This window comes from Prunus mume, linkage group LG6 (genome assembly GCF_029339155.1).
Source record: "Prunus mume cultivar Tortuosa linkage group LG6, ASM2933915v1, whole genome shotgun sequence".
In the NCBI taxonomy this organism is placed as follows: Eukaryota; Viridiplantae; Streptophyta; class Magnoliopsida; order Rosales; family Rosaceae; genus Prunus; species Prunus mume.
The window spans coordinates 17,395,730-17,456,677 of NC_142703.1; the positions used below are offsets into that span (position 1 = coordinate 17,395,730).

A 60,948-nucleotide genomic window follows, 5' to 3' on the forward strand; every position below is an offset into this window, starting at 1 on the left:
ACAACCATTTGGAGATCTTTCCAAATTCAACGTCTGTCATTATATACAATCCAATTAAAAACTATTTTCATATTGATTCCTACATTAATATACAAAATGCAATAATGGCTTAGTTAGGGGTATTTTTGGAATCTAAAAAGTACAATAAATTAGATTTTATGCTTAATTAGGTAACTTGCTGAGTTAGATCCTAGTCATGGGTTTTTACTTATACAAATTGGGTATTATTTAGAGGAACAAAAAGTGAAGGGTTTTAGGTACGGCAAATTGAATTTGAAATGTGTAAGCCAAATTTACTGTTTTAAATATTTCTATCAAATGTTATCAAAAGCGTTTTTTATTAAAATAAAGGGCTTTAGGCATTCCAAAATCACTCCTAAACATAATACTAGATATATAGTTAGTTAGGTCTTTATTATACGTATCATAAGAAATGAGCTTATCATAAAATTTAGAGGACCCAAATTTGAATCACACGTCCTCCAATACTTAAAAGAACAAAGAAAAAAAAAAGAGCTCGTGAGTCATCTTAGAGAATATTGGCCCCAAGATTAGGATGAGGCAAAATCTGTAGTCATAATATTAGGCGCCGCACATGTGTTGTGAGAACAAAATCTGAAGTCATAATATTGGTCGTTAACCCCTTTTTGAAATTGTCCAAATACACAATCCAAAAGGCCCTCCTCTCTTTCTCCTCCATTCGAAACAATAACAGTAGTAAACATTTATCAGTTAGTAGTTATCCACATCGACCACTATGAACATAAATTACCTGCCCAGTGCTTATCCAACCACCCACCTTAGTCTATCCTTCTTTTTTGGCCACCTTGTAAACAGTACATGCATGCATTTCCACGTGGTTCACTTCTTTATATTCTCACCCTTTTAAGAAATTTTTGTTCATAATTAAGAAAATTTGAGAAGATCTTCTTTATGCCCCTATTTAAGATGGTCTTCCACTTATCTTGATAAGTACGTGGTGAGTTTTATTAGACACTCATCTTTCTTAATACAATTACTAATCATTTACTGAGAGCATATTCAGTGGGGGGTGTATAATGAGGTGTATGTTAAATATACACCATTTATGATCAGAATCACCTGCAATGGGCAGGTGTAAATGATTGTAAATTTGCATAACAACCGTGAGATGCAAATTTAGATGCACATGTGCATTCTTTTTTACATTCCTTGCAGATGGGGCCTACATAAGAAAATATGAGAAAAGATGGACAAAAGTGAGCAAAAAGGCTGAATATAAAGATACATGCCCAAGACGCGTGGCTAAAGTAGTTGCTGGACAAAACTTCATACTTAATTTGTAGCCACATAAAATAAAATAATTCATTGCTGGTGATTACGCTTCTACAGTGAAACTCATAATTAATCAATTAATTAATAGGTAATATATATATATTTAGTAGCTTGTTCTTCTAATAATTTTTCTGTGGATGAAATCATATCTTCTCCAAATTTAAATATTTTTAGGTCTATTTGTTTGAAAAAAATAAAATAAACCTAATACACACAAAATTATTTATAAAGTTAACACAAAAATGAATTAAGACAAAAAAAAATATCAATTATACATCTTTAAATTTACATCTTCCTCATTGGAGTGAAAACCACATTTATAACTCCCGGAGGTGTAAAGGGGATATAAAAGTGGTTTTAAACCCCCTAAAATACATCCCCCCGAACATTGTGGATGTTCTAACCATGCTACATCAACCTAAAAAAAGCCCGAATCATGAGCAGGGATGGTCCTACGTCCACTTGGGCGACTTGATATTTTATAGTCCAAATACTAATATTCAGCCGCCAAAGCACACCTCCACACACCTCATCCCAGTGATCCCACCCATAAAAAATCTCTTTTTTTTTTTTTGGTTTAGTTAATTAATATTTATTACTCAACCTTTTTCGGAAAACACTAATTCCTAGAGAACATCCTTTACATTTTTTGTCCTTTTTTATAAAATAAAAAAAATCTTTTCTAGTGTACATAAAATGTCAATCCATTTTTTTCTTATAAATTTTGGCTACTTCTTCTCATTTTTATTTTCCAAGTTGGCTTGGATGGATTAAAATGGTTCAGTTTTTTTTTTTCTTCTTTTGTAATGGATAATAAATGTTTTCAATTCTTTTCCTTTCAATGGAGAAGTTTATCATGTAATTGCTAATTGACCTTAAAATTCATATTTCAATGAAATTCACTAGTTCCGTCAAGTGTTTTAGGTTTGTACGTAAGATAAATTTAGCCTACTCTATTTTCAAACCCTGTGTCCGTCCCTGATAATGAGATCGAAGATAGATAAACCTCAAAACTTTTAGCTTATAACACCAAATTATTTTGATTACATTCACTTAACAAAATACAAAAATCAAAATAGCAAGCCACTAACCCAACCATAAAGTCCATCTATATTCAAGCGAAATAACATATTTGATGAATATTGACATTTGAATTTTGAAATGATAAAGTGGGGTTCTACCCTTTTTTTTTCTTTTTTTTTTTCTTTATGCAAACTTCAGTATGATGCTACTGAAAACCATTAACATTTTTAGTTTGGGTAGCGGTGTTGTGTTGTTGATGCCCTTTTTAGTTCCCTTCTCCTTCTTGGGAATAGAGCAGGAAAATAAAGGAGGCTGAGTTGACACCAATGCCCCAGTTAGATTGTGAAAGGACTATTCAATTTTCGACAAAATTGAAAGTTGAATCAAGTTAAAAATGGCAGGAGAGCACGGGCTGAGTCATGATGACTGTTTCTTCTAGCCCAATTCGTAGTTTGCATAGGCGTGCCACTATTAGTGATGAGACCAGCCCAATAAACCTAGTATATGTGATGTAGAATGCTTGGTTCGATGGATTTGCACTTGTTCTGGACCTCTGATCAAGCCATTATGCTCCAAGGGGGCATTGACTCAGATGAGTTCTTTTATATGCCTCAATTAAGAGGACTTCAATATTCTTTCAATTGTGCGTCTATGGCTTGGGAGGTACGTGTCAAACAAAGTAGGGCAAATATTCAGTTATGCTAAGATACGCTCATATTCACACATATTGACTCATATTCACACATATTTTTATTCTTCTCCACTATGGAGGTATTTATATAAGTACAAAGATGTGTTAACCCTAAATAAAATAGGAAATATATCTAAATTACAATAGGAAGTAAATATAAATTATAATAGGAAATAAATCTCAATTATAATATGACTAGATAAATGGTAAGTAACTAAAATCCTAACATAGTAAGGAACCAAAATCCTAACTAAGTAATGACTCGCCAACACTCCCCCTCAAGTTGGGCAAAGATATTTTGCAGGCCCAACTTGACAAGCGAGTCACAGAACACCATACTTGAGAAGCACCAATTGTAGAGAAAGTCTTTTAGTCAACCACGAGTGAAACAAGTGACAAACTATAGCAAAGTTTGCAGCGGAAACACAAGAGCAAACCCTAAAAAATAGGGCACATAGCAGAACACAGAAACTCTGTGAGCACGGAAATAGATGCGGTAGAATACAGATACCACAGTGAGCACGGCAGGTATGTAAGGCGAACACGAAACCACAGTGAGCACGGCACAAAAACCACTGTGAGCACGGCAGCAGATAAGGCAAAACACAAAAACCACTGTAAGCCGCGGCGGTTGGTAAGGCGAACACGAAACCCTATGAGCACGGCAGCGATAAGGCGAACACGAAGCCCTATGAGCACGGCAGTAGATAAGGCAGAACACGAAGCCACAGTGAGCACGGCAGTAAATAGGCGGACACAAAAATCCTGTGAGTGCGGCAGCATATATGGCAAAAACCAAACCCTAAAAAATAGGGTAAGGCAAAGTAAAGCCAAACCTCGAAAAAAAAATAAGGTAAGGCAAGGCAAAGAAAGTTAATAGCAAAGGCAAGGTCAATGGGTGTGACCACAACGAAGACACACCAACAAAGGCATGAGCAACAATACTAGCATCATAACAGGCAGGAGCAACAATACTGGTACCAACAATAGCAATACAAGGCACTGGCATCAGCAAGAGCAACAAGGCGGGACATACCATGCATCATCAATAATCAACACTGTCCCCAGCAAGAGTCATAATAGGCGGGACTAATAACATTGTCCCCAACAAGAGACCTAACGGTATGAGCAGCGATCTGCACCGACAAAGGACATAGTAGTCGCAGCAATAACAATGACAAATACTTCCATTATTGCAAAGACAACTTCTCTTCACTCCCTCTCTCCCCCTGAAGAGAAGAGGTCGTCGGAACCATAAGAAAAGTGGCACTTAAGAAACAAAAGCGGTGACGCTCGGATGTAAAAGAATCAGCCATGGCGATAGGTAGCTGAATTGCAGTGGAATAGATGAGCAGCAGTGTCACTCCCCCTCAAATCCGACGATGTATGAGAGTCGAGATTTGGAGAAAGTAACACCCAAATAAATAGAGAGTAAGAAAACACAGATGTTTCTGGGCAGGAAGTGAAACACATTATTAAATGGGAAAAAGGGCCATATATGTGTGCACAGAGAGAGAGAACTAGAACGACTGTGTAAAGGGAACAACGACAATGTAGCTTGGCAGGACATAGAGAGAAAAAGGCCAGCTAGGAGAAGGCTCGGCGAGCGGTGACGAGGCTTGCGGAGGTTTGAGATGGCTCGGTGAGCGGTGACGAGGCTCACGGAGGAAAGAAATCAGGAAATCAGGCAATCAATGGCCAAGGGGCCTGTTGCCCATATGGTATACATTTAAAAGAGAGGCTCGGATGTGAGCGCAAGAGACTGAAACTAACATGGGCTCAATCTGATTTTAACATAAAGCAAGCTCATATAGAGATGAAGATTAAGAGAAAAAAGGCAGCAGCAGGCATAGGTAGAGGAAAAGAAAGGTAATGACTCAACATAAACACGGTAAGGACAGAGACAAGGGTAAAATTGCAGAAAGGTGCGGCTATGGCTAAGGTAGAAGACATATATCCCTTTCACTCCTCCTCCTCTCCTTGAAGTGGAGGGGAGGAGAGTACTTTAATTTCAAAGAGAACGCAAGCACAGGTCACAAGAAAAACTAGGCTCTGATACCATGTCAAACAAAGTATGGCAAATATTCAGTTATGCTAAGATACGCTCATATTCACACATATTGACTCATATTCACACATATTTTTATTCTTCTCCACTATGGAGGTATTTATATAAGTACAAAGATGTGTTAACCCTAAATAAAATAGGAAATATATCTAAATTACAATAGGAAGTAAATATAAATTATAATAGGAAATAAATCTCAATTATAATATGACTAGATAAATGGTAAGTAACTAAAATCCTAACATAGTAAGGAACCAAAATCCTAACTAAGGACGGACTCGCCAATAGTACGAACGATACCTAGCCAAACAAAAAAACCAATGTTGTGTCAATGTTCCCTTGATTGGGTTCAAAAACCTAATTTGGCCTTAAGGTAACCATAGATTAGGTTAAGACTTAGTTAATTCGGACCCAATGGTATGATTCGGGCCAAAGTAAACCCTTATTTTCGGGCTAAGAAAGCCCTATTCGGACCTAAAAACCTTTGTTTTAGGCCTATCCAGCAATGAACAGTTATATTACTTTGAAAAGTAAAGATTAAAAATATAAATTGCAGCAAAGTAAGGAGCAAGAAAGATAAATGGCAAGAATGTAAAGTGAGATTAAGGTAAATTGAAGAGTAAGTAAAGTTCCAAAAATTGGAGATTTCTCTATCCAGCCCAGGCATGATAACAAGTTAAGACAACAACTAAAGATTTCTCCATTTAGCTGTTTTAAAGAAGAAGTTACGATAATGAAGAGATTGGAGATTTCTCTATCCAATTGGTTATAAGTTTTAGTTGTTTAGAAGGAAGCTAGCCTAATTGTTTAACAAAGATCATACCAAGAAGATGTCAGAGCTATAAAAGATAAACGCTTGAGTTGTTAATTGGTTATCTGGGTAGCAAGTTGGATGTTTGAAAAGCTTGAAGCTTGTTCAAGTGTTTAAGAGACGTTGCATCTGATTTTGGAGAGAGAGTCCTCGAGTGTTGCCATTGAGCCTCTATATTTATAGGCAAAATATTCCAATGATGACAGTGGTGGGTGGAGGATAAAACTTGAGTGTTGTCCAATGTCAGCTACAGACTTGCCCTTGTAAGTTGATTCACAAGTAAGAGACAAAATATCTTAGATGAAGATACTGGCTTCAAGGGATGTTCCTTTGATTTGCTATCTTTTTGCAGCTGGAAAACAAGTCGGAAGACGGCTCCTCTTAGTTTTGGCATCAGTCAGCCAGCTTGCTTCCTTGTTAAGAGAGACAACAATCAAGTCGCTCTTAATGGTGAAAACCCATTTTCAGCAGGTTATGTAGGTGAACTTGGTAAAGGTTACCCACTCACTAACGTTAGTGTGGGTCAAGGTTGAGATATTTTGAGATATGAGCCTTTGAGTGAATTTAAACCAAGTAGTGGCCCAAACACAAAAACAAAAGCCCTTTTTGTTGGTTTTGAAAGAATGAAAGTGGGCTCGGATCCAATGTAATTTTAATATTTAAAAAATAAACAAATTTTGGTCTGTTTTTCAAATATGGTACAAACACGTGTAATTTGGTTAGAAAACTTAAATATATTCTCCAATATTCGGTTTTGGTATATCGAACAAAAGCACAAACAACAGGATTTATAAATTGTAAAAACTGCAACAAAACTGAAGAATTTTCAATTCATATACTTGTGAGCATGTGAGAGAGCTAATGGGCGGCTATGGCTTATTAAAAGTGGGATTTCGGGATGGATTGTTGACAAATAAGTTTGGATTTAAAAACAACTTGGTCTTCTATAGTAATCGTTTTATGTTATATTAATATTTTAGGGGATGCTCCTTCAAGCAAAGGACCCACTCGTGTAGTGGTTTGGAGCAATTACTTTATCAGACAAGGTCCTCTGTTTGAGTCCTAATATCTATGTAGTGTGTATGAGTTCAGTATATTAATTTCTTTCTCAATAGGAAAAGTCTTTAAATATATATATATGTTGGGGTGGCAATAAATTTTTTCAAATTCTTCTTCCACTTCTTGTCATTATCATTACTACTAGTCATCATATATCAATCCTTTTATCGTCGAGCCATGTAATTTCAAAGAAGACCGAGCCCATTAATTTCAACTAAGAACTAAATGCAATAGGGTACGTACTTTCCATGGTGAACCCAATTTGACTATGATATATGTACAAAATTAAATTCAACGAACATTAACAGGCATTACAATGAAGGCAGGAAAGGATTGGTGGCTTGTTCTGTAGCTACGTATGATGAAGCATATGGAAAAAGTACTGATTTTTCTTTGGTGTTGGACCAAGCATGCCGGTTAATTATGATGAACATATGTCCTTGCTTGCGTCCAAAGCAATTAAGCCAAGGACACGACTACCTGAGCGTTTACACGCCGTTGCCCAAAAAATAATAATTTAGTATATGTTTTTCCAATCTATAGTTTGGTTAAAGTATAATGTGAATACAATATTAGATCCTTATCCATATAGTTCTTGCAGGTTCCCTAGTCAAGATCTTCCATCACATGCATCATTTGGTGCAATATGGTCCACAGAGAGAATGAGAGTCCAAGTTGTGAACCTCTAGGAGTTGAAAAATATGAAGAGCATGCTGCACTGTGGGAACATATGTCCTTGCTCTCTTCAAAATTAGTCACACATCACATTAATGTAATCCACTGGAAATTATAAAATGTACAACACAAAGATTGTGGCCTACAATCTTCTGATTAATTCATCCCAAATTCCAAGTCATTAAGTCAATATTTGGAGCTTCTGGTTGAAAAGTCTTCAAGGAAAAATTTGGCATCCATATCAATATGGAGTCTTTGAATGCATGTTGCGTCCAAAGCAATTAAGCCAAGGACACGACTTCCTGAGCGTTTACACGCCGTTGCCCAAAAAAAAAAAATTTAGTATATGTTTTTCCAATCTATAGTTTGGTTAAAGTATAATGTGAATACAATATTAGATCCTTATCCATATACTGGTAAGTTGGTAACCCAGAAATCAGATTTAGCTGCTTATTATCTGGAAGAGTTATGATTTGGCCAAATTCATGCCCTTACTCAACATAGTGATAAGGTAGATTTGAAAACAGCTACGAAAAAAGAAACTCCAAACAAATGAACTTTGTAAGATTCCAATGCTTCAAGATACATAAAAGAAGAAGGCAGCCAAGGAGAAGGAAAAGTTCTTGCAGGTTCCCTAGTCAAGATCTTCCATCACATGCATCATTTAGTGCAATATGGTCCACAGAGAGAATGAGAGAGTCCAAGTTGTGAACCACTAGGAGTTGAAAAATATTAAGAGCATGCTGCACTGTGGGTACCCACAACGTTCTAATATGGAATTTAGTTTGGAAGGGCACATCAATTTGAGAGTAGAATATTGAAAAAAGAATCTATTGCAAGACAAATGTGAGGTGGTGAGATTTGCAGCTATCAGTTTCAAGCAAATGAGAGTTTCCTAATGAGCCACCGAGGGTTCTGCTTCGTTGAATCAAATACTTGTTTAACATTTATAGTTTGTAATGATTTCTGGTGGTGATCCATCTTTATCTTAGATAAACTAGTTTATTGGTTGGTTTTGTTGTAACCCATTAATTCAACAGATTCAACCTGCTATGCAAATCTTGCGGGTCAATGAGGAATCTCCCATGAAGAATTAAATGGATCGTTCATATTAATAATAGGATTTTACAGATGTATGTAGAGAATCTCACCAATACCAATATTTATTAATATCATAGTGTGAAGAGAAACCCTAGCCGCTAAAAGAAAGAGAGATTTTTGGATCTCTTCGGATTTTCGGTGTTCTTTGGGTCTTGGTGAACTTATGTCGATCTACTCTTTTTTTGGCAGATCTAGATTTTAGTTGTGCCTCATCTTGCGAGGCTGCTCATTAGTGTGTTGTGGCCCTGAAATAACTAGGTGGCACTGTCTATGTCATGTCCCAAAGGAAGATTAACAGCAGTTGGTTTTCCTTTTGCTGGCGTTGTTTTAGTTTTTTATTTTGATTTATTTTGTTTAATAAAGCCCATAAACTCTATGAGTTTTCTGTTTTTATTTTTTCTATTATGATTCCAGAAACTTAGTTGAGTTTACTAGGTATTCTTAGTCTCTCTCGGAGAGTCATGCCAGTTAGTAGATAGTTTGTGTTCTTAATACTAGCCCCTTGGCACATGCTCACGCATGTGCCATTGGTTTTATTTTTTATTTTTTATTTTTTATTTTATTTTTAGAATTAAGAAAAGATAACATGGGTAGGTAGTTATGTTCCATAAAAGTATAACCTATTATCTGATTTTGTTTTTAATTTTATTTTGTTTTAATATGAAAAATGTGAATTTACCATATTATCCTCATTTAATTAATAATTTCAATCCTTAACGTTTGAATTAATCAATGGCAATTTCTAGTATTTTGAATGTTTCACCATTCTCTGCCTTTTGCTTTATATATATAGATTATTGGACTAGATTCGGAAAAATTATGGCAGTTGAGAGGGGTTATAGATTATTGGACCAGATCGTTTCACCTTTTTAGTTGACTCGGATAATAATGTATAATAATCGGAAAACAAAAAAATTTATTAAGAATAATGCAGATGATGAGAATCACAATAAGTTGAAAAGTATTATTAATTGGGTAATTAATTGAAAATAAAATAAGGATCATGGTGGACCAAGAAAGCATATATGTAAAACACGGGAAACTTGTATGCTGTCAAGATCGGAGCCACATAAAACCCTAGTTCATGTGTAATTCACATGCAACTAGCTGTTGTCATATCCCTATCTGTACTAAGATTATTTCTAGCAATGATGAATTTTTTTGAAAATTGACAAGTTGACAAGTTTGGGAGAGAGAGAGAGAGAGAGAGAGAGAGAGAGAATCATTAACAAATAAAATTAAATATAATTTTCTTTGCGACATTTGAAAGATTAAATAAAATTAAATAATTAATAAATAACAATTGAAATAAAGGCTAACAAAGATTAGGATAGTGACTTAAATAGGAGAGCACAAATGCTAACATGCCCAAAAACAATTGATTAAAAAGGGGTAGAGTTTGAGAGAAAGTTGAAGGGTATTTGTTCACCTGTTTTGATTTAGTTCCTGTGATGGTAGGGTTCCCATTGGCTTGAAAACCCTTTGTGGTCAACAAGTCAACTTTCTTTGGTGTGCGAGCGTGCCAATGTTAGCAATCAAGACCCTAACAGACTTATGGAAAATAGATAACTTGCGCCCCAAGTTACTGACTTGAAACAAGTGATTCTGAATTTGGGTGAGGAATATCTCCCAAGTAACTTATTTTCTTGCCTCCAGCCAGTGATGGCTTCACAATTTCTTACAGTAAAAACTAATAGTTCTGGCTAAAATGAATATTAAAAATAAATCAAACTGTTTTAAAGAGAATTGCGTATTACACAATTTAAAACAAAAGGGAACTGCCATGTTTGAAAGGACATCAGACCATTGGGCTTCGATTTACTGCTTGGATTGTTGCTGTGATTCTGGCTGGATGGATATATCTGTGCTGGATTCAAATGTCAGCACCTTCAACTAATGAGGTTCAACTAGAAATCGATACCAATGTTGAGATTGACAGAGCTTTAATCTAATTTAGCCATGGAGAGGCTTGTTGAATGGGCAGAATTGAGATCTCTTCATCTGAACAAGGCTGGAAGTGACTGGATTGACGATTGCTTAATGTATGGTTTTTACTATTTTCTTTTGGCTTCCCTTGACAACTTTGTAATAGGATGTGTGTTGTTATTTATCAAGCTCAAGTTTAGATTAAGGAAAACCTTTCTTGGTGCTCTTCTCTAACTTCTGCTGTATGGAGGTTTATGCAATTTGACAAAGGTATTGTGCATTGCATATCATTTCATAAAACAGTCTTCATAAAAATGATGACTAGTCATCCGTTTCTCAGATGACTAGTCATCCTTGCTCTGTAGGATTTCCAGCTGGATAACAAACTGTTTTGTCCTATTCCTCTTTCTCTCTCTCTGCTGCCATCTGGACTTTCTGACCTAAGGAATTTTTTGGCTGTAAAGGCTACGTTTTTGGTCATTTGGTGGTTGTCTGTTTTGGGTGGAAGTTTTGGAAAGTTTGGCTTGCCATCTTTCGCTTCTTCTTCCTCGAGAGAACCATCTTATTTCATCTATGAGTTTTTCCAATTGATTTCTTTTTGAAAAACTGCATTTGAAACACGAATCTGCATCTAGCTACTTAAATCATTCTCTCATTTATATCTAGGTCAGATTCAAGATTGATTTCTTCAAGAGTATGGTTTCTTCAAGAAATTGGTCATTCTCCTTTGAATCCAAATTTTGGTTTCGGTTTGTGTTGGAGCTTGCAAGCTAGTGCCATGGGATGAACGAGCTGGAGAAGGAGCTGCCATTGCCATGAAGAACTGAGCTTCAAGCTTTGCTAAGTTGGAGAAGAAGATTGCACAAAGGAGGTATAGCTCATCTTCCTAAATAGATCTAGGTTTTTCTTGAGCTTGCTTGTGTTCCTTTGTAAGAATCTTTTTCTACTTAGTGGATTGCCTGGTCGGTTGATGACCCCGATTTTCCCAATGGTGGGTTTCGGGTAAACAGTTTCTGGTTTCAAACTCTGTAAATTTTCTGGGTTTGTGTTCTTGACAGTTGACTAGTCATCTGGGTTTGTGCAGTTGACTAGTCATCTTTTTCTGCTGTTTGGTGTTTGCTTGATTCTGCTGTTTGGTCTCACACACTTTCACCATAGTTGTTGCTAGCACAAGGGATGCCTAGATTGACGGGTCCTTCTGAGTGCCTAGGTTGTCACTAGTAATTCTCTAGGCTTGCAGGTACATCTTGGTGTGCTCTGTGTATATTATTATTTGGTATAATTCATATATGACAGTTGACTAGTCATAAGAGTATTTGGTCAAGGTCTAGAGTGTGTGAAGTTTGCTGCGTTCTTGGTTGAATATCTTTTAAATTTACCCCTCCTCACCTAAGTACCAATTTCAATTGGTATCAGAGCACCAGCTCTTAATATAAATAGAGAGATCCTTTGGGTGCTAATTGGTATTAGGTTTGCAAACATAAAAATGGACCAAATTGCTCATTGCATTCATGATGAGCTTGCCTTGTTTGTTCAGAAATATAGAAGGGTTGTCAAAGGTAAAACCAAAGTCACTAGGAATTGTCAAAATCTTCTTAGCTCGTCTACATGTGTGTCTCAAGACAATGTTTTTAAGGAGATGAATTTTTTGGACTCTTATGGCTTTAGGGAGGACAAAAGTTTGAAGGGTCTTGTAAAGTGCTATCTATGTGGTGGTGCTGGTCACACTGATGTGGAATGTGCAAATAACCACATGATAGAGTCTAATGGGAGAGATGAGTCAATTAGTGCACAATGGAGTGATAGTGATAGTGTTGATTCCAATAACTATATCACTTCATCTTTTGAAGAGACAAATAATTTTGCCCTTGTTGGTTCTGTTCATAACTCTAGCATTGCTAGAGTTCATGTAGTTAAGGAAGGAAAATCTGATTCAAAAAATGAATCTGTGTCTGGAGATGATAGGCAGGATGACCAGTCATACAGGAAACAGGATGACCAGTCATACCTGGGTATGTGTGAAAAGTATGATGTCCTTTTTACTGAAACTTCCAAGCTTAAGGAAAGAAATTTCCTACTTGAAAGGAAGGTAAAGAACCTGGAAATTCTTAATTGCACTTTTAAAGAAGCAAATAATGAATTGAGTGAAAATATTGAGACCTTGAAGAGTGAAAAGGATTCATTGATTGTCATTAAAAATGACATTTCAAACCAATTGAATGTGCTCAAGGAAAACAACTTGGTTTTCCATGCCTCCAACAAGAATTTGTTGACTCAGATAAATGAGGCAAATGACATGGTGATCAAGCTTACCATAGGGGCTAAAAAGGTGGATAAAATATTGAATATGGGTAAGGTTCATGGAGACAAAATTGCTTTTGGTTATGGTTGTTCTAGTTCATATGCCCCTCCTCATTTGACCACATTTGTCAAGGAGTCAAATACAAAGTTTGATGTTTTAGAGCCAACTAGGACTCAAAGATTCATTCCTACTTGTTACCATTGTGGTGTGAAAGGTCATATTCGACCTAGGTGTAATGCTCTAAGGAATGTGTCTAGAGCAACCGATGCAAATGGCTTTAAGAACCATATTTCATCTCTTAAAACATGTGAGCTTGCAAAATCTGTTATTTGTACAAGAGATAAACATTTTTCACTTGCAAAATTTGGTTTTCAACAACCAAAAAGGTTCATTCCTATATGCCATCATTGTGGCACATTAGGACACATTAGACCAAAGTGTTTTGAGTTTAGGAATTTTGAGAAAAAGCCTTTTGTTCATTTCAAGAAAGTAAATGACAACTCACTTCAAACTCAAGTGAATGATCTTCTTTATAAAGCTGTCAAAATTCCTAAGGTGATCTCTATGCCTCATAAAGTCTCAAAAGTGAAGCAAGTTTGGATCAAGAAGGAAGACCATGTTCTTCCTCATGTTGGTGACTAGTTTCTTTATCTTATGTATCTAGACCATTCTCTTGTTTGTGGTTGCTTCATGGAGTCTAGATACCCTGTCATGCACATGCATCTTACTTCTTCTTTTTTATTTTTTATATATTTATTTCATTTTTGTTTTAGAAAGATGTGGTCATTGTGTGCATGTCTTTTAGTCATCTCCCTCACAATCCTTTGAATCTTGAGTCCAACTAAATTCCATGCTTTATGTAAGAACTTGGTGACATTTGACTAATTGACTTAAGACATTTTCTTGCACAAGAGATCTTAGTAATTGCCTTGCCTTGCAATTTGTGTCTATTGAGAAGCAACTAGCTATTTTTTTATTTTTTCTTCTTCAACCGCTAGATACTTGAAGGTATTGATTTCCTTCTATTGGGTTGTGCAAAATGGATTAACTTGTATTTTCAATTTCATGTGCTCATAATATGAATTTCCATTTTGTTTGTGTTAATAAATTGCATGTAAGCTCTCTTCTCTCAAGATGCATGATTCTTATGAGTGGAAGTCTTTTCATGATGTTGTAGGTGTGAAAGAGTTATCCCCATTCTTGTCTACAATTTTGAGCATTTTTTGTTGAATATACTTGGGTTGCATGATATGCTTTGAGCTATCTATAAAGTGTCTAAGATCACTTGTAGTTGTCTCTCTACCTTGATCTTTTGATCCATTTGGAAATCAAAATGCAAATAAATTGTTGGAGTAAAAGCCTTGGAAAAGCAATGTCCACAAATATAGAAAAAGCATTTTCGGACAAGCAAGTGTGCTATACTTCATTTTTTATAAAAAGGTAAAAGCGCTTGGAAAAGCATTGTACATCATCAAATAGAAAAGCAAAATTGTACAAGCAAGTGTGCTATGCCTTTCTAAAATATTGATAAATGTCAACTTTTGGATCACATTTCTTGGTAGGGTTTATGCCTTGATTTCTAGAACTTATATTAGATTTGATGCTTGGAAAGTCTCATGCAACTCTTGGAAATCATTATTGAAGCTCATATTGAATTAGACCTCATTTTCCCAAACTCCTTACTCTAAGCTTCATGAGAAGTTCTAACTTATGTGTCTCATTGATTTTGGGAATTGAGTGCATATATTGCCTTGGCAATAGATTAACAATTTCCTATTTGTGTTTTTCCAAATAACCTAAGCACATGTTATGGAGATGCATGTTATTCTATTGCATGTCGTTTTTCTAATTCAAATTCTAGTTGCTTCCATCTCAATATGGCTTATTATGCTTGGATATCTCTTTGTATGCTATGTCTTGGGTCAATGTGTTTCATGCTAGCTTTCTGGAAATCATTTCTGCCTCGCATGACTAGTCATCCAATCTAGCATTCTTTGTGTCTCACTGATTCATTATTGGTTGCATTTTGTTGTGTTATTTGTTGTGCTTAAAGGGGCTCTACACTTTATGTCATTCAAGCTCTTTTCTTTTGATGTGGTTTGGACTGTGTTGAGTCTTATTGTATGCATTTGTGAGCATACTTTGGAGTCATTGACTACTTGGTAGTCTCTCTTGTATCTATTTGGCTGTGATAGTCCATACTTTGCTTTAGTGAAGCTTCTTCATTGACATGTCATGGGTTTGGTCACACATTTGAGAAATCTGTGAGTTTGCTTGTTTAAGTAATGTTGGTGTTTGTCTTCTGAGCCCATATGACTAGTCATATATACTAGTCATTGGTCACTGGTATTGGTTTGGTCTTAAGGTATTTAGTCCTTCTTGGATTTGACCCATGTTACCATATGTGACCTGGTTGTCTCTCTTATGGGTTCCTTAAGTCACTTTTGAGTAGTCTTCTATTGATGTTGTTGCTTTATGTAACTCGAATGATGATTGTCTTGGCTGCAATCTCATGTTTGCATTTATAGGTCTATTGCACTTTGTGATTTTTCCATGAAAGGGAGCTTGTCATTTGCTTGTCCTTGGAACACTTTGTAATGTTATGAACTGCTTACATCTTGTTAGGATTGATCTCGGCATAGGCCTTTAATTCTTTTCTTTTTTAATTCATGTGCTTGAAGACTTGGTCTAGACAATGATTGCTGAACATCCCTGGTCACTTGATATGTTTGCTAGTGCTTCTCTGTGTATTAGCAAAGTCCTTCATCTTCTATAAGGTCGATACTAAACATGATGCTTATTGTGATTACTGCTCTGGTTGACTAGTCACTATATGCATACGCTGATTGTGGTTGACTAGTCATCATGATCTATTTTCGTTTCTGACCGTGTATCTGGTCTTGTCTCTTATTGTTTAGCTATGTCTCTGGCCATCAAGTCATGCTGTATGCTTAATAGGGATCTTGTGCCTTTTGGTGAAATTAATTTTCACTCTCTAAGAACTAAGACCATTGGTTATGACACAAAGCACAAAGGCTCACTTGTCTTCTCCTTGTCTCATTTACACCTTCTGTTTCAACACTGGTACTGTGTTTATGTGTGGTTGTGTTTGGATGATGCCACTTTGGTCTATGACCAGTCACCTTAATAAGTTGGTCTTGAAATCCTTACGAGTTTGCTGTGCTATATGAGTTTTGGATTGTTGGCTAATTTATTTTGTTGGGGGAGTTTCTTTGAGATGCATGTGTTTTGGCAACATTCTTGCTGATTCTTTTTATCATTTTCATACATCAATGTTGCCTTTCTAAGCCTTATCTTGATTGATTTGCTCTCTTTTATTCTTGGCTGTGTCTATGAGGTTGTTGGTCTTTTGATGCCACCTTAAATTTGGACATGCGTGACTAGTCCGTTTCACTAGTCCACTCTCTTCTTCTTGTGCTTTTTGGAAGCTATGTTGTGTTTTTGGACAACCTAGAGACTTATGTCTTGTGTTCTTTCTCGCATGTCCTCAATCTTGAGCAAAAATTTAGGGTTCATCTTGCTTGGTGCTTTCTTCAAATTGACAATGATTGATGCCTTAAATTTTGAAACCTTAGTACTTTGTCTTGATTTTGTACTATGGTGTGTAAAGAAAAATTCATTGATTGTCCCTTGTTTTGATAAATATGTTGCTGAAACTCTATCTTTTTAAGGGAGTTTCTTTATGTGTAATGTGTACACATTGAAATTAAATTCAGCCACTTGATTTTAATTGCTTTAGGTATGATTCCTTGCAACTTATGCTCCATTTCTTATTCTCTTTAGCCTGATGCACTTTTGTGTTTGTTGGCTATTTATGGAAAGTTCGCTTAATGAGTACGTCAAAGGTTAATTCCTTTATGCTATATGATACTCAGGGGGAGTATGTTTTCTAAATGGGGTGTTTTTGCTTTAGGGGGAGTTTCTATTTGTGTAGTGGTTTTAATCTTGTACCCTCCGCAGGTCGGTAGGGGAGTTATTTTGTAATCACATTGTGATTAGTCTGTGCATTTTGATAGGGGGAGTTGTTCTGTCCTGTTTTGAACAACTAGTATTTGACTAGTCATAAATCTATGTTCTGTACTGTTTTAAACAACTGTTATTTGACTAGTCATCAATCTAAGTTATTTGCTGTTAACCTTGTTCATATATGCCTATCACTCTGTGGTTACTTTTGTATGTTGTTTCTATTTCTCTGCCTTTTTGCACTTTCCTTATCAACAAGGGGGAGAACACTCTCAACCCCACATTGCATATTTTTTTAAAAATTCTGTGATAATATGCTTGTTTTTGTGCCTAGAAGATTTGTTGTTCTTGCAGGTACCTTCACTCCATCATCTCCTTAATCTCGGTTTTGGGTTGAGTGTTTTTAGAGAGTGTGTTGTCAAGGAAAGCCAAAAAGGGGGAGATTGTTAATGTATGGTTTTTACTATTTTCTTTTGGCTTCCCTTGACAACTTTGTAATAGGATGTGTGTTGTTATTTATCAAGCTCAAGTTTAGATTAAGGAAAACCTTTCTTGGTGCTCTTCTCTAACTTCTGCTGTATGGAGGTTTATGCAATTTGACAAAGGTATTGTGCATTGCATATCATTTCATAAAACAGTCTTCATAAAAATGATGACTAGTCATCCGTTTCTCAGATGACTAGTCATCCTTGCTCAGTAGGATTTCCAGCTGGATAACAAACTGCTTTGTCCTATTCCTCTTTCTCTCTCTCTGCCATCCGGACTTTCTCGACCTAAGGAATTTTTTGGCTGTAAAGGCTACGTTTTTGGTCATTTGGTGGTTGTCTGTTTTGGGTGGAAGTTTTGGAAAGTTTGGCTTGCCATCTTTCGCTTCTTCTTCCTCGAGAGAACCATCTTATTTCATCTATGAGTTTTTCCAATTGATTTCTTTTTGAAAAACTGCATTTGAAACACGAATCTGCATCTAGCTACTTAAATCATTCTCTCATTTATATCTAGGTCAGATTCAAGATTGATTTCTTCAAGAGTATGGTTTCTTCAAGAAATTGGTCATTCTCCTTTGAATCCAAATTTTGGTTTCGGTTTGTGTTGGAGCTTGCAAGCTAGTGCCATGGGATGAACGAGCTGGAGAAGGAGCTGCCATTGCCATGAAGAACTGAGCTTCAAGCTTTGCTAAGTTGGAGAAGAAGATTGCACAAAGGAGGTATAGCTCATCTTCCTAAATAGATCTAGGTTTTTCTTGAGCTTGCTTGTGTTCCTTTGTAAGAATCTTTTTCTACTTAGTGGATTGCCTGGTCGGTTGATGACCCCCAGTTTTTCCCAATGGTGGGTTTCTGGTAAACAGTTTCTGGTTTCAAACTCAGTAAATTTTCTGGGTTTGTGTTCTTGATGCTTGACTAGTCATCTGCAGGTTTGTGCAGTTGACTAGTCATCTTTTTCTGCTGTTTGGTGTTTGCTTGATTCTGCTGTTTGGTCTCACACACTTTCACCATAGTTGTTGCTAGCACAAGGGATGCCTAGATTGACGGGTCCTTCTGAGTGCCTAGGTTGTCACTAGTAATTCTCTAGGCTTGCAGGTACATCTTGGTGTGCTCTGTGTATATTATTATTTGGTATAATTCATATATGACAGTTGACTAGTCATAAGAGTATTTGGTCAAGGTCTAGAGTGTGTGAAGTTTGCTGCGTTCTTGGTTGAATATCTTTTAAATTTACCCCTCCTCACCTAAGTACCAATTTCAAAGGCTACTTCAGTACCTGTTCTGCTTGATTATAATCATCTAAGAGCTATTTTAGCAATTCTGAAAGATCAAATAGCTCTATAAATTTGTTAAAATTTTCATATTATGAAAAACCTGAGTTCTGCTTGATTCTATGCACTAAGATGATTTCTAGCAATGATGAATTAGGTTGAAAATTGACGCGAGAGAGAGAGAGAGTCAAATGTTTCCCAAACGTTTGTGTTCTAAATGATTTTTTCTCCAATTTGTGAAATGGAATTTTGGATGCATGGATGGCACGTAGCTGCAGATGTGTGGAGAGCAGAAAGATTGATCAGGAAGGTATATGCTTTGTTCAATTGTTCCTTTCCCTTGCCGGAAGCAACCATATATGTTTTGTCATTATGGTTTCCATGGAATTTTACCTGTTCGGTGCTTTTGCAAAGAAATTTAAAAAGAAGAAAGGACTGATGTTCGTTTACCTCATCTTCCACATTCTGTTTTAGAGCACTACAAGGACAACATTTTGTTTTTCTTTTTAACCATTTGGACACCATAATTGTTCACTCAATTATTTACGTCGCTCACTTTTTGACTCACTTATTCCCATTAGGTGATATATTGACAAATACATTAATATTGTCACGTCATTTCACAAAAAAATTATTGGCTCTAGCTTTATTGTTTATGGCTATGTTGGCTATGTTGATTCTTTCCGATAAAAATCAAATTAATCATTTTTTTATATTATTCATGAGGAATATAGAGAGGCAAAAGAAAAGGAACTTATTATACGGTTCAATCAAATAAGACTCCTCATCCATTGGAATCGAATTGTGCTTTTAACATAAACGCTTATAGAAGTGCTCGCTACAACATCATTCACAAAGCTGATGAATTTTTTTTGACTACATAGTTGTCTAGTACCGAGCTTGCAATAATACTAGAGAGACAAACTATTCTCTCAAGTTTTGATTATTAATTAATGCAAGAATACATGAGTGAGATATTAATTTATGACTCTAGTACACATGAAGATTAAGAAGTGAATCTAAGCAGCAACAATACGGTGGCAATAACGGCGGTATTGGCTTTGTTGGTTTTTGGTTGTTTGTTTGCAGTTTTTTTATTTTGTAATAATTGCATCTATTTTGTGAGTTGGGTGTTGGATACTTTTCTAGTCTCTACTTGTATTTTGTACTTGTGAGAGTTAAAAGTTATAAGGCTTAATATTATGAAATGTTCCTATGGTTTACAAAACTATCAGACTGCATCCTTAATATATATATTTTTTGTCATTCGTGGTCCTCAAGGTTAGTACATGCGCTCCTCACAAATGGTCCTCGCCATTAGATTCCTGAGGTTCACACACCTATCATAAATGGTCCCATAATTTTTTTATTTTTCCTTTAAAATTCATAAAATTTTGGTTTGCTTTTTAAAAAATAATTTAATAAATTTTGCAGGGACCATTTGTGATAAATGAGTGAACTTTAGGATGTTTTGTGATAAATATATATGCCACGTCAGTGACGGAGTTTTTTATGGAACTTAACTGCATGGATCATTTGTGAGCACCATACTAACCTTGAGATCCATAAATGACACAAAAAAGCATTAAGGATGCAATCTAATAGTTTCGTAAACCTTAGGGACGTTTTGTGATATTAAGCCAAAGTTATAATTGTATTGGTAGATTTGGGCTCTGTGATTGATGTCTTGTTTATTCATGCATGTGGCTTTTATTAATTCCTTCTCTAACCTTTTGTGGCCTGTCTGTATCTGGATTAACCTTATGTGGTTACTATGTTTCCATATTTGTATTACCCCTTTGTGAGCATTTGTATTTGCCCTTGTGACTGATTATCTTTGTACCTAATGGATGAAAACAATTATCGTTTTTCTCTCAAAAAAAAAAAAAAAAAGTGAATCTAAGCAAATCGACTACTTAAATATATAATTAATCTGATTTTCTAATTACAAGAATGAAGAAGAGGATTCTCTAAGCATATTATTAAAGAAGATATTGATTTAATCTTTTTAGCATCTATATTTAATTTATAAGTCTCCATTTTTGAATCAACTAACAACAAAAAGAAAAGGTCGAAAGTAATTTTCTTGATTAAACTGGGAATCTAGTTTATGATTCGACAAATTAATCAAAGCATGATGGTTGACCAAAACAAAATAAAAGTTGATGACTATAGGGCAAAGAACAATAAAAACAAAAGGAAGACTAATTAAAGTTGCACGTTTACTGGCATCGTGGCCAATATCAATACGAAATTCCACAAGATATTCCTCAAAATTCGAAATTCCACAAGATATTCCTTTAACTTTTGCTTCTATTTTCATTTGAGTTCTTGGTGACCATTTCCTCTTGAACTAGAGCTAGGTTGTACAAACTAGAACCTCCATTCCAATTTGGTCACCCTACATATGACAAAGGATAAATGAGACATGAGAATGATAAATAAAACATTATGTTAAAATGTGTTAATGAAGATAAGTTACCTGAAGATAATTTTCATGGACTGTAGGATATGTTATATTTCATGTCAACGGTGCTCAGTCTTAGATTATCAACCATATATGTTGACTTGCATTCAGAAGGCCATTAACACCACACTTGATGCCTAGTCTTAGGAAAGACTTACTATTGCATTTTTCATGGCTTTGTCTTGATCTGTAATTATACTACTTTAAGAAAGAGTTTGCTTATATATTGAATGAATTATATTCTATTCCTCTCTCACTCTCTCCTTGTCGCTGCTCACTCTCTGATACTTCTCTCTCTCTCTCTCTCTCTCTCTCTCTCTAGATCGAGATGGCTGACCCGATCACTGAAGACTTTGATCCGCCACAGAAACCCGAGCATCAGTTTCAAACCCGTTTCCATAGCCAATATTGTACATGTTATTGCAGTCAAAGCCTCCACTTATGACGCAGAGAATACATTATCTACTTTAACACCATAACCCGCCACAAACTTGTAGCGCAGAGAATGCATTATCCATTTTAATCCCACAACCGCCACAAATTTGCCGTTGAAGTCTTACAACAAGTTTACTAGGGATTTTTATTATTACCAGTAGGATTTAAATACTCTTCTTTTTATTTTAGTATAAACGTTTTCTATGTAATGGAGAAAATAAATTTTATTCTTATTAATAGCTCAACAAGGACCTATATATTGACACCCAACCATCATTCATGTTATTGGGAAAAAAATTACATAGAGAGCATCAGTATGACGAATATGAGTAATACCTTACCAAGTGACCTAGAGAGCATCAGTTTCAAACCCGTTTTATTGCAGTCAAAGCCTCCACTTATGACGCAGAGAATATATTATCTACTTTAAAACCATCACCCGCCACAAACTTGTTGCGTAGAGAATGCATTATCCATTTTAATCCCACAACCCGCCACAAATTTGCCGCTGGAGTCTTACAACCAGACCAACGCCACCCTCTCTGTGGTCCCTGGCTTCCAAGCACCATCCACATTGATTTTGAGAGTGTTAGCCTGAGAGGTACAAGTAGTGAAAGACCGACTTGCACCACCATTTTCCCTTATAAATCCCTTTGCAATAATTAATACTACTTTAAGAAAGGTTTTGCTTATATATTGAATGAATTATATGAGTAATACCTTACCAAGTGACCTAGAGAGCATCAGTTTCAAACCCGTTTTATTGCAGTCAAAGCCTCCACTTATGACGCAGAGAATACATTATCTACTTTAAAACCATCACCCGCCACAAACTTGTTGCGTAGAGAATGCATTATCCATTTTAATCCCACAACCCGCCACAAATTTGCCGCTGGAGTCTTACAACCAGACCAACGCCACCCTCTCTGTGGTCCCTGGCTTCCAAGCACCATCCACATTGATTTTGAGAGTGTTAGCCTGAGAGGTACAAGTAGTGAAAGACCGACTTGCACCACCATTTTCCCTTATAAATCCCTTTGCAATAATTAATACTACTTTAAGAAAGGTTTTGCTTATATATTGAATGAATTATATTCTATTCCTCTCTCACTCTCTCCCTGTCGCTGCTCACTCTTTGATACTTCTCTCTCTCTCTCTCTCTCTCTCTCTCTCTAGATCGAGATGGCTGACCCGATCGCTGAAGACTTTGATCCGTCACTGAAACCCAAGAGAAACAAATTCGCCATTGCCTGCTCCCTTTTGGCTTGCACGCCATCAATTTTACTGGGCTACGGTAATTATCCTATTAGCACTCCAAATCGTTTTCTCATACTTTTTTTAATCTTAATTTTTGCAAGAAAAAATTGTTGGTTTTGGAGTGTATGAACTGAGCGTGGTCACTTTTGTTTACAGATATTGGTGTGATGAGTGGGGCAAACCTCTCCATCCAAGATGACCTCAAAATCAACGACGTCCAGATTCAAATACTGACCGGCACATTGAACATCTACTCTGTCATTGGCTCCGCCTTGGCCGGCAGAACCTCCGATCGGATCGGGCGCCGGTACACCGCCGTCCTCTCCGGAGCCATCTTCTTCGTCGGGGCTATCCTCATGGGCTTCGCCCCGGGCTACGCCTTCCTTATGTTCGGCCGGTTCGTTGCTGGAATAGGTGTTGGCTACGGTCTCATGATCTCTCCGGTCTACACCGCCGAGATCGCTCCGACTTTGTCCCGTGGCTTCCTCACATCTTTCCCTGAGGTTTGTTTTCTTTCCTTATTTGTTTATTTACCTTTTGTTTTTGTTTTTGAGCCCGAAACAAAACTAAGCTGGTTTCATGTGAAACAAAAGTAGGAAGTGTTTGTATGAGTTTTTTTGGCAAGTGTTTTATGACTTTTTGTGGTTTATAGGTGTGGAATTTATACTAATTTATTTGGATAAATATGTACAGGTGTTCGTCAATATTGGCATATTATTGGGGTACGTCTCCAACTACGCCTTCTCCAAGCTCCCAGCTCCCCTCTATTGGAGGTTTATGCTCGGCATCGGCGCCCTTCCAGCCATTATTCTCGCCATCGGCGTCTTAGCCGTGCCAGAGTCGCCGCGTTGGCTCGTCATGCAGGGGCGACTTGGGGACGCCAAGCGCGTCCTCGACAAAACCTCAGCCTCCAAGGAAGAGGCTCAGTTGACGCTAGACAACATCAAAGAAGCCGCAGGCATCGCCAAAGAGCTAGACGACGACGTTGTTCCGGTCTCGGAGAAAAGCCATGGTGAAGGCGTATGGAAAGACTTGATCTTGCACCCCACGCCAGCCGTTCGCCACATTTTGACCGCAGCCCTCGGCATCCACTTCTTCGAACAAGCTTCGGGCATAGACTCTGTCGTCCTGTACAGCCCCAGGATCTTCCAGAAGGCGGGGATCAAATCTTACGACCACAAGCTCCTTGCAACCGTGGCCGTTGGATTTGTCAAGACCATTGCCATCTTGGTCGCCACGTTTTTCCTTGATCGGTTCGGGCGGCGCCCGTTGCTTTTGTCCAGCGTGGCTGGGATGATATTTTCGCTCGTATGCCTCGGGGTGGGTCTCACGATCATCGATCATCACAGCGACACGGTCCCGTGGGCCATCGCATTGTGCATCACCATGGTGTTATTGAACGTTGCGTTCTTCTCGATTGGGTTGGGGCCCATAACATGGGTTTATAGCTCTGAGATCTTCCCGCTGAAGCTACGCGCGCAAGGAGTTAGTATGGGAGTGGCCGTTAACAGGATAACAAGTGGCGTCATATCCATGACTTTTCTCTCACTATACAAGGCCATTACGATTGGTGGGGCCTTCTTTCTCTACGCAGGGATTGGTGCGTTGAGTTGGGTCTTCTTTTATATGTTGCTCCCCGAAACCAGGGGAAGAACCCTTGAAGAGACGGAGGTGCTGTTTGGTAAATATCACAGGTTGGAAAAAGCGAATGCCGTGCTCAGGCAGAGAGAGCAAGGCTTTGGTGACGAAAACAAAAGTCAAGTAAACTAGGATTTACAGTCCAGTCCACTAGGGTATACTAGGGATTTTTATAATTACTAGTAGGATTTAAACTCTTCTTTTTATTTTAGTATAAATGTTTTCTATGTAATGGAGAAAATAAATTGTATATATTTTTATTCGAAAGGATTTTCTAATGTGTTTTTCCCTTGTAATAATTTTTTTTTGTTCTTTCAAAAGCAATAGAGGAATCACTCTCTTTCCCTATTGGAAAAATGGACTTCTTTATTCTCATTAATAGCTCAACAAGGACCTATAGCAATAATTGATATTGACACCCAACCATCATTCATATTATTGGGAAAAAAAAAATTACATATATATACCTTATCTTTTGTTGTTTTATGATAGGCTATAAAATATTATTGATGTGAAACAATTAGTACAACAAGTTTGATTTCATATTAAGGGCCAAGGACAGTTTCTTAAGGGGTGTATTAAATTAGGATTCTAGAGCGTTTAAAAAGATTTTAAAAATCTGAGTGTATTCAATTCCGATTTATACCAACTTTTAAAAAGTTTATAACAGTTTTGGTGTATTCAATTTAGACTTGTTTGATTTTTCAAAATGTCCATCTAAATGTGGGTGTATTCAATTTGGACTTGGAAAAAGTCCAAATAAATTTACCTGTATTCAAAAGGAGATATATTTTGGAAGGATTTAATTAAGTGTTGGAGTTTGGAGAATTTGTAGGGTTTAGGTATAAATAATAAAGGCCAACAGAAGTCCAACCTCCACCCCAAAGATTTCATATGATGTGTTTTTTTTTCTCTTTGTGTTAGAAATTTTTCCATCGTTTGGCAAACAATGCACTGACCTTGGGTGGTTACAAGCGTCCTGTATTAAGCAAAGCTCCTCCATTAGTGATTTCTTCAAATCAACCAATTGGAGTTGCTGGGAGGAAAGCTCGGCTAGAGATTTTTAGATCTCTGATAAGTTCCCCTGGAGATCATCTCAGCGTGAAGCCAACGTCAAGGCGCGGAAGGTTGAGATATTCCATCACCTATAACACTACTAGATGATAGGGCCCTAGCTTTTTGGAAAAAAGGGGGTTTTTTTATTAAAAAAAAATTGAATTTTTGGACCAAGAGTTTGCTGTTCGTGAACAAAATCAAAGGGAAATTTTCAACTCGTGGAAGTTTCAAAGGGAAATTCATTGTTTAGGGATGAAAGTTTCCAACTCGTGGAAATTTCGAAGAAAAATTCATTGTTTAGGTATGAAAGTTTCTAACTCATGGAAATTTCAAAGGAAAATTCATTGTTGTGCATACGTAGACGGAGAATTTGGAAAAGAAAAAAAAAAGGGATGGTTGACTAGTGGCTAGGTCAAGATAGTTTAAAGAAAATAGTATTGGGAAGAAAGAGTGATAAAAGAAAATAGTATTGGGAAGTCTATGCAAATATATCTGAATCTATAACAAAAGTTCATACAAAAGTATGGAAGTCTATAATAAAAGCCTATACAAGTTTATTTAAAATCTTGGTAAAACCTATATGAGTTATACAATTCCATGAAATCTGTCACTTAAAAAAAAATCTTTCAAAATCGTATTCAATCCTAATTGAATACACCCCTTTTAATCATGAATTACAATCCTCATGCAATACATCGAAAATAAAATAAAATCAGGATTGTCAGTATGACGAATATGAGTAATACCTTACCAAGTGACCTAGAAAGCATCACTTTCAAACCCGTTTCCATCGCCAATATTGTACATGTTATTGCAGTCAAAGTCTCCACTTATGACGCAGAGGATACATTATCCACTTTAACACCATAACCCGCCACAAACTTGTAGCATAGAGAATGCATTATCCATTTTAATCCCACAACCCGCCACAAATTTGCCGCTGGAGTCTTACAACCAGACACTACTACAAAAAAAGCAAAAGACGACGGGAATTCACAGTCGTGTATTCAGTTTTCAAACCGTCGTGAAATCGACCGACATCTATTTAGGTGTCAAACTACGACGGCTTTTCACCGTGTCGTTGTTTATCTGTAAAGACGACGGTTTTTAAAGAAAATCGTCGTTGTTTAGAGGTAAATATCGTTAATTATAGGAGAAAATACGACTATTTTTAATAAAACCGTCGTGTATTGTATGTAAGGAGGACGATTTTTTATGAAAACCGTCATGGATTGTTTATAAAGACGACGGTTGTTTTATAAAAACCGTCATCTTTACATTCAATAGACGACCTTTTTAAAAAAGGTCATCTTTACTTAACAATAGATAACCCTTTTTTAAAAAAACCGTCATCTTTACATATAATAGACGACCTTTTTTTTTAAAAAAAATGGAGGTATTGTTAGGTATTTTTTTTATAACGACGCACACAAATAAAAAAGCGTCGTCTTATTACAAAGGTTTTCTTCAGAGTTAAAATCTGACCAAAAAACGACAGCAGGTATGACAAGCGTCGTCTTTTAAAAATCAAGTGTCCTTTTTTTGGTAAAGACATGGTTGTTTTGAAAGAACTGTTGTCTATTATATGTAAAGATGACGGTTTTTTTTTAAAAAAATGGTCGTCTATTATGAAGTAAAGATGACGGTTTTTTTTAAAAAGGGTCGTCTATTATATGTAAAGATGATGGTTTGTTTAAAAAAGGGTCGTCTATTTTATGTAAAGATGATGCTTTGTTTAAAAAAAGGTCGTCTATTATGAAGTAAAGATGACGGTTTTTTTTACAAATAGGTCGTCTATTATATGTAAAGATGACGATTTTTATATAAACCGTCGTCTATTATATGTAAAGATGACACTTTTTATAAAACCGTCGTCTATCATATGTAAAGATGACGCTTTTTATAAAAAAACTGTCGTCTATTATATGTAAAGATGACGATTTTTATACAAACCGTCGTCTATTATATGTAAAGATGATGCTTTTATAAAAATCGTCGTCTATTATGAAGTAAAGATGACGGTTTTTTTATTATAAAATGGTCGCCTATTATATATAAAGATGACGCTTTTTATAAAAAAGGGTCGTCTATTATATGTAAAAATGACGCTTTTTATAAAATAAAAAAAGGGTCGTCTATTATATGTAAAGATGATGGTTTGTTAAAATAACCGTTAAATCATGATTTTTCATTGATAACCGTTGAAATTTTTTGTCCCATTACTTGATCTCTGAATGTTTATTTTTTCTTATTTTTGGGGTATATGATCTCGAAGGATAAACAAACAAGTTTGACAGTTGGATCGTTGAAACTAGTTTCTTAGAATGCGTATGCCATCAAAACAATATATTCACTAACAATTAAGAGTTTACACTTTCGTTAAATATAACATAAGATTTTGTGGTATCCACTAGTGTAAATATTTTAAATTGAAGATCAAATTCAGTCATTGTATTCATATAGGGTCAAGGAGTGTAGCGGTAAAAAATCATCAAAATCGGAGTTAAAATAACTGTTAAATCATGATTTTTCATTTATAACTGTTGAAATTTTTTGTCCCGTGACTTGATCTCTGAATGTTTATTATTTTGGATTTTTGGCATATATGATCTCGAAGTATAAACAAACAAGTTTGACGGTTGGATCGTTGAAACTAGTTTCGTAGAAGGCGTATGCCATCAAAACAATATATTCACTAACAATTAAGAGTTCATTTATACTTTCGTTAAATATAACATAAGATTTTGTGGTATCCACTAGTGTAAATATTTTAAATTGAGGATCAAATTCAGTCATTGTATTCTTGTAGGGTCAAGGAGTGTAGCTGTAAAAACAAATCATCAAAATCGGAGTTAAAATAACCGTTAAATCGTGATTTTTCATTTATAACCATCGAAAATTTTTATCCCGTTACTAGATCTCTGAATATTTGTTTTTTGTGATTTTCGGGGTATAAGATCTTGAAGTATATACAAACAAGTTTGAGGGTTGGATCGTTGAGTGGTGTGTGTGTGTATATATATATATATTTATTAAGTAACTTTAAATTTATTTATTTTGTACGTATAATACTTAAGAAATTGAATAGTATATACATTTATTAAGTAGCTTTAACCTTATTTAAATTTTAAATCGTAAAATAAAATTATTTTATTTTTTATTATTCATAAAAATTATTTTTATAAATATTGTGCTACGAACTAATTTTTCGTCTCTCAAAGTTTGCGCGACCAACAATTCGTCGCGCAAAACTCTAAAAATTTGGGCGGGTATAAAAAATGGGACGCGGGATTTATTTTTATTTTATTTTTTAAATTTGGACTTTGCGCTACCAATATTTTGTGTCGCTCAAAACTTTGCGCGACCAATATATATTTTTCGTTGCTCAAAAATTTGAGATGGTACCAAAAATGGGACGCGAATTTTTTTTTTTTGACTTTGCGCGACCAAGATTCTATTATTCGTCGCACAAAACTTTGCGCGACCAATATGTTTCGTCACGCAAAACTTTGCTCGACCAATATTCCAATATTGTTCGTCGCGCAAAGTGATACGGTTTTTAAAACCAAAATAACTCCACCATTTTGTCAATGTCTTTCTCTACTCTTACCTCTACTCTCTCTTTCCCTCTCCCCAAATCCCACCCTTTCTTTCACACTCACTCCTGTCACTTAATCTCTCATCATATCTCTCTTCACTATCTCTCACTCTTACTCACTCTCTCATCTCTCTTTTCACTATCTCTCACTCTCACTCACTCTCTCATCTCTCTATCACTATCTTCTCTAATTCTTTCACACTCACTTCTCTCTATCATTCTCACTCACTCTCAATCTTGCCAAAAGGTATATTCTCGCCAAATTTTAAATTTTTTTCATTAATATGTGTTTTTGGAGTTAGTTTTGAGTTTGGGTGGGGTTTGGGGTTGAGTAAAGGGGAGGGATTGGAGTTTGGGTTGGATTTGTGGTATAACAATTTTAGGGGAGATTATGCCTTTTTTTTTTCTTTTTTCTTTTTTGTTATTTGACCACTTTTTGTTTGTAGGGAATCATCGAGACTTTGACGGCTAAAGTTGAGGATTAGAAAGCTATCAAAACATATCATCCGCCACTACCACCACAATATGCTTGTATTATGATTTTATTATTGTACTTCGTTCATTTATGTGTACATTTTGAATATTATATATATATATTTATTGGATAATTTGATCACTATTTTGAATATGTCAATTTAAATTAAAGTAATTAAAAAAATCATACAATTAAATTAAATTTAAAAGGTAAAAATTCAAAAAAAATTAATATAATTAAATTAATATCAATTTAAATTAAAGTAATGAAAAAAAATCATACAATTAAATTAAATTTAAAAAGTAAAAATTTGAAAAAATATAATTAAATTAATATTAAAGAAATAATAAAACAAAAAGTCAAAAACCTTGCGCGACAAAATATTTTGTCATGCAAATATTTGTGCGACGTTAGTATTCGTCGCGCAAAACTTTAAAAATTTGGGTGGGTACCAAATATGGGACGCATGAATTTTAATTTTTAATTTTTAATTTTTTTAAGACTTTGTGCGACCAAAGTTTTTCATCGCGTAAAACTTTGAGCGACCAATGTATTTCATCGCGCAAAACTTTGACCGACCAATGTTTTTCATCGCGCAAAACTTTGCGCGACCAATATTTTTTCGTCGCGGAAAGTCACTTTGCGCGACCAATGAAAAAACTTCATCGCGCAAAGTCTTTCTTCACTATCTTTGCGCAACGAAGTTTCTGTCGGCTGAAATTTGTGCAACTACAATGTATTTTGCGCAACAAAATTCTCTTCGTCACGCAAAGTGTAAAATGTAGTAGTGAAAGGACAGTTCCTTGATTATGAATTACAGTCCTCATACAATACATCATAAATAAATTGAGGTGGAGTTGGATTGAGGAGAATTAGATTCACGATTCCTATTAAAGTTATTTATTAAACTATATGGATTGATGAGAGTTAGATTCTAGATTCCCGTTGAAGTTGTTTACTACACCATATGGAATTGGGGTAGGAATGGTACTCATTACTAAAATGTCCTTCTTGTTGGGTTAAAGTAGATGACAAATTTAGAATTTTAAAATTGTGTGAGGATATAATGGATAAAAAAGATGAATTCATAATAGGTTAGTTCTCCGTGAATTAGAATATCACCTCCCACCCAAGATTTGAAATACTCCAAAATCAGGAATTCAATTCCCAATTTTGTGTGGACCCCACTTACTTTTGAATTACTTGATGTGAAGTAAACACATATATCCTTCATAAGTAGAATTCAATTCCTAATTAATAAACACACCATTTAACTAGCCCCTATTTTTAATAACAAATTACACCATTTGCCGTTAAATTTAATGAACCAATACTCTTTTCACCTAACAACGGATTCCCTAAACTATAGCACGCTTAATAACCTATATATATATATATATATATAAAGAACTTCCATTGAGAGATCCCTCAAATATTTGAGGGACACCCCTTGTAGGCCCCACTCCGGATTATATTTCACTAATCCAAACCGTCTATTTTGTAGATACTCATTCAAAGATCATCTCTACAAAAAATAACTTGAATCCGATATGATTTGACCATTCAATTGAGTTATTGAAATTTTAGTACTTACTTTTTTTTTTTTTCTTTTTTTGAAGTACCGTGTTCATTAATTTTGTAGGACAAAATTGAATGCCGAAACGGTTTCTGATTTATCTAATTTTTCGTAAGGATGATCTATGAATGAAGACCTAAAAAATAGATGGTTTGGATCATTGTGAAAAAAATTATATGGTACTAAAAGACGTCCCTCAATAGAAGGGGACTGTATATACATATATATATATATATATATTACAGAAAGGCGATAGCTTTTTATTAATGAGGAAATATTAAATAATGAAACAAGTACAAAAACCAAGTTATGTCCTATAGTATATCTACACCTATAATTTAATTACTATCAAATAATTAAGTAACACAAATAATCTCTCAAGTAACACTTGGCCAAGCTATCTTCCTCGAGGATGCGCTCTTTTGTCTGGGTTGGCCAACCCCTATCCTCTCTGACAAACATTCTAAACAAGGATGGCCTACCATGCCCACCATCACAAAATGGTTAGACTGATGTTGGTTGGTTTGTGACGACTTAAGGCTTTTTGAGGCAGCGTCTCTTTCTTTCCAACCTATATCCGCAAGCTATGTTCACTTTTGATGTTTTATGTGCCTGTTTGTTTTTGGTGCTTTGTTTGCGCCCTGGTTTTATTCAAGTACCAGTTGTTCACACACACAAAAAAAAAAAAAAAAGAACTCTCAAAATCTAGGTACCCTGCATTTGAAATTACCAATCAGTCCAAATATCCTCTTGGTTCACAGAATTCAAGAACTGAATTAATTAGTGGATTATAGCTGCAATTTACTATTTAGAAAATTCCCTTTATTTAAATATTTTCAAAAATAATGAGAAATGACTATGAATAATTAATGAGAATTGACATAATGCTAGGTTGGCACCGATACCGTAAGAAATAATAAAAGTTGAAAATGAACATGTTTAGATTAACATGTTGTGACTTTTATGCCATTTAATTTCCTACTTTTGTTTTTTTGGGTATCCTTGCCATTTAATTGAAAATCAATAAGAAGATTACTGGTTATAACTTATAACATAATGGATGTCTTGTACATAAGCAAGATTATTGTTTACATCATTTATCCAAGCTATGAACTTCCAACTGCTATATCATTTACCTGTTGGAACAAGAACAATACATAATATTCAAACCAAATTCTACAAATCTTAAATTGAAAAAGGTTACCAAGTCATACAAATAATACAATAAAATTAAATTTTAACCAATAAACAGTTTTAAGCACACCATTGCAAACTTGTTAGGGATCTTATGAAATCACTAATTCATTCTCAAACTATTACAAGAGATGACAATTAGACAATGAAGAGGAACATCACTTACCATGGTTCTGCCGCACAGTGGTGACCCTGTAGATGGCTTTAATTAGGGAACCATATCTCATAGACTTCAAATGTCCCATATGTCTGTAAAGAAAAATATGGGACACAATCAGTTCAGAATCAAAATCGGGAGAAGCTTCTGTTGCACAAAAGTTCCAAGAAAATGTACTGCAGAAAAACAAATCTGCACGAGACAAAGGAGATAAATGTATACACACACAAACACATGTATATGTACGTATTATACACAAATCAGCTGGCTCAAATCTAACAATTTTTTTTTCCGGTTCTGGCCTATTTTTATGGTTAGATTGGTTACTCCATCTTTCCCTCACCATGGCTTTGTGGTTTAAGTTTCACTAGACATCAAGTAGACATACACTACTACAAAATAATTAAACAATATTTTAAAAGACGACAGTTTTATAAAACCGTCGTTGTATATTACCTTACACACAGGGGCGGATCTTAAGCCAGGGCAGGGTAGGCTACCGCCTACCCAAAAATATTTTACTAAAAAAAAAACCTATATATAAGCTATGTAATTGATATCAATTCCATGTGTTGGTATACACTCTTGCCTACCCAATTCATATAAAACCAACTTAAGTTGGGTATACACTTTGGCATCATAAAGAATGCATAACTGTCCATTGTGAAAGTCACAAATCATTTATCAGATCTATATAATTAAAGAAAAAAGTACTACTTTGCATAAACTTAACCCTCACTCGCCCTACGTCAGTAAGCTAGTGGTGGACTACCAATGTATGCTTTATATAGGAGTCATATTAAAAATATAAAACAAAAATTAAAGGCAATTGCTTGGTATTGGTATCAAAAGAAAACTCTGTTGGTCTCAACACAATCCTGAATTCTAGATACACCTAGAATGGAAGATTGATCGTGACAGCCTGAACTGCTTCCCAGTATGCTAATTAGTTAATTTACGGTGGAGAATTGTAGAACCAGAAAGTAACTTTACTGTAGGGACAGAAGACAACACCTTAAATTCGCTTGCGTTTTTCAGTTTATTCAAGATGGCTTCTTTTGATTTCTTCAACACTCCTGGACATCAGAAAAGTCAAATAATTATACAAGATTTAAATACATATGTTACATTGTTGCATACCAATAGTAGAAAGCGTCTGACATCAATCAGGATAGCAAACCACCATTACCTTCTGTATCGTAGAGGCACACACGCTTCACACCAATAGCTTCTAACCACCGCAGCAGCTCAATTACTTTTGATGTTTGGTAAGCTTCTTCACTTTCTATCACAATTGCCAGGCACCGTAGCTTGCCCAAATTAAGGGCTTTGTAGCTCTTGAGTACTCCACCAGAAATAAGATAGCTTTGAAGCACATAAGCTAAACCCAATAGAAAGTACCATATGCTGACAAAAAGGTGTAGAATATGCCATAGGAGCAGAAGCCCGAGATTGCCAATCTGCAGCAGCCACACGCAGGATCAACATTGACTTTAATATCAAAATAGGTAGCATACGAAATGAATGAATATCAATCAGCCATAATCATCCAATATACATGACTTTTCTGATATTGCAATAAATGGTCCAATAATTCAAAAAAGCTTGCAATCTTTTCAAGCTCATAATTTATCTTAAAAGTTTATTACCTACATTAAAACTCATTTCCAATTACACGAACAGAGAAACAACATCAATTGCACAAAGCCATCATCCAAAGAATAGAGCTTCAAAGAAGCCTTCTCTGCACTACTTTATTCTTTTGTCAAATTATTTGGTGAGGTAGAAAACAAACTCAAGAACAACCTCGCTATAATGTACAGATCAAGAACAAACTCAAGAACAAGCCTTCTCTGCCTTCTCTGCACTACTTTCCGCATGCCAATTTTAAAGAACAACCTCGCTATAATGTACAGATCAAATCCAATCATATTCTTTTACTTCATTATGCCACATGAAGGTGCTTCAACTATGTAGAAGACAATAAGAATTAATAGGCCCTTTCTTATATGGACTACAACAAATATCTGAATTTAAAACAAAACGCAAAGTGGAACTAATAAGCACATTTAAAAGCTTGTCAATACCATTTTTTATGATCACACCAATCTTTTACAGAGACTATTCTATTGTTCCCCTACATGACCATTTTTAGTTAGATTGATTATGCTTCCAAAATAAATTGAAACATATAGACTAATTTCTCTTTTGTGGGCTAAAATCATCTAGAGCAAAGCCTCAACCTCCAACCAGGAAACACCAAATGAACAACCATCCAGCAATCTAATTACAATGTAAAAAGAGTAAACTTCTAACAGGTAATTTGCGCTGGAAATTAAAGAGCACACGATATGTATCAGTCCCTATGTTGCATCGATACGGATACGAGTACTCCGATACTATACGATACACACAACAAATCTCCAAAAAGTAGGATACAAGTACGGCACCGATACTATAATTAAAATAATATAAATATATAAACATATATATGTAAAATTATATATATATATATATGTAAAATTAGCATTTTGGGCAAGTCAATCTTTAATCATTTGATTCATGTTATGGCATTTTATCATAAACTTTCATTATAATATCTTACGTCTCATCATACGATAAGCTTTAAAATGATATTTTTCATCAAAATATAACACATCCGCCTAAAATACAAATTAAAAACTCTCGTCATTTCCTCAACAAGACTGAGTCAATGAAAAGCCTAAGCGAACCTTTAGAAACAAGCGAAATGTATATGTTAATTACTTATATTGTAGGTTTTAACTCAAGTTGTGGATTAAGTTAGTTGGCCAGAGCAATGTGCCCACCCCCTTACACCCAAGTTTGAGTCCCCTTCCTTAGATTAGATTAATTTATAATCATTTAGATTATTAATTGTATTTTTAAAAACGAGTTTTAACTCACATGTTTAGGCTATTTCAGAATTTGGAGTAGCAAACTCCAAACAGGGATTCTACACCCCAACACAAACAAGACCACTATATAAAAGAAATCTTTTATTCATGTTTTTGAATTGAGTATGATATTTGATCGTTTTGTAAGTCTTAATAGGTTTATATGAACTAAACACATACCTTGATCAGACATGATGTTCACAGGAAATTGTCTTGCTTATTCTGCTGTAAAGAAGTCTTCTCTGCTATCCAGCTCTTTATCTCTCTCTAGATGGGGTGAGAATAATATTGAGTGTGTATTTAGCCGATAGCACATGGACATCTTTTTATAGGCTTTACTTAAGACTCCTCCTCATCAAAGACGTCTTAAGTTTTCCTCAAGCCAGTAGAATTAGCTGCTTCAATCCACATAAAATTAGGAAATCTGAAGCACTTTTGTATTTATCAAACAATCACTTATACAAAGTCTAAAAGATAGATGAAATACGTACTCCTAATTGGCATAGAACTAGATATCCTTAAGTGATTAGAAAACCATCTCAGTATTTGATTTAGAATGCAAATTCTTACATTCTCCCACTTGGTCAATTAATCACTAAAGAACTATGTCAATTACTGTAAGGCCTTGTGAAGTACACATTAATCTTGTTTCCTTACCAAGCCACTATCAGCAATGAATTATGTTATTGAATCATCAAGACTGACCAAAGAAAATCTATGAAGTCTTTATAACCACAGTTATCACTCTTCATTGTCACATAATGCTGCTGTCAAGATTGAAACTACAGAATAGTCACAGTTAACTGAAACTGAAATAAACACTATGACTATTCTTACAATCCAACTTATAGGATTACTCAAGATCCTTTCTTTTGCTCTAGGCAAAAGATATCACTGTCATGAATATATTGTTTCAACAGTTATCTTTAAGCTAGCAACAACCTTATTCACTGTTTACTGCATTCAAGTAACAAATAAACATAATATATATATATTTATATAGTAAATTGAATTAAAACTATACCAACATCCATCGAAACCAAAACCTTCAACTAGTTAAAGAAATAAACATACTATCTTTAAATAGAAAAACTTGAAATGACTAATGAAACTGCTCCCACTGTTTCTAAGCATCAAAACCAGCCAATAAACCCATACTAGTTACATGCCTCTTGAAAACACCATTTGGAAGCCCTTTATTAAATGGATCTGCTATCATTAATTTTGTGCTGAGGTGATCTAGTGCAATACATCCTTCACTAACCTTTTCCTTAACATATAGGAATTTTAATGATAACGGCTTGCCTCCAATCCACCTCTTGTTTCCTTTTGCAAACAAAACGGCTGAACTGTTATCATTCCATATTTGTATAGATCTTTCTATTGTTCCCAAAACTGTCAGGCTTGTTAGAAAATTCTTTAATCAGATTGCTTCACATGTAGCCTCATAGCAAGCAATGAATTCAGCTTGCATAGTTGAAGTAGTTATAATAGGCTGCTTAACACTTCTCCAAGAAACTGCTGCTCCTCCAAACAAAAAAATAAAACCTGAAGTGGATTTTAAGTCATCCATACATCCAGCAAAATTAGCGTCTGCATAACCAACCATTTCTAAGTTGTCACTTCTTTTATAAATCAACTTAAAATCTTTGGTTCTCTGCAAGTCTCATTACTTTCTTCCCTGCGACCCAATGAGCTTGTCCTGGATTTGACTGAAACCTTCCCAAAACACTTATAGGAAAAGCAATATCAAGCCTTGTGTAGACTTGAGCATACATAAGGCTGCCAACTAGAGAAGCATAGGGTTTATCTACCATTTTCAGTTTCTCTTGATTTGTCTTAGGTGCTTGTTCTCGACTAAGTTTATCTCCTTTGTTAATAGGCACATCTCCTCCAACACAATCCATCATATTAAAACTTTTGAGTATTTTCTCAATGTACCGTTTTTGTGAAAGTCCTAGATAACCTATTTTCCTGTCTCGACTGATTTCTATTCCAAGAACATATGATGCTTCTCCCAAATCTATCATTTCGAAGTGCTTGGACAGAAAAACTTTGACATTATGTAATAAAGTGAGATTACTGCTTGCTAAAAGAATATCATCCACATAGAGTATAAGTATAATGAAATGCCTCCCACTGACCTTGACATATATACATGAATCAAGAACGTTTTCTGTAAAACCATATATTTTGATAACCTCATCAAATCTCATGTACCACTGTCTCGAGGCTTGTTTCAAGCAGCCATATATTGATTTGTTCAATTTGCAAACCATGCTTTCCTATCCTTCTTGAACAAATCCCTCAGGTTGCTGCATGTAAATTTCTTCTTTCAAATATCCATTTAGGAATGCAGTTTTAACATCCATTTGGTGAAGATGTAAATCAAAATGTGCAACTAATGTTATGATCACTCTAAATGAATCTTTAGTAGATACTAGTGAGAAAGTTTCAGTGTAATCAATGCCTTCTTGTTGTGTATATCCCTTGGCAACCAGCCTAGCCTTGTATCTGTCTATTGCACCTTTTGAGTCTCTCTTGGTCTTATATACCCATTTGCAGCCTATAGGTTTACTTCCTTGAGGTAAATTCTGAAATTCCCAAACATCATTCTTTCTCGTTGAATCTAACTCAGATTTCATTGCAGCTAACCACTTCTCATTGTCTTCACTTGTTATAACTTGCTTGAAGTTCACAGGATCATCTTTTCCAAATATGTCATTTTTTGATTCTTGCAGATATACATAGTAATCTGGAAACGCATGCCTTCTTGCTCTTTGCGACCTTCTCAATTCCACATCCTGCATATTTTGATCTATGCCTTGAATGTCATTATCATTTTGTACAGGTGGATTCATAGTTTCTGTTTGAACTATGCCTTCTTCCATATTGTCTGACTCCTTATAACTCAAGTCAACTGTAGGTATTATAACAATGCCTTCATTTGCATTTGATCCAGTAGTATTATCTATTTCCTTAATTTCTTCATCGAAGTTCAGATTTCTTTCTTCTATTGTGTCAGACTCGGTTTCCATGAAGACTGCCCTTTAAGTGTCAACAAATTTTGTAGTGTTTTTTGGACAATAAAACCTATATCCTTTTGTTCCCTCAGGATAACTTACAAAGTAACAACTCACAGTTCTTGAATCTAGCTTCTTTTCTACAGGGTTGTAGAGTCTTGCCTCTGCTTTGCAACCCCAAACCTTTAAGTGGTTTAAGCTAGGATTCCTTTTATTCCATATTCCAAAAGGAATTTTGTCAAGACTTTTTGTTGGAACTCTATTCAATATGTAGTTTGCAGTCTTCAAGACTTCTCCCCACAATAAATAAGAAGATTGGTACAACACATCATACTTCTAACCATATCTCTTAAGATCCTATTCCTTCTCTCATAAACTCCATTTTGCTGAGGTGTACCTGTACTACCCCTTGTGGGTCCCGAGGGACGGAGGAGGCTATGTTAGCCGAAAGATGGTTATCGGTTCAAGGACGCGGAGTGCCCCTGATTTTTCAGGGTAAGAAGGGGTAGAGAAAATGCCTCGAGCCAATGTTCAAGTCAAGAGATAGATAAATAGACACATCCCATTGCACTGATCGGGGGCGTTCGTAGTGACTGAGGGGGTCGAAGACCAAGAAGTGAGTTATTTATCACCCAAGCATTCTTCTTGAGCTATTATGCCTTCTCATTGCAAATATTTTGCAAAGGGGCCTGGATTCCTACCAGCCACATCAAATCTGCAATAGTATTCTCCACCTTTATCTGATCGCACCACCTTTATTTTTAATTCCAGTTGCCTTTCTACTTCTGTTTTATAAACTTTGAACATATCTAATGCTTCAGACTTTTCTTTTATTAAGTAGACATGTCGAAATCTAAAGTGATCTTCTGTGAAAGTGATGAAGTACTTATAAGCTTCATGTGTTGGATTTGGAAAAAGACCACAGATATCTGTGTGAATTACTTCCAACAAATTTTTCACTTCTTATTGCTCATTTCTTTCTCAAGTTTGTCAATTTTCCTTTTATGCATTCAACACAGTTTTTCATCCATGTCGTTAAAGTCAATTGGTGGTAGCACTGATTCTTTTGAGATATGGCCAAGCCTTTTATGCCAAAGTTTTGATGATATCTGATTCTTTTGTTTTGTATTTGCAATGTTCATAACCATTTGAGGCGGTCTGCAGTTCAATTGAAACATGTTTCCAACAAGAGTTCCATTTCTAACTAATTCTTTATTATTGAAAATCGAAAAACCAAATTCATCAAATCTCAAAGTGAGTTTTGATTTAACAAGCCTAGCAACTGAGATAAGGTTCCTTGTCATAGAAGGAACATAGACTACATCTACCAAATCTAAAACAAATCCAGAATCTAATTGAATCCTCACTGCTCTAATGAACTCCACTTGTGCTTTGACTCCATTGCCCACGAATACCAACGCTTGCAAAGAATTAGCAACTTGTATTGAAGCACCACTATCCAACCACCAAGTGTCAACTGAAACCTCAATCATATTTGATTCAAAACAGACCAAAATATTTTCATTCTTACCTTCATTCTTACCTTTGTTCTTCTGTTTCTCTAACCACCTCTTGTACCTCTTACATTCCCTTTTCATGTGTCCAAATTTTCTACAAAAGAAGCATTTCAGTGCAGTTGGTTTTCCTTTTTTTGTTTTGGTACTGTCTTGGTCTTTCTTTTCCCCAAAAACTGTCTTTTTATCCTTGTGCCACGATAATCTTGAACCATGTTCACAGCTTTCTGACCTCTCTCCATTATGATGTTAAGCTCTTCTTAAACACTAATGGTTATAAGATCATCCAGCGTCCAACTTTCCTTCTGAGCCACATATGAACTCTTGAGAGTTTTGAACTCCTTTGACAGTAAGTTCAAGGCAAAATGCACCATCATGTCCTTATCTATAGTCATGTTCAGTTCCTTCAATTTGTGTGCAACGTCTGCCATGTTCATTATGTGAGCTCTCACACAACCTCGCCCATCATACTTCATCTCAGTTAATTTGTTCAACAAGGTACTTTTCTCTCCTTTCTCAGATTCTTTGAATTTTAGACCAATAGCAGCGAGGAATTCTTTTGCATTTTCTGATCTTGGAATGCTACCTCTTAAGAAAGGTGTCATGGGTCTCAGCATAATCAGTATATCCATCTTGTTAGCCTTTTCCCATTTTTCATATCTCCTTTTGACATATGCAATAGCATTGGTAGCAGGTTCCTCAAGTGTATCCCATTTTAGAGCTATGTCATAGTCCATTAGCCCTAGTGAAATTTACAACACTTCTTTCCACTTTAGATAGTTTAATCCAGTCAAGATTTCAATGGAGTTGTAACTTGAAGCACTCACTGTAAGTTTAAAGCAAACATAAATAAACATCCCCAAAATCTTTAGCTAAACATTATTGATTTGCACCTGTGAGTTACAAATCAAACATGTTCCATAGTACTCAGAACAACAGATCTGTATGAGCAATCTTGAAACAAGAAACATTTCCGCGTCTGTGGACAGAGGAATGTTCATTGTTTGTTCAAACAATCTGTTTTCCATACTATTCCATTATAAACAGCCCTTTCTTGAACGATTCACATCTGTGAACAAAGAATTGTACAAGAAAGGTTGAATATAATGCAATTTTGATCAAGAACTTCGAATGAAGAATCTCTTGTACCAATTGAGTTGCTGTGGCTCACTCAATTGATCCAAAATCCTCCCCAAACATTGATCATTAGTCTTTCAAGCATGATTTAAGCAGGAAACTTTATGCTCATCTCATACCTTATCAAATAAGATATGCAATGTATAATAATCAAAATATGCATGCTATAATGACTGGTGTTTTCTTTAAACTATATCATGTTGTAACATATGTATTAAAACCAGATTTTTTAGCCTTTTTCATGCGAGCCTTGATTTGTTTGTGATTAGGTTAAGAAGATACAACCTAATGCTCTAATACCACATGTAAGTCTTAATAGGTTTATATGAACTAAACACATACCTTGATCAGACATGATGTTGATAGGAAATTGTCTTGCTTATTCTGCTATAAAGAAGTCTTCCCTGCTATCTGGCTCTTTATCTCTCTTTAGATGGGGTGTGAATAATATTGAGTGTGTAATTAGCCGATAGCACAAGGACATCCTTTTATAGGATTTACTTAAGACTCCTCCTCATCAAAGACGTCTTAAGTTTTCCTTATTCCAGTAGAATTAGGTGTTTCAATCCACATAAAATTAGGAAATTTGAAGCACTTTGTATTTATCAAAATAATCACTTATACAAAGTCTAAAAGATAAATGAAATACGTACTCCTAATTGGCATAGAACTAGATATCCTTAAGTGATTAGAAGACCATCTCAGTATTTGATTTAGAATGCAAATTCTTACACGTTTTTCTCCTGGTATCCTAGAATCGCGTCCTTTGCCATTGCTCCTTCCTCGCTCTATCTGACATGAGCAGAGCCATGATTTAAAGTAAAATTAAACCAAAATCAGGAAAGTAAATCAATTCCTAATTAGAACCAGAAACTAAAAAGAAGTAACTAATAACTTAAAGTAACTAGAAATGCGTCCTTTTTCCTATTGTAGTAAGCTGGTTAAAGTGAGGTGGAGTTGCAGGTTCAATTCTGTTTGGTGCGCTTGGAGAACTAAATCCTACTTGATGAGAACTATGATCTGCCCATTGCAGGATCTCATTGAGTTTCCAAGGTGAGAGCATCACAACAGAAATTTAAATTCAACCAAGGGACAAGGTTTCGAAAGAGAATTGCTTTAATTTAAAATAGGAAGAGACTTGATGCTAGAGAAATTCTAGTAAAGGCTGGTTTCATGCTAGTCATGCAAGAGATTCAATGTGAAAAATGAATTGTACGCACGATTTATCCTCCTTAACCTTCGGCAACGGTAAAAGATTTGTTGAACCCAAGTTTTGAGCCAGGCAATCGCAGCATGAAGTACGTTAAGAAAAGCTTCTAAAGGGGGATTTTAGTGCAACGAAATTGAAACAGGTAAAAAGGTGCAAACTAGAAACACAAAGACAATAAAGCCACAATCCAGGTAAAAGTGAGATGACCATTCCTTCGTCTACGATGCAGAGTTTCTGATTTACATAACAAAGCTTTTGGCATAACAAAGCTTTTGTTATTCCTTCGTCTAAGGTAAAAGTGAGATGCTTCAAGTAAAATTGTTAAACCATGTCCAAGCATCTGATGATCAAGTTCATTTTCTAGAGAACTAGAAGATGCAGAAGTCTGAAATAGGCTGATCCTGAGGCAACATGAAAAGCTTTACTCATTCCATTCATCCCTCGAGATCATTTTGACTTGTAACAAAATTACTGTTTCTTAGGCCAAGTCCATCCATCAGCCCAGCCCGAGGGTGGGGAAAAAAATTGCGTTCGGTAGAGCAGCCCGGCCCGGGGTGTAGGACCCACCAACCGGGCTGGCCCAAGGCAAGTTCCGCCCGAGTCCAAAACGCGGGGTGACATCAGCCGTGACGTCGACACGCAGATTTCAAATTTTTTACCGCTGGCTCGTGCATTGCGCTGGCGTCGACACCAGCCCAACGGGTGGAAGACACGTGACACGCCCCAGCGCTCGATTTGATTCCACACTTCATCCAAGGGCTGGCGATTTTTCAGCAATAAAATTATGAAAAAAAATCGAAATTTTTTTAAAAAAAATACTAAAAAATTCTGATTTTTTTTTCCTCTATAAACCTATAAATACCCTTCACTTTCAACACCAATTCTCATATATTTTATTCTACTTCTACAATTACTCAACATTTTTTTCACTCTTCACTCAACATTTTCATCTCTTTCACCTTGTAATTTTATTTCTTATTTTTATGGCTTCTTCTATTGAAACCGGAGGGGCGTGGAGCACCATGGAAGATGTTTCTTTGTGTGAGGCTTGGCTCCGAGTTTGTCATTGTCCCTTGACAGGCAATGAGATGAAATTTTTCCATATGTGGAAAAAAATTCATGCCGAATTTTGCAAAAAATGCCGGACTCGCCTCGTACGGAAATGGCATTATCGAGTAGGTGGAAACTTCTCAACAAAGAGATGGCAAAATGGAGAGATACCTTGGCAAAAGCGATGAACTTGTATAGAAGTGAGGAAAATCGTATTAACGAGGTAAGTATTTTGTAATTTTCGTTATATTAAGTTTAATGTCCTAATATATATATGTTGTTAATATTTATTGCATTTTCAATATTTTGTTAATATTTCTTGCATTTCAAATATTTTGTTAATATTTCTTGCATTTTCAATATGTTGTTAATATTTCTTGCATTTCCAATTGTTTCTTCATATTTCTTGCATTTTCAATATGTTGTTAATATTTATTGCATTTCCAATTGTTTCTTCATATTTCTTGCACTTCCAATTTATTTGTAAGGTTAATTGCATTTCCATTATTTTTATTTTGTTACTTGCATATCCAATATATTTTAAATATTTATTGCATTTCCATTTTTTTGTTAAATAGCTCATTCAAGCACAGATGTGGTTCGGTGCAACCGGGGGTGGCAAAAAAAAATTAACCCATCATGAACGTTGGGAGGTGGTGAAATATTGTAAACGCTTCAATATTATTCCCACGGGTCCCGACGTTGTGTTAAACGAGACGCCTCTCCGTGATGCAACGACATCGGATTCACCTCTCGATTCGCCTCTCCATGCAGTCGATGCTACCAATCATTCCTGGAAATCCTCAAGCTTCGGCTTTTTGTAGAAGCCGTTGGAGGTCCCTAGGAGTAGGTCTACGCAGGTAGTCCCTAGTGTACAGATTTTCAACTGCATCACAAAATCTTACCAAAGCCTCCAACGTAGTGGACTTCCCCATTCGGGCAACCTCATCCACCTGATCAGCAGATGCTCCATACGCCAACATTCATATAACAGCTGTAAGCTTTTGCTCCGGAAGAAGGCCCAAAACCCCAGTAGCATCACACTTTTGAACAAAGTATGCATCATAATTGCAAATATCATGCATGACTTTATTGAACAAATGGGGTTGCATTCTAAATCGCCTTCGAAAATCAACATCAGAGTACAAAGCAGTTGGGATAAAATAATCTTCCAAAAGATTCTTACCCCGAGAATGCCTATGTCTGTCCACATTCCGGCGACGGCCGACTTGTGAACCACGGCGGCGACCTTGGTTCTCTTCCTCTTCCATTGCCACTGCTATGAGAACTTGTTCATCGACTTGCCTCTGCAACTCATTGATTTCATCGGCTCTACGGTTTCTCTCCTTTCTTTCTCTCTCTTGCCTCTCCAAGCATCTCCTATATTCTTCCATTGAGAATGAATGGAGTATGAATTCTAAACACTAAGAAATGAAAATATTGAAAGATGTGGTGTGAGAGGTATGGGGTGAGCCTATGGTTTTATAGAAAAATTTGGCAAGATAGAGATGCCACGTGGCTTGATTTGATTAGATGAAAATCTTATCTGAAATTTGAAATTCATCCAAAATTTGAGCCCAAATTTATCTGAAATTTGAATTTTAAAATTCATCCGAAATTTGAACCCAAATTTATCTGAAATTTGATTTTTGAAATTCACCCGAAATTTAAATTTTGAAATTCATTCGAAATTTGAACCCAAAAATTTATCTGAAATTTGAATTTTGAAATTCATCCGAAATTTGAACAAAAAAATCTTATCCCGAAATTTAATCCGATTATGAATAGTCTTGACACGTAGGAACCCGTAAATCTTATCCGAAAATATTATCCAAATTAATTGTTGAGGTAAAAAAATTGTGAATAAAACAAAAAAATGAATAGTAACTGCCCTTAGCAAGGGCAACGGGTGGAAACACAAAATTCTGATTTGCAAGGGCAACCACTATTCACGTGAATAGTAGCTGCCCTAGCTCCCCCCCTTGCCATGGCTAAGGGCAAATGGGTGGAGTTGCTCTTAGAGCCTTTCCATCCATGAGCCCAGCCCGAGGCTAGGGAAAAAAAAAAATTGTGTTCCAGTAGCAGCCCGGGCCGGGGTGTGGGACCCACCAACCGGCTGGCCCGAAGGCAAGTTCCGCTCGAGGTCCAAAGCGCTGGGTGACGCCACCTGATGTCGGTGGCGTCGACACGCGTATTCAAAAAATACTAACAAATTCTGATTTTTTTTTTCCTGTAAATACCTATAAATACCCTTCACTTTCAACACCAATTGTCATACATTTTATTCTACTTCTACAATTACTCAACATTTTTTTCCCTCTTCACTCAACATTTTCTTCACTCTTCACTCAACATTTTCATCTCTTTCACCTTATAATTTTATTTCTTATTTTGATGGCTTCTTCTATTGAAACCGGAGGGGCGTGGAGCACCATAGAAGATGTTTCTTTGTGTGAGGCTTGGCTCCGAGTTTGTCATTGTCCCGTGACAGGCAATGAGATGAAATTTTTCCATATGTGGAAAAAAATTCATGCCGAATTTTGCAAAAAATTCGGACTCGCCTCGTACGGAAATGACATTGTCGAGTAGGTGGAAACTTCTCAACAAAGAGATGGCAAAATGGAGAGATGCCTTGGCAAAAGCGATGAACTTGTATAGAAGTGGGGAAAATCGTATTAACGAGGTAAGTATTTTGTAATTTTCGTTTTATTAAGTTTAATGTCCTAATATATATATGTTGTTAATATTTATTGTATTTTCAATATTTTGTTAATATTTCTTGCATTTTCAATATGTTGTTAATATTTCTTGCATTTCCAATTGTTTCTTCATATTTCTTGCATTTTCAATATGTTGTTAATATTTATTGCATTTCCAATTGTTTCTTCATATTTCTTGCACTCCCAATTTATTTGTAAGGTTAATTGCATTTCCATTATTTTTATTTTGTTACTTGCATATCCAATATATTTTAAATATTTATTGTATTTCCATTTTTTTGTTAAATAGCTCATTCAAGCACAGATGTGGTTCGGTGCAACCGGGGGTGGCAAAAAAAGTTTCACCCATCATGAATGTTGGGAGGTGGTGAAATATTGTAAATGCTTCATAATTATTCCCACGGGTCCCGACGTTGTGTTAAACGAGACGCCTCTCCGTGATGCAATGACATCGGATTCACCTCTCAATTCCCCTATGAGTGAAGACTCACCCATCCAAAAGGAACCGAGGCCCATTGGCCGAAAGGCTGCGAAGGCAAAGAAAGCGGGTAATTCAAGCAATCATAATTCAAAGTTTTTGGAGGAAATTGCAAGGCAAAACGCCATAAGAATTGAAATAAAGCAGAAACGCCAAGATATGGAGGTGGCAATTCAAGCCGAGTGTGCACGAGAAAAGGAGTATTTGCGCAAAAAATATATGGAGAAGACGGATCGGGAAACTGTAGCGATGGATACAAGCCATATGTCCCCTGATACAAAACAATATTGGAAGCTAGAACGAAGGGATGTTATGAGAAGAAGACTTTTCCAGGATGATGGGCCTAGCAACACGGATTGGTTAAATTATCAAAACCATTAAATTAGTTGGCATACCTTTTATGTATTTTTATTTTTCATGTTTTCTATAAAAGTTGGTGTACTTCATGTATTTTATTTTAGTAGTAGTAATTCTTAATGACTTGTATTGGATTTCTTTATTTAATAAACAAAGCATTCAATAAAAGACAATTTTATTCAACATATTCCATACATCAAACAAAAGATAATTAAAATTAAAACAAAAACTACAAACAAGGCACAATAATAAATAAATAAACAACACAACCAAACCATAAGCAATAGTAAACAACACAACCAAACCATAAGTAAATAAAACATAACCAAAGCATCTATACTCCATCATTCATCTTCATTCCCTTTCACCGTCCATATATGCTCTATCAAGTCAAGTTGACGGCTTTCATGAATATACAAAGATTGCATCTCTGTATATCGATCTATCATCCGGGTCATCATACGATTGTCCCTCACCAACGGTTCCGGCTCAAACGGTTCTCCATTTGGCCCCATGGGCCTTTCATAAATCTGGGTCAAGGCCGTGTTTATTGGATCCGGTTCATAGACCTCTCCAGCATCATAATCGTACTCATCCTCCACAATCATATTATGGAGGATGATGCAAGTCATCATAATGCTTCGGAGGATCTCCTCATCAAACATACGGGACGCACCTCGAACAATCAACCATTGAGCTTGAAGGATGCCTAAACACCTTTCGACATCTTTCCTGTATCCTTCTTGATAAGTAGCAAATAATTTTTGCTTATGGGATCGGGGATTCGGAATGGATTGGACAAATGTGGTCCACCTTGGGTAGATACCGTCATCTAGATAATACCCCGTCTGGTAGACTGTATTGTTGACTTGATAGGTAATATTAGGGCATTGGCCGCTCAAAACATCGCTGAAGACCGGAGATTGACCCAGGACGTTGAGGTCATTTTGGGCTCCTGTAACTCCGAAGAAAGTATGCCAAACCCATGTGTCGAAGCCAGCAACGGCTTCCAGAATGATACTTTTTGTGCCTTTTCTATTTCCGTAATCACCTTGCCAGGCAGTTGGGCAATTCTTCCATTGTCAATGCATGCAGTCGATGCTACCAATCATTCCTGGATATCCTCGAGTTTCGGCTTTTGGTAGAAGCCGTTGGAGGTCCCTAGGAGTAGGTCTACGCAGGTAGTCCCTAGTGTACAGATTTTCAACTGCATTACAAAATCTTACCAAAGCCTCCAACGTAGTGGACTTCCCCATTCGAGCAACCTCATCCACCTGATCAGCAGATGCTCCATACGCCAACATTCATATAACAGCTGTAAGCTTTTGCTCCGGAAGAAGGCCCAAAACCCCAGTAGCATCACACTTTTGAACAAAGTATGCATCATAATTGCAAATATCATGCATGACTTTATTGAACAAATGGGGTTGCATTCTAAATCGCCTTCGAAAATCAACATCAGAGTACAAAGCAGTTGGGATAAAATAATCTTCCAAAAGATTCTTACTCCCGAGAATGCCTATGTCTGTCCACATTCCGGCGACGGCCGACTTGTGAACCACGGCGGCGACCTTGGTTCTCTTCCTCTTCCATTGCCACTGTTATGAGAACTTGTTCATCGACTTGCCTCTGCAACTCATTGATTTCATCGGCTCTACGGTTTCTCTTCTTTCTTTCTCTCTCTTGCCTCTCCAAGCATCTCCTATATTCTTCCATTGAGAATGAATGGAGTATGAATTCTATACTCTAAGAAATGAAAATATTGAAAGATGTGGCGTGAGAGGTATGAGGTGAGCCTCTGGTTTTATAGAAAAATTTGGCAAGATAGAGATGCCACGTGGCTTGATTTGATTGGATGAAAATCTTATCTGAAATTTGAAATTCATCCGAAATTTAAACCTAAATTTATCTGAATTTTGAATTTTGAAATTCATCCGAAATTTGATCCCAAATTTATCTGAATTTTGAATTTTGAAATTCATCCGAAATTTGAATTTTGAAATTCATCCGAAATTTGAACCCAAAAATCTTATCCCGAAATTTTATCCGATTATGAATAGTCTTGACACGTAGGAACCCGTAAATCTTATCCGAAAATATTATCCAAATTAATTATTGAGGTAAAAAAAGTTGTGAATAAAACAAAAAAATGAATAGTAACTGCCCTTAGCAAGGGCATCGGGTGGAAACACAAAATTCTGATTTGCAAGGGCAACCACTATTCACGTGAATGGTAGCTGCCCTAGCTCCCCCCTTGCCATGGCTAAGGGCAAATAGGTGGAGTTGCTCTTATGAAAGAGAACAGTTCATGCAAAGCATGTGAAGGAACTCAATGTAAAAGTACAAATATCCTAAAAAGAACTGATTTTGCTCCCTTTTTGTCAAGTGGATATGAACCGGAGGCCACCTCCTCTTCAGTAAAAAAAATAGAATAGGTTTGGTTGGGGCAGGCAAGCGGCCGATGCTATCGACTTTGTCCTTCTGTTTTAGGGAAGGTCTCGCTGCCTTTGGCAATAACCTGCCTTTCTTTTCAAACCACTCAGGTTTCAGCAATGCTCGAAAGCCCAACTTGTTGTAATACACTCTTCTGACAGACCCACCTGCAGCTTCAACGGCTTCCTTTGCCCTCACAGTGACACGCGATACCTGCAAACCTCATTGTAAGTCCATTTTTGAGTTGCATGCAAGGAAAAGAGGAAGCTCCCATGATTTGCATGTAAGTGACAACAATGATATCAAGTGCACAAGGTTAGACTCAAGTCAATGTCAATATCAAAGTCTTGGAGATTACCTGACAAACCTGCACACAAAAGAATTATGGTGAAGAAAAAAAACCAAAAGTCTGACCTACTCAAATTAAAATTTATCTGCAAACTAGTTTAAGAAATCTAGACCAAAGTTACTTGAGTAACTTTCATCCAAAGATATTTATATGAAATAAATTACCTAGTGAAAACATTTCAGGCCATCACCAAACTTGGTACTAATGAACATGATCGATCAACATTTTCCAGTCATAACGTGGTTTTTTTTTATTTTAAATGAAAATAAAGTTTGAACTGTTCACATGGCCACAACCCCCTCACCCTCCCCTCCCCTCCCTAAAAAGAAAGATAATATACATAACAAAGCTTTTGTTATTCAATAAAAAAATTAAAAAGAACCCTCCACTATGTGATATTTTAATCCTAGAAATATGAAACAGTGGAGACCAATCTCTCTATGTAATGTAATCTATAAAATTATCTCCAAAATTCTCACGAACCGTTTGAAAACTGTGTTTCCTCAGATTATTAGCCCTCACCAGTCGGCTTTGTTGCAGAAAGGCAGATCACGGACAACATCTTAGTAGTGCATGAGATCCTACATTCTCTTCAAAGGGGTAAGCGGTCCGATCCAAAGACCTTAGCTCTAAAGCTTGATATGGCGAAAGCTTTTGACCGCGTGGAATGGCCTTTCCTGATTGCAATGATGAAGAAGCTAGGCTTCCCTTACCAATTCTGCTCTCAGATTTTTCAATTTTAATTTTTTTAAATAAAAAAAAGTGAATTTACTATATTATCCTTATTTAATTAATAATTTTAATTTTTAATGTTTGAATTAACTAAAAGTATTTTTTGGTATTTTGAATGTTTCACCATTCTCTGCCTTTTGCTTTATATATATAGATAAATTAAAAACACAGAGTACAGCTGTGCGGCTATACATTTTATAAATAAAAAAAAAAAAAAAAGAAGACCCTCTATCTATTAGGCACCACGTGTCAAAAACAGTGTAGCCGCCCACCTATACTATTTAATAAAAAATAAATAAACAACAAAAAAGGACCCCCTAGATGCATTAGTTTGTACCTTATAAATATTAATTTGCTAGTTTCAACATATCCAAAGTATATATTAATCTTGCACCATATGATATTTTATTATAATTTTTATAACATAAGTTATTCTTATTCAATAATATGTAAGAATTATGTGTATAATATGGAAATGTTGTGCGTCTTATTAAAAATTTTGAAAAAATTACGTTTATAAAACATTAGAAATACATACGTACATGTACAATACGACCATTGTATGTTTGCCATCACGATTGGTGGGGCCTTCTTTATTTACACGGGAATTGGAGCATTGAGTTGAATCTTTTTCTATACAATGATGAATGATCCCTGAAACACAGGGCAAACCCCTAGAAGAAATGGAGCTTTTTTTTGGGTAAATACCATAGGTGGAGACAAGCCAACACGATGCTCAAGCATGGCACTTGTGGTTGTGGAGGTTGGAAAGCAGTAATAACAGCACCACAGGCTCTGCCTCCTCACTCTTCACTTGCCCATTACTTAATAACAGCACCTTGCAGTAGTTAAAAACTCGAACTTCATCAAATACAACATCTTTTCCTTTTCCACCAAGCTTCTCAGTACATAGTGCAAAAGATAACCCAACAAAAAATAAAAGAAGAAAAATGGAAAAAGATTGTGGATGAATCAATCTCACCTGCTGCAGACCATGATTAGCTTGAGGTGGTAATACAAGGTGACGAGAAATACAATCCAATCGCCTCCGTGCACTCTTCTCCATTGTCGTCGTCTTGTTTACATGTACAGCTCCTGAATCCTGCCCTCCGTAAGACTTCACGGAGACATATTTGTTCTTGGACTTTTGCTCTAATCAAAATCCTAACAGGTAGTTTTAGTTGAAGCCCATAAGGTTGATAATGGCCTTGACGAGATTGGGCTGACCTGTATTTATATGTATGGGACAAGTTTGCTGTTGTTCCAGTCTTGAGCGGGACAAATTTGATCACTACACCCAGGAGAGGTTACAATGAGGAGTTTAAAGTGAGGAGGCTATTTGAGGGGACCGATCCCACCATCAAAACATTTAAAATATTTAATGTTGATGCTCTTTTTCGGAGAGGGTAAACTTAGAGATAGGGGTTTGTCTTTAGCAAGACAAGGGCCTGGGCCTTCGGTAAAAGGCTAGCCTGCAGAAGACAAAAATAGAAGAAGCAGTCGTTAAGCTTCGGACACGGTGTGGTGCCGGCCGAAGGCTCTCCGATGCCTGAGTCAGCTAGGTGTAGTGACTATTGTAAAGTAACAGTAATAGTCGAGAGAGAAGTTACCCCTTTTTCTTGGTTACTGTTCCCCATTTATAAGGAAGTAAAAGTAGGAGGTTTGCACAAAGTTCCGATGTGGGACTTTGTGCAAGTTGCTGTGATGACGTCACGTGTCTCCTGTGTTGTAGGTTTGGCAGTTCGGAGCTTCGGCAGGTGGTTGTCCCCTCGGAAGAGCATCTCCCTTTGGCAGGGAGGAAGACATGTCTACCTTGGTGTTCAATCACGCTTGGTTAATTATGGTGTAAACATTTAAGTCCCATGATTTCTTCACATTTGTTAATGGTGAGATTGATCTCCTCAAATAGCATCCTCACTTTAAACTCCTTATTATAGCCTCTCCTCACTACACCCTAGCAGCATAGCATCTGAAAATTTTCCCAGCTTTTCAATTTTGACCCTTTCTTTGATGTTTCTGAAAACTTCACAAGTAGTATAAAAAAAATTTCAAAAATGTCAAAAATAAAATTGTCATTGTTGTCCTCATCTCATACGTCTTCGTCGTGTAAATTTTTTAGTGTGAATGGCAAGGCTCTTTATTCTTTGACAACATGTCTTAGGATCCGTTTGGAACTGCTATTTTAGGAAGCATTTCTGCTCATAATCACTTTTATTTTAAAAAAATTATAAGAAATCCAAGTACTTTCTAGAGAAACACCTGCTATGTGAAGTAAGTGTTATAACCTATAGATACTTTTAAATATTTCTATCAAATGTTATCAAAAACGTTTTTTATTGAAATAAAGGGGTTTTAGGCAATCCAAAATCACTCCTAAACATGATACTAGATATATAGTTAGTTAGGCCTTTATTAGAAGTATCATAAGAAATGAGCTTATCATAAATTTTGGAGGACCCAAATTTGAATCACACGTCCTCCAATACTTAAAAGAACAAAGAAAAATAAAAGAGCTCGTGAGTCATCTTTGAGAATATTGGCCCCAAGATTAGGATGAGGCAAAATCTGAAGTCATAATATTAGGCGCCGCACATGTGTTGTGAGAACAAGTAGAGTAATAGAGGCAAAATCTGAAGTCATAATATTGGTCGTTAACCCCTTTTTGAAATTGTCCAAATACACAATCCAAAAGGCCCTCCTCTCTTTCTTCTCCATTCGAGACAATAACAGTAGTAAACACTTATCAGTCAGTAGTTATCCACATTGACCACTATGAACATAAATTGCCTGCCCAGTGCTTATCCAACCGCCCACCTTAGTCTATCCTTCTTTTTTGGCCACCTTGTAAACAGTACATGCATGCATTTCCACTTGGTTCACTTCTTTATATTCTCACCCTTTTAAGAAATTTTTGTTCATAATTAAGAAAATTTGAGAAGATCTTCTTCATGCCTCTATTTAGGACGGTCTTCCACTTATCTTGATAAGTAAGTGGAGAGTTTTATTAGACACTCATCTTTCTTAATACAATTACTAATCATTTACTAAGAGCATCTCCAGTGGAGGGTTGTATAATGAAGTGTATGTTAAATATACACTATTTATAATCTGAATCACCTGCAATGGACAAGTGTAAATGATTGTAAATTTGCATAACAACTGTGAGATGCAAATTTAGATGTACAATTGCATCCTTTTTTACATCCCTTGCAAATGGGACCTACGTGAGAAAATATGATAAAAGATGAACAAAAGTGAGCAAAAAGGCTGAATATAAAGATACTTGCCTAAGACGCGTGGCTAGAGTAGTTGCTAGATAAAACTTCATACTTAATTTGTAGCCACATAAAATAAAATAATTCATTGTTGCTTATTACGCTTCTACAGTGAAACTCATAATTAATCAATTAATTAATAGGTAATATATATATATATATATATATTTTAGTAGCATGTTCTTCTAATAATTTTTCTGTAGATGAAATCATATTTTCTCCAAATTTAAATATTTTTAAGTTTATTTGTTTGAAAAAATAAAATATACTAACACACACAAAATTATTTATAAAGTTAACACAAAATAAAAATTTAACACAAAAAAGAAATAAGACCAAAAAAAAAAAAAACCAATTATACATCTTTAGATTTACATCTACCCCATTAGAGCAAGGATGGTCCTACGTCCACTTGGTCGACTTGATATTTTATAGTCCAATACTAATACTTAGCCATCAAAGCACACCTCCACACACCTCATCCCAGTGATCCCACCCATAAAAAATCGCTTTTTTTTTTTGGTTTAGTTAATTAATATTTATTACTCAACCTTTTTCAGAAAACACACATTCCTAGAGAACATCCTTTACATTTTCTGTCCAAATTTTTTTTTTTTTAAAACCTTTTCTAGTGTACATAAAACGCCAATTCATTTTTTCCTTATAAATTTTGGCTACTTCTTCTCATTTTTATTTTCCAAGTTGGCTTGGATGGATTAAAATGGTTCAGTTTTTTTTTTTTCTTCTTCTTTTGTAATGGACAATAAATGTTTTCAATTCTTTTCCTTTCATGGAGAAGTTTATCATGTAATTGCTAATTGACTGTAAAATTCATACTTCAATGAAATTCACTAGTTCCGTCAAGTGTTTTAGGTTTGTATGTAAGATAAATTTAGCCCACTCTATTTTCAAACCCTGAGTCCGTCCCTGATCATGAGATCGAAGATAGATAAACCTCGAAGCTTTTAGCTTATAACTTCTCACCCGCCAAATTATTTTGATTACATTCACTTAACAAAATACAAAAATCAAAGTAGCAAGCCACTAACACAACCCATAAAGTCCATCTATATTCAAGAGAAATACCATCTTTGATGAATATTGACATTTGAATTTTGAAATGATAAAGTGGGGTTCTTCTCTTTTTTGTTCTTTTTTTTCTTTTTCTTTCTTCTTTTTTTTTTTTTTTTTTTTTTTTGCAAACTTCAGTATGATGTTAGTGAAAACCATTAACATTTTTAGTTTGGGTAGCAATGTCGTGTTGTTGATGCTCTTTTTAGTTCCCCTCTCCTTCTTGGGAAAGGAGGAGGAAAAGAGAGAAGGTTGAGTTAACACCAATGCTCCGATTAGATCTTTGGCTCGTGAAAGGACTACTCAATTTTCGACAAAATTTAAAGTTGGATCAAGTTGAAAATGGCAGGAGAGCATGGGCTGAGTCATGGTGACCTGCTTCTTCTGGCCCAATTCTTAGTTTGCATAGGCGTGCCACTATTAGTGATGAGACTAGCCCAATAGACCTAGTATATGTGATGTAGAATGCTTTGTTCGATGGATTTGCGCTTTTTTGGACCTCTGATCAAGCCATTGTGCTCCAAGGGGATACTGGCTCAGATAAGTTCTTTTATATTCCTCAATTAAGAGGACTTCAATATTCTTTCAATTATGCATCTATAGCTTGGGAGGTACAAACGATACCTAGCCAAACAAAAAAACCATTGTGTCAATGTTCCATTGATTGGGTTCAAAAACCTAATCCAGGCCTAAGATAATCATAGATTAGGTTAAGACTTAGTTAATTCGGGCCTAAGTAAACCCTTATTTTCGGACTAAGAAAGCCTTATTCGGACCTAAAAACCTTTATTTTGGGCATGTCCAGCAATGAATAGTTATATTACTTTGAAAAGTAAATATTAAAAATATAAATTGCATGAAAGTAAATTACTAGAAAGTAAGGTGCGAGAAAGATAAATGGCAAGAATGTAAAGTGCGATTAAGGTAAATTTCATAGTAAGTAAAGTTCCAGAAACTGGAGATTTCTCTAGTCCAGGCATGATAACAAGTTAAGACAACAGCTAAAGATTTCTCCATCTAGCTGTTTCAAAGAAGAAGTTACATTAAAAAAGAGATTGGAGATTTCTCTATCCAATTGGTTATAAGTTTTAGTTGTTTAGAAGGAAGCTAGACTAATTGTTTAACAAAGATCATACCAAGAAGATGTCAAAGCTATAAAAGAAAAGCGCATTGTTAATTGGTTATTTGGGTAGCAGGTTGGCTGTTTGAAAAGCTTGAAATTTGTTCAAGTGTTTAAGAGACGTTGCATCTTATTTTGGAAAGAGAGTCCTCGAGTGTTGCTGTTGAGCCTCTCTATTTATAGGCAAAATATTCCAACGATGACGGTCGTGGGTGGAGGATAAAACTTGTGTTTGTGCCTAATAAATCACGGTCATAAACTGACCGTAGGGACCTCCTCTCGGCCCTAGCACCTACTCATGAACTGAAACGGTCAAGTTAGTTAGGCATTTCACCTTCCTAAAAACAAAAGAAAAGCTGCAAAGGCAGAATCCTCTCGGCCTCGCGACCGTGGTATTATGTGCCGAAGCCAAAGGTCGTAAAGGACATGGCCGAAGATACTGTGGTTAAATCGCCACGTGGCTTCAGGTTCCCACGCCCCATTTAATGAAGTAATGCCTCTGACTATCGTATCAAACCCACTAGCCGCAAGAAGCATTTAATGCACGAGGAAAGAAGGGAAGTAGTGAAGTCAGGATTTGGTGATGGAAATCAGAGTGGTTAGGCGCAAATATTCTCACAAGTAATCTTACAACTTGAGGTCAGATCACCAATCACCAGACCAGGGCATTAAATCGTTCCCGACCAAGGGGCAGAACCCATGATTAGGGCAGTGGCTGATATTTACCAGGATCTATGGGGGTCACACCACCATGCTTCACGATCCTAAATGCCGATTTGACTATCCACTTGCGCCGATCAGGCTCCACCACGCGGGTCTTTTCGGCCTCGATTGTCCCTCCAGGACTCCTCCTATAAATAAGAAGCTCAAGACTACATTCAAACGGTTCAAACACCAAACCAAAAGCCTCCCACAGAGCAAATTATATTTTCCTGTCATGCACTTTCAATACCTTTATTTGTTTTCCTATGAGTAATGGTAGATTGTAAGGAAAATCCATTCATCAATATATCATACGACCCTTAGTTTTCAAGGCGTCGGAGCACCATCTCTGTTATTATCTCATTCACCCCATATATCATACGACCGTCGCTCTCTAAGCAACGCGCGGACCACAGACCTAAAACCCGCCACCAACACCACCACTAAACGGCCTTTTAGCTCAAGCCGTGAACTTGACGGCCGAGATTAGTTCCTCTCTCGGCCACAATCATTTGATTAGGAGTCAAACTCAAAACAGGTGCATCATTTAACCATCTTCTACCCAAACCTCATCACCATCTCGGCGCCACGGTGAGCCGTCTTTGCACGCCAACCGCACCGCATCAAAAGAAGGACGTCACGTGTTAATGCACATCCCCTGCGGAGCACGGCCATGAGATTTGCCAACCAACACTTTTGGCACGCCCGTGGGATTCTTGTCAAAAACTCATGGTGGAAATTACGGCACAGGCAAAGCTCAAAAACAAAACAATCGAAATGACTTCCGAGGCTCCTGAGTCCACCTCACCAATCACTATCACCGAGACCGAACACGCGGTCGAATCTCAGCCAGCGTTTCAATAACGGATCGTGCGGCCGGAGTCCATGGGAGAGCAAGCGATAGTGGAGGATCGATGGCTAAGCGAGCCTACAGGATAGAGACATCCTTTATAGCCGCAATGGACAGATTCTCCTAAGACCTACGGGCGCTCTTTGAGAGAGGATGCGTAGCGTCGTTCGCGACTCCTCCCGAGCCGGACGAGAGAAGCCAAAGCGCGAGAGTTTGAGCCAGCGAGAGTCTGGCGCGCAAGTGTCGGGCTCGGCCAACATTCTCGATTGCCGACAAATGGTGAGGGCAATCCCGGTAACATGGGTGAATCCGAACCGACACGCCTACGAAAGCGTGCGGCTCATTCAATGCTTTGATCGTATCATTGGGGCAAAGTAGCCCCACGCATTATGCGGTCGACAACAGCCCAATTCACACCGTGGCCGTCGGACCCATCTGGCCCAAGCAACGCGACGGCCGTTGATGCGGTCGGAGCAATCCGATCGTTTCACTATTATAGGCGTCGTTATTTCCGTCGAGCTTCCACCCGGTGCGGTTCGGCCATTCCAGCGACAACACATCGCACCTGGTCAAACCTCGGCGCTTATCTAGTGCCGCCGGCTCGGTCGCAGCGGCGAACCCCCTTCAAATGGCCCGGCGAGATAAGGTCGTAGAGCGAGGCAACAAGTTCTGCGCGGTTCCAACCAGCAAAGTGCCCCCTCGGGGCTCAGATTGAGCGTCCGGTGAATAATCGAAGCGGCTGGCTCGGCGCCGGGAAGCGCCAAAGTATACCAAATCGTACCCACGAAATTGACGAACACCTTTTCCACAGGTGCGGTTGCCAAAATTCATTCTATTCTCCGGGGATGGGTAGACCTCCTCCATTGAACACATAGGCCACTTCATGGCCCGGTGCGGAAGAGGCCGGTTCGGGCCTTGAGGCTCCATTTATTCGTTCACTCTCTAACCGGCGCGGTGTTCTCATGGTTCATAAACCTTCCACCAAATTCGGTGAGGGATTGGTCTGACATGGAAAGGATATTCCACGAGCATTTATATCGGACCAGCCGAGAAATAGCGGTCGCCGGTGGCAGGATGAGCGGGCATCAGACGAATCACCTCGCGACTACCTGCGGCGGTTCAAAGCGTCACGAGGCGGTGTCGCATGAACCTACGGAGAGAATTTGTCAAGATGGCGAAGGATTAGGTCGAATCGAAAGAAATTCCAAGGGTTGGTCAGGACATGCGACTTGATCAACAAGGTGGACCGTCGCATCCTTGTTGAAAGAAGAGGTGAGAAGAGGGCTGGCTTCAAAGGGACTTACTATCGAATCACAGTGGTCTATGCGAAGCGAGCGGCCCCAGAGGCGAGCGGCGAAGTTGAGATAAGCTTAGCGAAGTTAGCATAGACAAACCATTCGTCTACAAAGGACTTGTCAAGGCCGACAATAATCGTACAAAGATTCCCGCCAAGTTCGCGACTCGAAGCGAAGGCCTACACTTTGATTTGACCAAGGCGAAGCTATCTTTGACCTCACATTGTAGAAAAGGTCAAATTGTCCTTGACCATAAAATTGAAGCCCGAATAGCTCAAAGGAAAGGCGTTTTGCAAATACCACAGTTCTTGGTCTCACAACACCAACAAGCTGCGTTGTTCTCTGAGCGTCATCCAGTTGATAGGCGAAAAGCTCAATTCCGAAAATGGCGGCCATGCAAGTCGACTCAAGCCATTCCTTCCACTGTCATCAACATGGTCAACGCTCAACTCCGGGCCAAATATAGGGAAGTTCGTCGGCGATAAAGGAAAGGCCGTTGGCGAACGAGCCGTCCGTGCTTGGTGCAAACGAGATTGGTCGGCTCGAGCGCGAGAGAACAAAAGAAAGGCTGCTGAGCTATCTCAACGGCTATGAAGAAATTCGATGGCGATCGACCGTCGGCCGGCAATCTGTTTTCGACCGACTAGGGCACGAAACCCTAATACCTCGGCGAGCCACAAAGATAAAGCCGCTCCTAGGCGGTGAAGATAATGCGACCTTGGGGCGGTCGAACCGACAAAAACCGGTGAGAAGGATGCAAAGACAAGTTCGGCATGCGAGGATCTGAGCGGGCGGTCGAGGATTAAAGCGCCAAAAGAAGATGGCGACCTCGGGCGAGCCACCATCCGTACCAATCATTCCCCTTACGGCAAAGGCGGATCAAGCCTCAAGGACATGGCGCCTAGGCGGAAGTTATCCGCGGAGTGGCGGCCGTTTGGTCGAGCCAAAGGTCGCGGCCACGGAAAAAGCAGATAAAGGTATCATCAGCGTCTACCACGGAAGAGACCCCCTTTTCCGCGGTTTGTCCTTTCTCATGGAATTCCATAAGGACCACTTGGCCACCGACCTATCTGACATGACCCACGAGCAGTGAAATCGTGGAGTTGACTCTCTAAAGCGCTAAGGCGGAGGCTCCTCATTACAGTGGATCCGACTCGGCCATTAAGGTCGTACCCGAGCAAACCAAGAGGCGGTGCAAGAGGATGCGGGTTCTGACCAATCATGGAAGGTTGGAGGACAAGACCCTTTTAGCATGGCGACTTAGAATATCTCCCCCAATATTTTCTGTGACTCGGCCGACCTCTCTTGGTCGGCGGCCAGAAGAAAAGGCTCGGGCAAGCCGTTTGGGCGACTACTTGCGGCCAGGACACGTTAGCTAAGGCTAGGCGAGCCCTCGAGGAGGAGGTCGAGGCCTCGGATCCCCCAAGATCAAAGCATCAGCGGACGATACCACAGGGTGCCAGGCCTATGGTCGAGGCCGGCGACCCTTTCTTTGGACACGAGGCGAAGGCGACTCCACGTTAGGAATCTCCGATGAGGAATCGAGGGGATTCTCGGGATGGTTGAGGAAAGAAAGGTGGTGGGCGGCTATGAGTCGAAGAGGAAGGCGGTGGGAAACCAGCAGAGCCAAATGAGTCGATGAACATGGTCTTTGTGCTACCGTCAGAGTTTTCAGCCCAAGAGGCGGACTAACGGCTTGGATAATAGCGTGGCGAGGTAAGCGATCAAAGCCAAAAACAAAGTAGAGTTGTTGGTCGTGGCTTTTAGCGAGGTAACACCGAGGCAGGCCAAACAAATCACGACACTTCAAGCCGTTGTACATCTTGGCTCATATAAAGGGTGTGCCCGTGTCCAAGGTCTTCGTTGACTATGAGGCGACGGTCAAGATCCTTCCCTATTCCCTTATGAAGAAGTGGATAAGTCAAAGGAGGACCTCATCCCCAGCGATATGGTCATGAGCAGCTTTGTCGGTGATAAATCTAAGACCATCGGGGTATTGCTATTGAAAATCACCATGGCCGACCAGACAAGAGTCGCGGCCTTCTACGTAGTCGAATCCAGTGTGGACTACAATATATTGCTCGGTCGTATTGGATCCATCAATCCGGATGCATACCGTCCTCCCTCTTCCAACTGTTGTTCTTTTGGGACGGCCAG

General features: G+C 37.1%; 2 protein-coding genes across 3 annotated transcripts; one reads left to right on the forward strand and one right to left on the reverse strand.

Annotated features, from left to right (window-relative positions):
• Positions 1–21,277: 21,277 nt before the first annotated feature.
• On the forward strand, positions 21,278–24,803 carry LOC103335581 (polyol transporter 5-like). 2 transcript variants are annotated; one of them, XM_089054028.1, is made up of 4 exons: positions 21,278–21,363; positions 22,786–22,903; positions 23,023–23,369; positions 23,560–24,803. In XM_089054028.1, the coding sequence occupies exons 2-4, from the start codon at positions 22,792–22,794 to the stop codon at positions 24,634–24,636; spliced, it is 1,536 nt and encodes a 511-aa protein (XP_088910154.1). In that variant the 5' UTR covers positions 21,278–21,363; positions 22,786–22,791; the 3' UTR covers positions 24,637–24,803. The 2 variants fall into 2 exon arrangements, with proteins under 2 accessions (XP_088910154.1, XP_088910153.1); XM_089054027.1 differs by lacking the exon at positions 21,278–21,363 and adding an exon at positions 22,369–22,594.
• Positions 24,804–32,306: 7,503 nt separating this feature from the next.
• LOC148916286 (uncharacterized) lies at positions 32,307–37,382 on the reverse strand. The gene is made up of 4 exons (XM_089055096.1): positions 37,149–37,382; positions 33,750–34,020; positions 33,520–33,636; positions 32,307–32,752 (listed from the first exon to the last, which is right to left on the reverse strand). Exons 1-4 carry the CDS (start codon positions 37,380–37,382, stop codon positions 32,562–32,564), a joined length of 813 nt encoding a protein of 270 aa, XP_088911222.1. The 3' UTR covers positions 32,307–32,561.
• Between the last annotated feature and the right edge of the window lie 23,566 nt (positions 37,383–60,948).

Excerpts from the sequence above, each read along its gene's own strand:
- LOC103335581 (XM_089054028.1), top strand. The coding sequence starts at position 22,792 with ATGGCTGACCCGATCGCTGAAGACTTTGATCCGTCACTGAAACCCAAG. Across the intron at positions 22,904-23,022 it reads ATCAATTTTACTGGGCTACG|ATATTGGTGTGATGAGTGGG; the intron begins GTAATTATCCTA and ends TTTTGTTTACAG. Across the intron at positions 23,370-23,559 it reads TCCTCACATCTTTCCCTGAG|GTGTTCGTCAATATTGGCAT; the intron begins GTTTGTTTTCTT and ends AAATATGTACAG.
- LOC148916286 (XM_089055096.1), bottom strand. The coding sequence starts at position 37,382 with ATGGATTGTGTTGGAGGAGATGTGCCTATTAACAAAGGAGATAAACTT. Across the intron at positions 34,021-37,148 it reads ATTGGGTCGCAGGGAAGAAA|ATTGGCAATCTCGGGCTTCT; the intron begins GTAATGAGACTT and ends TGGCTGCTGCAG. Across the intron at positions 32,753-33,519 it reads TGGTTCTACAATTCTCCACC|ATTTGTTTTTCTGCAGTACA; the intron begins GTAAATTAACTA and ends TGTCTCGTGCAG.